Source organism: Pinus tabuliformis, chromosome 2_1 (assembly GCF_031772625.1).
Source record: "Pinus tabuliformis cultivar Carrire ecotype Pingquan chromosome 2_1, CPIR1, whole genome shotgun sequence".
NCBI lineage: Eukaryota > Viridiplantae > Streptophyta > Pinopsida > Pinales > Pinaceae > Pinus > Pinus tabuliformis.
Window position 1 is genome coordinate 83336117 of NC_142299.1, and position 72089 is coordinate 83408205.

The window sequence follows — 72089 nt, forward strand, 5'->3', positions numbered from 1 at the left end:
ATCACCACAGCCTGATAAAAATTTTAGTCCTGAAACAACTAGAAATTAAAGGTATGACATAGGAGGCATGGTTAAAATAGCTGCATAAAGAGACAGCTGCTAGAAAGGAGATAGATGACCCCGCCAGCACAAGCAAGGGCCCGAGTAAAAATAAAAAAGGGAGTCCTTCTTGCACCAGTGCAAAAAGGAAACGATCGGAAAAATCAATAGAAGAAAAGGCCCCATCTTCAAATAAGAAGGAAAATAGTGCACCTGCTGAATAGACTCCTTCTACACCACCAGTATAGGCACAGACCCCCAAAAATGACAACCTGTCAATCCTTGAGGATGCAGCAAAATTTGCAGAGGTCGAAGACGATGCTCTGTTGGCCGATTTAATTAAAAAGCCCCAAAAAAAGAATAAAGTATCTGATGCAGGGAAAGAACCACAGTCCCCACAGGGTGTTGAATCCCCTCCTACACCAGTACAAGAAGAAGCACCAGTGTGAGAAGAAGAACCAAAAAAAGAAGCAGAAAATGAAGAAGCAGAAGAAGAATAAGAGACAGGAGGAGAAGAAGAAGCGGGAGGAGAAGAACCCGCAAAAGAAGAACCAAAGGAGGAAGAACTAGAAGAAGAAGAACCAGAGGAGGAAGAACCAGAAGAAGAGGAACCAGAGGAAGAAGAGTTTCCTGATGTAACCATGATAGATATTGAGATCCCTGAGGAAGACACAACCCCTGCTGAAACAGAAAAGGAAAAATATTTGGTAATTCCTGCTACTCAGGTAGTTGAACTAGAGCTTCAAGTATAGAACCTAGAACAGCTTATAGCTAAAGCGCAGGAGGATAAAGAATAGAGTAGAGGAGAATCGACGATGGAGATCTAGAAAAAGAAAAGAGAAGTTAAAGTCTAGAAGTACTGAGCTACGCAGTGTTTCAAGAGACTTAAAAAGGTGTCAAAGAAACTAAAGAACATCAGAAAGAAGAAGTCTGAAACATTGCAGGTTGATGACAGTATGCCAGAGCAGGATTGAGCTAGAATGCTCAAAGTTTTGAATTTTTTTGCAAAGGTAAAGAGTTGTGTGAGGACACACAACAGTTTACGGATGGGAGGATGTTAGCCCCCTAATTTGCTTTCTTTTTTTCCATTTTCCCCTTCCTAAATCATAACCATGTACCATTGTTTTACCTCTCTTATACACCCTCATCTTGCACTAGTCCAAGAACGATGACATATTTCGTATGAACTTTATATTTCATATTTTTAAATCAACTTAGCATTAATTAATTATGTATTACATGATTTATTCTTTATAATCACTCTTTGTAACTTATTGATATCTCCAATGTTTATTTGGTAGTCAAGTACTTATCGTGACCGCTGATCCTAGTGTAGCATCAGATCTTGCACTGATGCCAGCACAACAAATCCCTACAGCAAATCCGAACCTCCTTGATCACCACCTCATTTTGAGTAGCTTCCACCACGACAGCGAGATCGATTCAAAGGTAGCCAAGATTGAATTTATGAAGAAAAAATAGCTGGAGATTGGCTATGGCTATTTTTGTTGAACTGTCTAATTTTGAAGGCCGAGAAGCTAAATTCTGCATATAGGTTATGTAATTGGTTAAACAATCTTTTTGGCCTTCAGCCAAAGATCTATATAATGAAGAATGTAAATAGGATGAGATAGTTTTTGATAGAAGTTTGTATAGAACAAAGACACAGCCAGAGAGGTGGTAACAGGTTGTTGTGTTTTGTTATCACCCGAATTTGGGCTGGACTATGTATTCACGCATGTATTTGCCTCAGTGAACTAATAGAAAGGGAGCTTGGCCTCATGTTTTATAAATTGTATTTCTGTGCTTGAAAGCTGATGAATTGATAAAGTACTGAGGAGCATTTCTATTTGAAAGGGAAACACGTTGGTTGGCTAGGTCCCAGCCAACCCAGCACGTTTACCCTATTTCCTGTTTCTTGTAATTTATGTTTATATTGTCAAGTGTGATTTAATTTCAAGCACATGTATTCCTGTTTGAGTGAAAGCGGATCTGTTGTGTGAAGTAGTTAAATTTCCTTTTCCTGCACCTAATTTCAGACTGGTTTTCCCCACCTGGTCCAAGCAGGAGAAATAAACATGCACCAGTTCATGTTGGTGTGCTATTCCTTTTCTGTAGTTCTGTTTGGTTGGTTTTCCCCCATTGGTCCAAGCAGGAGAAACAAACCTGCACCAGTGCACCTTAGTGTGCTATTCCTTTTCTGTAGTTCTATTGGTTGTTTTTCCCTGCCTGGTCCAAGCAGGAGAAATGAACTTGCACCAGTGCACATTGGTGTGATGTAGCAGGCCTTTCTAGTTTATTTCCCGCAATTTTCATGCTTTCATTAAATACTTTATGACAGGATAAATTATATGGATTGTTTCTTTATTTCTGCACTCTGTCAAAATCAAAAACATTCATTTTTATGTGTGCAATTTGATTTCACAGTTTAATAACACTTGCAGTAACTAAGCACTTATCTTAAGAATTAAATGCTAAATGCAAGAAGCTCTGATCTGGTGCAAGAACTAGTTTCTTGCCATGGGATTTGAGTGCTCTGAACCTGAAAAAGTTCAAGCCCTTGCAGGAAGTAAAACGCTTTTAGTAAAGACACCATTTATACCATTTGCATAAATCTTTGTTCCTACACTAGTGCAAGCAGATTGCGATAATGCAGGACAGATTAGTACAAGAAGGAAATCTCTAAATAATCAGGTTTGAAGGGTCCATCTGATGAGACTGCTAAGTGTCTCCCCTAAAGAAAAACACACACTCAGTAGTTAATCAATAGTTAGCTAGAGTGATTACCCCTTTATTTCTAAATCCCTTTTGCAAATGCATTCTTCCTTGTTCCAGTCTTAGATTATTTTGATGGTTCAAGTTGCCTTTTTCTTTTTTTAGTTTGATTCTGCAGTTTTTCCTTTAAAGAAAGTAGGGACTGATATTAGAAATATCCATACCATCTCTGGCATTGCCTGTGCTTCATCTCTAAGTTTACAGACTCCTTGGGTTGACAGTTTAAGTGTTGAGGAGTTTGCTTAAGTGAAATTCCCACACCCAACAATCCTCATGATGATCGACAATGGAAAATTGATGCCAAGCCTAGTAGCCCATGATGGTGTCCACGTGCTCAATGGTGACATCATTTTGAAAGCGAAATCTCGCCTCTGTTGCATCTAGCTGCATTAATTTGGAACCTCTTTCCAACTCGTGTGATAACATGTGCATCATAGTCTTGAGTGTAGCCAGACCAGCAACATATTGATGCATAGTGTCTATGCTGATCTCTAAGTCTGCACTCATGGCTATGTGCATCAACTCATCAAATTACATGTCCAGGTCCAGTCAGACTTGGTTGTTTGACTTTGTCTCGGTGAGTTTGCTAATAGATGGGATCACGTGCGTGTGCACAATGAAATCCATGATTCTGAACACCCATGCATGTGAAGCCTAAAACTCGTGATGAGTTACGAGAGTTCCTCATAGTTCTAGATCTGACTCTGGATGAGTGCATTCAACTCCACCGCATTTGGCTTCATCATATTTGGAAAATTCAATGGGGATCCTTTGTATGTCATTGTCGATGTTTGCATGTGGTCGACAATAGTGTGTAAATTTGACAAGATGTGTACTCTCCTAGCACATCATTGCTTCCAACTGTTGAGATGGACAATTGACTTATGCATGGTGCCGAATCTAGAATACATCCGCATGACTATCTCGAGGGATGATACTTCATCCAGTATCACTCTCTTCAATTCTGCTCTGGTGGATGATGTATCTTGTTCTCCTCCATACATGGTCACTTGTAACTCCTTATCCATGCACTCGTTTTCTGCTATCAAGAATTGAACACTCTAGTTTGTGGCTTTGGCATGTGCTCTGGTAGCATCAGCCAATGTTTTTGGATGCTTGTGGACATCGGATACAAACATTCGTTCTTCAAACTGCATAGTAGATATGTGAATATCTAAAGTGGGCACTCTACGTCACTGCACAACTCTGTGTTGTGACTCGTTGAAAGATATGTTGTGCATCTCCGCCTATGGATTGTCTTCAAGGATGTTTGTGTCTCCTTGATCACTTGGGACTTGCTCTGATTCCAGATCTGGCAATGCTGATGGGGTGACCTCTTGGTTAGGAGGCATGAGGTCAATATCCTAATCTCACTCTGGATGTGTCATATCCATGCCCATCTATTCGAGCATCTACTCAATCTCTTAAGCTAAGTCCCGCTCCTGTGACTTCTCACCATGTCTACTCTGTTCCAATTGCTCGAATGAGTCTATAACCTGTATGGATGTAGTTTCATCAATCTATGCATGTTGCACCCCCTGTTTGTCCTGTCTCTACTGCAATTCCTTCTCTTTTCTGTGCAGCTCATGTTCATCTCGGGGTTGCTACTTCAACTCCTACAACTCGTTTTTTTTTTCCTCCACCCTCTATTTCTCTCTTAGCTTTTTCTCGATCCTCTTGTCACGTTGTCACCTCATAGCCTCACTCTCCAAAGCTTCTTTCATCACAAGTGGATCTGTTTTGAACTTGCAGCTTTGTTCTGCCTTTGCACTATCAAGAACCTTTCTCTTTCCTTTTTCATGTGCAGATACATTACCCTCTGCTGTTGTTGATGATGGTGCTCTCTGACATACTACTTCTTTTTACTTTACCAACCACTCTACAACTATAGTGACTAGTTCATTGAGCCTGGAGAAGTGATAGCAATATCTCCATGGGTCGTCCTCAGGCCAATGACACGCCCCATGGATCCAAGGAAACCACACTCACAAAATGGTTCTTCACCAAGCAATGCGGGTCATACAGATTGAAACTTCTGGTGTCAAAAGTGAATCTTTTGAACTACTCTATCTCGGCCTCATCATTCTTGAGATTTCGTATCCTGTACAACCCAATCCACAAAGGAAGAGCGGGCCAAGGTGCCTTCTTCTTCCTGTGCAGTCTCGCTGACAACCCAGTCGAGATGTGATATGACACCTCTTGCATGACAAGCTTTCCACGGAAAACTTCAGTAAAACATGCAGAGTCTTCTCCGCATTGTAGATCCATATGAAGGTGCCAACAAGTGAGGAATACCAATCTTCTATGTCGATGAATGCCTCGATCAATGCTTGTAACATGCAAGGTGGATCCTGCTCAAATATCATCTCGTACACTGGGGTGACAAAGAGGTTTGACAACTGTGTGATAAATCCGCAGAAGCTCATTCGAAGAACAATCTACACTATGTGTGCATAGGGGTTTTTGAATGTGTCCATGCCCAACTCAAGCCTGGGAACTACTGACGGGCATAAACTGTATCCACAATATAAGCAGACATGTATATCTCTGCTTGCTGACCCTTGGGCAGATGCCAAGCTTCTGTCACCTATTCCTTCAACCTGAGAGCCAACATGTAGGACCCGTTGCAAGGTCTTCCTTCAATGGCCAATTAGTCCCACACAATTACCCAACTCTGCGGAAGGTCTCTGTTCTCTCTTGGCCATATAAGCAGCATGAAAATATGACCTAGTACTGATATGCCTTCCGCAGTATCTTCATCTTGTAAATTTGGTTGGCTCTTTCGCCCAGCTCTTCAAGATATCTCTTGATTTTGCACTGTTGTTGGGTTTGCTAATGGGTTTCTCCATTGTGATCAATGGTTGTGGCAAGTGATACATATCTTGAAAGTCCTTCACCCTGAAGGTAGCAAGATCTATCTCACTGACATTGCTCAACATCGTTGTCTTAGGATCATTGTGTGATAGAATCCAGTGGATCATGTATGTGCATGGCAATGCGGGATACTTGCATGCAATCCGATACAAGACAGACTTGTGAATGTTGACATAAACCCTGTGGTCTTCCAGATTTTTCTTAAATATGCATAAGAATATATCATTGATGTCCTGCCATTTCATCTTGATGTCCTTGTCTATGAAAATCTTGGTGTCTTAATAGATAGGCAAGCTCATAGACACTTGTTTAACTACATCTCTAGTTGCACTTTCGAAAGTGTCCTTTGACCCTGCTCTCTTAGAGGCCATTGAATCTGAGTTGCTGGGACCAACACCTGTGATACCTAAAGACATAGAAACACTCATAGAAATAGATCTGTCAGTTGAAAACCAGAACAACTTTGAGGAATGACATGCAACATTCCAGGTAACTGACTGGGAAGATTTTGCAATTTTCACCAAGAGGTTGGGAGACTGGCTACCAAAACTGCGCAAGGCATAGCCTGGGTTGTCAGGAGCGTAACTTACTACTGGAACTATGCAATGCATAGTCCAACCTAGCCTGTTGAGGACAGAAATTGTGCAATGCATGGTTTCAGTCAGCAATGACATGCAAACCCACAAACTGTGTTGCACAATTTCTAGGTTCAACAAGGAACTACCTCCTAGAATTGCACAATGCAAGGTTGGAGGTCAATGCTAGCTAGATTTTTGTAGTTTCTAGGAGGAAGGTAGAGCCTTCACTCTTAGAAATGTGCATTTTTGTGCGAGAAAGGCAAGGTCAGGGCCAAGGCAACCCAGACATGTCGACTGGTGACTGAAAATATGAAAAGGTTTGAATGCATAATGAAGCTAAGTGTAAACAAGAGTGAATGATCATGCATGGAAACTGTGAGTGCAAGATTCATAAAATGGGAAGACAAGTGTTTGTGTGAAGCGGGTTGCCACAATGACAACCGTGAGTGGAGAAACAGTGTCATGCTTGCGACAGCAGTGAGATGCAATGGAAAAATTGAAACAATGCTTCTATAGGCTAACATGCATTAAAATGACAACAGGCATTCAAGAAAACCAAGAAAACAATATTCACACAAAGAAAACTACAAAAAGTGATAGAAAAACAGAGAAAGACATGAAAAGTATACTTACCCGGAAAAAGTTGAGGTGAATGTGTTGATGACTCCTAGATGCGATGTGGGATGTCAGAGCTCCAAGATCGATGTAAGGAATGATCTCTGTAGCATCGACTAAATAAGTTTGATAAGGATGAGCTTTATTATGCACATGCCACAAATCTAGGAAAAAGTGACAATTGGAGGGAAGTTTCTAAATGATCTTTGCATGTAACCTCCAACTACTAAAACTAGATCCCTAAAATATAGTGATGTTTTTTTTTCTTTCTTTTTTTTCTTTTTTTCCTTTTTTTCTTTTTTCTTTTTTTCTTTTTTCTTGGAAAAGAATCCCATGCATGAAAATCGGGATTGCTCAGTCCTTGAGGTAAAAAATCCATGTGACAACCCATGGGCTTCGCAACAAAATCTACACAAAAATTGAGATAAGTGATGCTGGGAGGATATGACATTTGAACAGACTTGTGTGTATGTTCTCCCACATCACTATGCGATGGCTAAGCTATGTGATGAGGCGAAATTGGACAATCACCTATGACAGTGACTATGTATGCTTGCGATTGTGCAGCTCCATCACCGAAGTATACTGAGCAGAGTTTGAACTTCAACTTCATCTTGGGATCGAGTAATCTGTGAAGATAGTATTCGAATCTGTCCCAAAGATATGGAAATTTCATCTGGTTTTTTAGAGCTTCAAACTGCAATACATGGAAGTGCTGCCAAAAATCCATAGGGGATTCTTGCAGAGTCTTTCGTTGTTTTAACAGTTTTTTGTCAAGAGGTTCAGGATCAAAATGATGGAAAGTAGATTCAATTAGATCACATAACTGCTTAAGTGAGTGCACACAATCGTGAGGCAGGTTGTGGCACCATTGTTGTGGGGATTTGCGAAGTGTGTCTGAAAGCAGCAAGCTGACCTTGACTTCATCAAACTCATCTGCATCCTCAAGGAATGCAAGGAAGTCATGTAAGTACTCAGGTTAGGCCACATCGCCTTCACTATTGTATGTGAATTCCAACAAGAGATCATAAAACTCCCTCATCATGTGGACACATTCAAAATTAGACAAACATCGCGAAGGGAGGAGTCTAATGATATCCATGAAAGATATGTGAAGATTCAAAAAAAGATGTGAGGAATCAGCTTGTCATCTATCCCTCCTTCTAGCGCTAGAAATTTTGACGGTATTGGACTCGCAAACATGTCAGGGGATCTCCCCGGTAAGAAGTTCCAACTAGACCTTAGACCGTTTGGTGTAGGAGTCCCAACAGTGGGGTAGTACAGTATCGCCTTCACTGCTGTTGCACGCAGAGGTGAGCAAGATGTTCCTCTTGGTAGCAAGGGTGTGACATGTGCATCAAGTCAAGGAAGGTGCATGAATGGGTCTAACACATGTAATGGGGTTATGAGTGTGCCCCTTAGAATCCTATGACAGCACGTGGCTTGAAGGGAACACACAAGAGAGATACATCACAAGCTGGAAAGAAGGTGAGCCAACGATCCAAAGTGATGGTTAAACCAACATCACATCTCGATAAGATTCATACAAACATATATAGAAAAGTCCATACATACATGCGTAAATAGAAAATACATATATCATTAGAGTAACCATGATAGCTGAAATACAATAACAACATATGCATGAAATGTGTTGGCTTTGTTATATTAAGAAATTGAAAGCTCCAATCATACATACAACTATAATCAACCAGTAGTCCTGACAATGAAACATTACAGTCACTTCCGCCTTCTCCTCCTAAGAGATATACTAGCTCTGCATTGTGGAGAAGCCAAGGCTCATTACAATACATTCCAAGCTTTCTCTAAGATACAACTATAGGAATCTAAGCTCCCAAAAGCCCGTATAATCAGTTATGAGGTTCTATAAATAACAAATGTTGGGGTGACCCTTGACATTCCCCTTTGTGACTCTTCACCTACCCTCATGACTCTTCAACTACTACATGGTTGTTACATTCTACTATCGACACTTGATCTTTCACTTTTACAAGATGTTACATTACAATCTACACATGCACCCATGTGAGAAAAAATAGGCTTGAGCAAACCATGCAAGATATCACTAAGACTCGGACAGCTGTGGGAAGACCAACTCTTCGACAACCTCGTGATGATCGACAATGGCAAACTGATGCAACCTTGGTAGTCCGTGATGGTGTCCGCATGCTCAATGGTGACATCCTTTTGAAAGTGAACTCTCGCCTCCATTGCATCTGGGTACACTAATTTTGAACCTTTGTCCAACTCATTTGATAACATGTGCATCATAGTCTTGAGTGCAGCTGGGCCAACAACATACTGATGCATAGTGTTTGTGCTGATATCCAAGTTTGCACTAGTGGCTACGCGCATCAACTCATCAAAGTACATGTCAAAATCGAGTTGGACTTGGTTCTTTTACCACGACTCATTGAGTGTGCCAATAGATGGGATCACATGTGTGCACACAATGACATCTATGCTTTTGAATACCCATGCATGTTAAGCCTTCAAACTAGTTGTGAGCTGCGGGAGTTCCTCATAGTTTTGGATCTAACTCCAGATGCATGCCTTCAACTATACCTCCTTCAGCTTCATCATATTTTGAAAATTCGATGGGGCTCCTCTGTACCTCATTGTCCATATTTTCATGCGGTTGACAGAAGTGTACAAATTTGATAATGTGTGCTAACCTAGCACAACGCTGCTACCAACTGTTGAGATGGAAAACTGACTTATGCATGGTGCTGAATCTAGAATAAAACATCTGCATGACTGCCTCGAGGGACGATACTTCATCTAGTATCTCTCTCTTCAACTCTGCTTTGGCGGATGATGTAGCTTGTTCTCCTCCTTTCTTGGCCACTTGTAACTCCTTAGCGATGTAATCATTCTCTGCTATCAAGAATCGAACACTCAAGCTGGTGGCTTTAGCCTATGCTCTGGTAGCATCAGCCAATGCTGTTGGATGCTTGTGCACATCAGATATAATCACTCGTTCTTCAAACTGCACAAGAGATATGTGAACATCCGAAGTGGGCACTCTGTGTGACTGCACAGCTATCTATTTTGACTCATCAAAAGATATGTTGTGCATCTTCGCTTCTGGATTGTCTTCAAGGATCTTTGTGTCTCCTTAATCACTTAAGACTTGCTCTACTTTCGGATCTGTTGAAGCTAGTGGAGTGACCTCTCGGTTAGGAGGCATGAGGTCAATATCCTGATCTGACTCTGGTTGGGTCATATCTGTGACCATTTGTTCTAGCATCTATTCAATGTCTTGAGCTATGTCCTGCTCTTGTGACTGCTCACCCTGTCTGCTTTATGTCAATTGCTCAAATGAGTCTATAACCTGTATAGACACAGTTTCATCAATCTATGCATGTTGTGCCCCCTTTTGTGCTTGTCTCTGTTGCGATTCCTTCCCTTTTTTGCGCAGCTCCTGTTCTTCCCAGAGTTTCTAATTCAACTCGTACAACTCCTTTTTTGTTTCCTCCATCCTCTGTTTCTCTCTTAACCTTTGCGCAATCCTCTTGTCACGATGTCGCCTCTTAGCCTCAATCTCCAAAGTTTCTTTCATCACAAGTGGATCTACATTGAACTTGCAGATTTTTTCTGCCTCTGTGCTGTCAACAACCTTTCTCTTTCCTTTCTCACGTGCAGGTATGTTACCCTCTATTGCTGTTGATGATGGTGCTCTCTGAGATGTTTCTTCTTTCTTCTTTTCTAACCACAATACAGCTATGCCGACTGCTTCATTCAGCCTGGAGAAGTGATATTAATCTCTCCATGGTTCTTCCTTAGGCCAATTACACACCTCGTGGATCCAAGTAAACCACACTCTTGCATAGTGGTCATTTACCAAGCAATGCGGGTCATACGGATTGAAACTTCTGGTGCCAAAAGTGAATCTTTAGAACTCCTCCATCTCGGCCTCAACATGCTTGAGATTTTGTATCTCGTACAACCTGATCCGCAAAGGAATACTGGGCCAAGGTGCCTTCTTCTTTCTATGCAGTCTCACTGACAACCCAGTTAAGATGTGATATGACACCTATTGCATGACGAACTTGTCCATGGAAAACTTTGGTAAAACACGCGGAGCCTTCTCCACGATGTACATCCATATGAAGGTTCCAAGGGGTGAGGCATACAAATATCTATTTTTATCAATGCCTCCATCGATTCTTGTGACATGCAAGGTGGATCTTGCTCCAATATGATCTTGTACATGGGGTGAAAAAGTGGTCTGACAACTGTGTGATAACTTTACGGAACCTGCATTCGGAGAAAAATCTGCAATAAGTGTGCACAGATGTTTCCAAAGGTGTCCATGCCCAAATCAAGCTTGGGAAATGTTGACGGGCATAGACTATATCCAGAATGTAAAAAAACATGTATATCTCCACTTGCTAACCCTTGGTTGGATGTCAAGCTTCTGTCACCTATTCCTTCAACCTGAGAGTCAACATGTCAAACTGGTTGCAAGGTCTTCCTTCACTGGCCATTTGGTCTAACACAATCACCCAACTCTGCGGGAAGGTCTCTGTGCTCTCTTGGCCATATAAGCGACATGCAAAGATGGCCAAGTAATGATATTCCTTTTGCATTATATTCATCTTGTAAACTTGGTTGGGTGTTGTCCTAAACTTGGTTGGCTCTTTCACCTGGTCCTTCAAGATATCTCTTAAGTTTCCACTATTGCTAGGCTTTCTGAAAGGTTGGTTTTCTGAAAGGTTTCTTCATTGTGATCATCGGCTATGGCAAGTGACACATCTCCTAAAATTCCTTCGCCCTGAAGGTATCAAGGTTTGTCCCACTGACACTACTCCACATCATCATCTCAAGATCAGTGTACGAGACAATATAATGGATCATGTCTGCGTGTGGAAATGCAGGATACCTACATGCAGTCTGGTATAAGCAAGACTTGTCAATGTTGACGTAGACCCTATGGTCTTCCAGATATTCCTGAAATTTTCCTAAGAATAATTTATTGATGTCCTTCCATTTCATCATTTCCTTGTCTATTGACGCAAGAAAACCCGCGTATACCCACAACATGCATGTAAAATGCACATATCTATTTCACCCCAGGAATTTTAACTCTTTGCTGAGTCAAATCTTCAATCCTTAAGTTAAGGCCCCTTTAATAAATCTCTGTTGAATGATTTATTAAACTAACCACAGTCTACCCTTCATTAATCCTATATATCAGGACTTTATAACTCACCCTCATAAACCTTCTTACCTTAAGCCCACACATATATAGCCAACCCCACTCTTACTTTGGTTATAATTGGACTTAACCTATAAAAACCTTCTATCAACGCTATTTCTATTATAAATCCTTTATAACAGAAATTCATATAAAACATACCTTTTCCACTTTTCCACAATCTTTACACATTTATCAATGCATGCCTTATCGCTATCACAATCCTCCTTTCGCATCTCACTAACATCCGACTCTTTATCGCATCCGATATACGATAACCCTCCGATACGATCAAACCTTCGATCACATCAGACATCGTAATCACATATCGCAATCGCTTGTGGCCGAGGTTGAATCACTCACCATTGGACTATTGCGATGCGAGATTCCACAGCAATCCTTCACCGTTGATCCAATCACTCAATCCAATGGTCAACGATGATCCCGCATATCACAATCGCAATTCCCTTAAGGCCGATCCATTCACTTACTTGATAAGTTGCGATGCGATATTCATAACTCCATTCCATGTGAATTGATCTCATCCATTGATCTCACAAATCCAACGACCCCTAAGTATTAATGTTTTGCTTCTTCGCTTTTCCTTTTTACTTGGGTTTTATGATATTTCTTCAATGGTTCTCTGCGGATCGAGTTACTTCATGGTTCTTCATCCTTCCGCTGTTTCGTTTTGTGACTCCCTCCTGAGCTTAGTTCTATGTAATTCCTTACTCACGATCATTCCAAACATTACTTTAGGTCTGTAATCGGTTCACGCTCCATTGTGGTCCTCTGTCTCATTCTTCTTCACTATGTATTCTGCCGAACTCTACCTACATACATATGTTATATAGAATCTCTAATACACATAAAATTTATCATTCCATATTCGAATCACACACTTATACAATTTTGAATTAATCTTTGTATATATATAAACACATAGTTATACAATTTCTCTATCTTTGGCCTGATCTTCTAATGTCAATGGCCTCTATTTCACAATCTACCCATAGGCTCACAGTCACACTCTAACCAGCTAACCTATCCAACCTCTCTCTCCTAATTTTTCCTTTTAGGCTTACATTTATACAAAGGATTCTAAAACCAATTCCTGGTTTAGATCCATAAACTCCTCAACAAAATCCTAAAATCTCTTCCTTATATCTAAGGATCCTCTTCAATCCCCAAAATCATGAACTAACTCCAAATCTGAGTTTTACAGTTAATTCTCAAATCCCTCAATCTCTCAACTATCCTAAATCTCTCATATTCTCCTACATTCGAGAATATTTGCAAATATGTCTCACAATATTAAATAAATTCTTATTCTCATTAAAATCACTCAAAAGCCTAAATAATTACATTAATTCACACTTAGGAAACCAACTTCCTTGGAAACACAACACCCCCTATGTCTTACTAAAATACAATGATATTGTTGAGCTAATTGCTCTTGCATTAGACTCCCAAAGTAGAAAATATTCATGATCTCCAGATCAGGTGTGTTCATAAGTTAATAGAAAACCTCCAAGGTACCAAACTTTAGTTTGTAGCCACCCAAATGCCTTAAACCTTTGCTGCTACTATATTTTTGCTGTCTTCTGTTTCATCTTCCTCTCCTTGTCAATCAAGTTCAAATTCTGATTGATCATCCTTCCTGCTACTATCAATCTCCTCCATATGAATTGTTTCATCATTAACTGCCATAATTCTTCAATCTCCGTTTCCAGCACATCCTTGGACTGGTCCATACTCTGCCACTTACTTTTTTCTCTTTCTTTTTGTTTCAGGTCATTGTTGTTGCTGTCCACTAACTCTTCAATCTGTTGTTTTTCTTCTTGAAGTTGTCGAATGCTATCACTTACTCTTACTTCTACGCTTACTTTTTCTTCGCTTATTCTTGTTTGTTCTTTTCTTATTCTGATTTCCTCCCTTTCATCCTTAACCTCTTTCACAGTTACCTCTTTCTGCATTAAATCCTGACTTTCCAGCATTCTCTCCAGCAATTGAACATCTTTGTTCCATGGATTTAATACTTCCACAGAATCCCTTTCTTTCATTTTATCTGGCTGCTTACCTGTACTAAATTTCCTCAAGCATCTGCAACTAGACTTGCACTCATAAAAAAATTGTTAAAACAAAAATCATAAGGCTTTTGCATTTTTTCTTCCTTTGGCAACAATTCATCTTGCTGCTCTAATTCTTTCTCCTCTGTCAGCACATCAGTATGTTGTTTTGAATTCTCAGTTGAATTCTTGAGACCATCAGCTAGTCTCTCCTTCACGCCATCTGTTTTAATGATGTCTTTTTGTCCCTGTCCACTGTAGTGAACTTCTTCATTCTCATCAAGTTCTGACTTTACAATCTGAACACTTACTTTTTGGTCTTCTAGCCTTTTCTCCAAAAGACTTAACTCTTGCCACAAATTTGCCATCTCACTTGAAATTTCGCCTAAAAGTTTTGTACAATCCTCACTAACTTCTTCTTTATCACAAGTACAGCTTCTTGTTGACACTACCTCTTCCTTCTTGATTAGAATAAAATCCTGATCCTCCATCTTTGTAATAGTTTTAGGTGTCTGCTCATCACTATCCCTATGATCATTTAAGAAAATCAATTCCTCATTATTGTTTTCAATAGCAAATTTCTTATCATAGGACATAACTGTCTCATCTCTATGGAAGATATTTCTTCCACTAAGCATGGAATTTATGAACTCCTCCTACTGTAATAACTCAACCTGATCCTCATTCGAATGGCATTCATCATCATACTTTGCTTGGAAACTTTCAGCTTCATTCAAGACAGTTCCATAAAATGGTTTGTTTTCTACAATACCTGCATTCATGCACACCTTGTCAGCTGTAAAACCACAAGACCTCATGACCTCATTTGATGATTCAACCACCAATTCCTCCTCCTATTCCAAGTCCTTTACATAACTTAGAAATACTTTGATGGTCTTCTCCTCAATCTCATCAAGTCCTTTACTTGATTGCTTGATATCCTTCTCTACTTCTTCTTTTAGAACAGAATTTAGATTTTTCCTATCTTCTTCCTTCTTTATGTCAATATTAGCAAATTGTCATCCTTCACATGTTTCACCTACAAACATACACAAATTGTCAGATTTAAAATCATGTGATCCTTTGGTCTCACTTGAAGTTTTAGTCTTCAAGTCTTCATCTTCACCCAGAAATTCACCCTGCTCTAGTTCACAAATAGACACTTCCATTCCCAACTTAGCTTCTCTGAGTTTTTCCATCAGCCACCTTACTTGCCTCTGTTGTAGCCTTCTCTGTAACTTATGCCACTTCACTGGCTTCTTCTTTAAAACCCAACCTTATCTCTGGTTTTCCTCTAGTATCATCATCAATACATTGAGGTGTTCTTTCATCTCAGCAATCTCTTTGTCAAGTTCCTCTTGACTCATCCTCTTGCCATTTGCCTTGGCATCCTCCTTCTTCACTTTTCTTCTGCTGTGGTCTTCCTTAGAACCTCCACTATGACTATCAGTAGTCATTTTCTCCTCCATCTCTATCTTCATGAGCTCCTCACTCATTCACTATGAGCTGCACTAAAGCCTTTACAACAGCAAGTCCTCCCTGCTGCCACTTACCTCACCAAGATTTCCTCTGTACTCGATCTTTTGGCAAGCACTTGGTTCTCTATCTTTGGAACCTCCTTTGAGCACTTCTCTTTGCTCCTTCTAGGCTTCAACTCATCTGCACCTCTCAAGAACACAATTGTCCTCTTGTATTTCAATCACCATGAAATACTTGGTTATGACCACTTCTTCTTTCACTTAGAAAGTCTTACCAGCTTCGTTCATTACTCAGTAATTATACCCACATCCTTTGGGAATTGCCTTTGTGATCTGCAACAATATCTCTGCAGTAACAATTCTCCTTCTTGCTATCTATGCCTCACTAAGATTCTTTCCTCTGAGCTGTCTTTTAGCATCTCTCTCGTTCTTTCCTTTGGAACCAATTGAGCACTCCTTACTCTAGGCTGCTGCAACCTTTTCATCTTCTTGTGATGTCACCTGTGTGTCAATATAAAAACCACACAATCTCCAATCTTCAAATAAAATCAAAACAAAACATTTCATCTCACCTTCAAGATCTCGTCGTGATCTTGTTCCACCATCTTCTGTACTTTGAATGGATTTTCCTCTGTTTCTTGCATCTGCAATCTCTCCCAATATTTTGCTATACGTTACCTCTGTGTGCTTACTGTGTGTCAGATTAAAATCTGATCACCCTTGCCTACTTTCATCATCATTCACCTGTATATGCACCTTCAGAATATAACTTTGTTCTAAACTCTTTTAAAGAAATGTTCACACTGAATTTCTTTGCGTTGGTTTAATACCAAACGTTTCAATTATAATTCTGTTCTGATACCACTTTGACACAGAAAAACTTATGTATACCCATAGTATGCATGTAAAATGCAAATATATGTTTTTCCCCAGGAATTTTAACTCTCTGTCGAGTCAAATCTTCAATCCTTAATGGTTAAGGCCCCTTTAATAAATCTCTGCAGAATGATTTATTAACTAACCACAGTCTGCCCTTCATTAATCCTATATATCGGGACTTTATAACTCACCCTCATAAACCTTCTATACCTTAAGACCGCACATATATAGCCAACCCCACTCTTACTTTGGTTATAATTGGACTTAACCCATAAAAACCTTCTTTCGACGCTATTTCTATTATAAACCCTTTATAACTGAAGTTCATATAAACATACCTTTTCCTCTTTTCCACAGTATTTACACATTTATCAATGCATACCTTATCGCTATCGCAATCCTCCTTTCGCATTGCACTGACACCCGACTCTTTATCGCATCCGATATGCGATAACCCTCCAAACTTCAATATGATATAAACCACATTCATTACTTTCTCAGGTCTACTCTTCTATTGCACATCGCAAATCCTTTCACCCGTTTAACATTACATACCACATTATTTATCGTCTTGCTCCACATCACATGTCGCACATCACATGTCGCATTGGTTAAGGCCCAGTACATTACCATGGAATATTTGCGATGCGATCAAACCTCTGATCGCATCGGACATTGTAATCGCATATCGCAATCGCTTGTGCTTAAGTTTGAATCACTCACCATTGGAGTATTGCAATGCAGGATTCCACATCAATCATTCACCGTTGATCCAATCATACGATCCAACGGTCAGCGATGATCCCACATATCGCAATCGTAATTCCCTTAAGGTTAATTCATTCACTTACTTGATAAGTTGCGATTCGATATTCATAACTCCATTCCATGTGACTTGATCTCATCCGTTGATCTGATAGATCCAACGGCCCCTGAGTATTAATGCTTCACTTCTTCTCTTTTCCTTTTTACTTGGGTTTTATGATATTTCTTCAATGGTTCTCTATGACTCGGGTTACTTCATGGTTCTTCATCCTTCCACTGTTCCGCTGCACGACTCCCTCCTGAGCTTAGTTCTATGTGATTCCTTAATCACAATCGTTCCAAACATTACTTTGGGTCTGCAATCGATTCACGCTCCATTGCAATCCTCTGTCTCATTCTTCTTCATTGTGTATTCTGCCGAACTCTGCCTACATACATATGTTATACAGAATCTCTAATACACATAGAATTTATCATTCTCTATTCGAATCACACACTTATAAAGTTTTGAATTAATCTTTGAATATATATAAACACACAGTTATACAATTTCTCTATATTTGGCCTGATCTTCTAATATCAATCACCTCTATTTTACAATCTTCCTATAGGCTCACAGTCACACTCTAACCAGCTAACCTATCCAACCTCTCTCTCCTAATTTTGCCTTTTAGGCTTACATTTATACAAAGGATTCTAAAACCAATTCCTAGTTTAGATCCATAAACTCCTCAACAGAATCCTAAAATCTCTTCCTCATCTCTAAGGATCCTCTTCAATCCCCAAAATCATGAACTAACTCCCAATCTGAGTTTTACAATTAAGTCTCAAATCCCTCAATCTCTCAACTATCCTAAATCTCTCATATTCTCCTACATTCGAGAATATTTACAAATATGTCTCACAATATTCAATTAATTCCTATTCTCATTAAAATCACTCAAAAGCCTAAATAATTACATTAATTCACACTTAGGAAACCAACTTCCCTGGAAACACAACACCCCCAATGTATTACTAAAATACAATGATATTTTTGAACTGGTTGCTCCCCATGGAAACACGGGATACCTACATGCAATCTGGTATAAGCAAGATTTGTCAATGTTGACAAAAACCCTATGGTCTTCCAAATATTCCTCAAATGTGCCTGAGAATATTTCATTGATTTCCTGCCATTTCATCATTTCCTTTTCTATGAACAACTCAGTATCTTCGTAGATAAGCAAGCCCATAGACACTTGTTCAACTACATCTCCAATTGCACTTTCAACAGTGTCCTTTGACCCTTCCCTCTTGGAGGCCATTGAACGTGAATTGCTGAGAGATGGATGAACACCTGGGATACCTGGAGACATAGCAACACTCATGGCAAGTGATATGTCAGTTGAAAACCAAAACAACTTTGAGCACAAACTTGCAACATACTCGGGTGACTTACTCGGAAGATTACGCAATTTTCACTAGGAAGCTAGGAGACTGACTACCAAACCTGCGCAAAGCATAGTCCAAGCTATCAAGACGTTGATTGACTACCGGAACTACATAATGCACAGTCCAACATGGCTTGTTGAGGACTGAAACTGCGCAATGTGCATATTCAGTCAACAATGACATGTAGACCCATAAACTGCATTGTGTAATTTCTAGGGTCAGGAGGGCACTACCTCCTAGAATTGCACAATGAAAGCCTAGAGGTCAGTGCTGGCCAGATTTGTGCATTTTCTGGGAAGAAGTCAAAGTCTTCACTCTTAGAAATGCACATTGATGTCCAAGAAAGGCAAGGTCTGAGCTAGGACAGCCCAGACTCGCCAACGGGTGACTAAAAACATGACAAGGTTTGAATGGATGGTGAAGTTAAGTGTAAATAGAAGTGAATGATCAAGCATGAAAACAATGAGTGGAAGATTCAGAAAACATGAAAACAAGCATGTGTGTGAAGTAGTTCGCTGCAACGACGACCGTAAGTGCAGAAACAGTGTCATGAATGCAACAGCAGTGAGATGCAATGGAAAACTTGAAACAATGCTTCTACAAGCTAACATGCATTAAAATGACAACGGTCGTTCAACAAAACCAAGCAAACAACATTCAGACAAAGCGAAATACAAAAAGAAACATAAAAGCAGCAAACAACATGAAAAGTAGACTTACCCAGAAAAAGTTGAGTTGAATGTGCCGAAGACTCCTAGATGCGATGTGGGATGTCAGAGCTCCATGGTCGATGTGAGGAATGAGCTCTGTAGCATCAAATAAATAAGTTTCATAAGGATGAGGTTTATGATGCACATGCCACAAATCTAGAAAAGAGTGACACTTGGAGGGAAGTTTCTAAACAGTCTTTGCATGTAACCTCCAGCTCCTAAAAATACATCCCTAAAACCTAGGGATGCTTTTTTTATTTTTATTTTTTTTCTCTTTTTCAGGAAAAGCAGCGCATGCATGAAAATTAGGATTACTCAGTTTTGGAGGGAACTAGTCAACCTGAAAGCAGATGAAGTAGTCTACAAGCCTGGGGATGTGATTTCTATAGTTTCTGGGTTGAGCAAGAATGGATGTCCCTCATGCATTGTGCAATTTCTTGATTGAAGCCCTGACTATCAGTGAAAATTGTGCAATTTTTGAGATGAAGCCTAGTGCTGGGATGGATTGTGTAGTTTTCAGAGGGAAGGATACCTGGCTGGATTGCACATTTCTACAGCCCAACATGATTGCACAATTTCTGGAGGGAAGGTTGGTTCCCCTCTAAAATTGTGCAATTTTCTGAGTGAGCATCTCACCGAGGAAACTGCTTAAGTCTAGAATGACAACCTATGGTTGGAGACAAACAAGTTGACATGCACAGGCTGGCAGGCCACTGAAACTCAGTTGAAGCCTATGTACTTGAATAGTACAAGACATGGTGCTAAGTATGGTTGGTAGGGAGGCTCCGAAACAAAGCTAAGGTAAAATTTTGGAAGATGGTTGTAGTCGCTACAATAGGTTCTTTGGAGACGTGCCCTCCCACCCAAGACTATGTAGGAACCTACTACTTCATCAACAATCAACATCAAAGTTATGGGTCAACCACACAAAATCCTTGTCATGAAGTCCATTTACTAGGCCACACACTATTAGAATCACAGTTGGTCACAAGCATTATAGGGTATCTCTATCATTAGATCTTTTTTTTCATGGTTATGGGTTATCCACAAACCCACACTTCATCGAATTCCATTTTCTAGGTCACACATTGATAGTATCACAGTTGTTCACAAGCGTTACATGGTATCTCTATCTTCGAATCTTCATTTGTCATGGTTATGGGTCATACATAAACCCACACTTCATTGAAGTCCATTGGCTAGGTCACACACTATCAGTATCACAGTTGGTCACAAGCATTACAGGGTATCTCTATCCTTGGATCTTCGTTCATCATGGTTTTGGGTTAACCACACAAAACCCTTCTCTTCAGTGTCTCTTCATATTTAAAAAATGCTTCGTAGGAAGGAACTTCACGCAATAGGGACCATTTCTTCTTAAGGAGGAATGATCTGAATGGAAAATGGAATCCACCCATGGAATTTACCGATGGTATTGTAAGTGGCATCCACCCATGGTATTGTAAGTGGCATCCACCCATGGTATTGTGACATCCACCCATGGTATTCATTCACCCATGGAATTTACCTATGGTATTGTAACCAAAAAAGGCTATAAATAGCAAGTCACATTTTGTAAAAGGATAGATGGTCCGCCTCAATGTAGCCTTTATAATTATTATTTGTTTTAATAAGAAAGTTTCTTTGTGGTTTTGTTATTCTATATTATCCTCTTTTCTCCAAGAATTTCAAATTTTCAGAGCTTGGGGGCCTCCTCCCAAGTTTTGGATTAGTGGTATGATATACTTCATCTTCCTCCTCTTCCACCCATAGGGGTAAGTCATGCTCGAGGGATGGTTGAGTAGGAGGGTACAATACCAATGGCTTTGACGAATGCCCATTCTTAATGGTCATGTTTCCAGCTCTAAAATGTATTTAAGCTTCAGAAATGGCTAGTGATGGTCTTCCAAGGATTTGAGGATAGGTATTGAATTTGGTTTTGGGTTGGAGAACTAGAAATTCAGCAGGATACTCCCAGGAATCAATAGAGGCCATTAGATCCTCAACAACTCCCTTCGGAGCCACTGTGGACCTATCTGCAAGGTGCAACACTATTTTGGTATTTTTGAAAGATCCTTAGAAGTTCAACTTGAACATAGTTTTCTTAGTCGCGACATTGATGGCAACCCCTAGACCAATCAAGGTGTGGGGGACAATGATTCCATCAATGTGCACATATACCACAGGACTTCTAGGGTCTAGATACTTTGGTAAAATCTCCCCAACATTAGATTAGATAATTGACCAATGACATTAATGGTAGGGATGTCTTTCTTTCTTCTCCCAGGTTGTTTGAAGAATTTCTCCTTTATAAGCTTGTTGTAGATGGGAACATCCTTGATAGCTTGGAGGACTAGGATTTTAACACACAAATTTTTCAACTCTCCCAGAAGTTCAGTCTCTTCTGGGGTGTGCTTGTTAGAATGGATCAATATTTCAGGTTAAGGAGGTGGATTGGCTTTAGGAGCACTTTCTTCCTTTTCCTCTTTAAGCTCCTTAGGTGGATATGGAGGTTGGTTATCTGGGAGCACTCTTCTAGACCTGAGGTTGATTTCTTGAATCTCCACACCATAGGTAGGGTATGATGTCTTTTCATTATAGACCTATTGTACCTTCTTTTTGTTAAGGTTTGGATTTGTTTGAGCAGGCATCTAGGGTTACTTAGGTGGAGCAAGATGAATGAGTTGTAGTTGAGATGGAGGTGGAGGCAATAAAGAAGGGGGTTTCTTGAATTCATGCCTCCAACCTTGTGATGGGGTATTCCACTGAGGATGTGTAGAAGCATATGGATGAAATGGTTGATTGGCAGGTTAGGGTGGATACTAAGGTGAAAAGGGCCAATGAGAAGGTGTGGACCATGAAGGATGAGTAGGATAATACCAAGGGGGAAAGGGTGCATCATGGTTGGGATGGTAATAGGAATAGGATGTACCTTGCATGCCCTCCTGGTATGGTCGAGGTCCTTGAGGTATCCTTTAATTGATGTAACATAGTTGTTTAGCCCCACCTTCTGCCCCTTGGTATATAGCTTTCAATCCAGGCAAGGAAGGGCACTTATCTGTGGAATGGTTTTCCTCATAGACTAAACAAATATCTATAACGTTTAATGGACATTCATTTATGGGGTGCCTTCTAGTGCATTTAGGGAAAAAGATAGCTAAGGCTCTCTCTGCTTCCTCTTGCTTCCTCTTGACTTGCATGGTGTCCATTTTCAGAGCAAAGGTGTGCAACATTTCACTTTTAAAGTCCTCCAACATGTTTCCAATTTCATTCTTGATAGATGTGTTGGAGGAAGAGGAACTAGCTAGAGCTTGACTAGACCTACCCTTCTTCCTAACAACCCTAGAATGGTTTTTGAATATTGTCTTGATGTTTTCATAGGATATATGATAAATGTCCCCTCTAGACAACATGTTTAGGGTTTCCAATATGTCCTCCCTGATTCCTCTAAGAAGGACTAACTTGAGTGATTTAGGATCAAGGGTGCATTTGGCCCTTTTACAGCTGAGCTAGAACCTTTCCTCATAGTCTTCCAGGGATTCATCTGGTCCAAGAGTCATCCTAAATATTTCCTCTTTGGTGTCCTTGGACCTACAATAGTCCCTATACTTGTTGTTAAAGGATTGTTTCATTTGAGCCCAGGTAGTGATGTTATCCCTAGGTAGACCCATGAACCAATGTAAGGCTACATCCTTAAGGGTGGATGGGAACAAATTCAACGTCTGGTCATTAGATGTATAATCATAAGTTCTATACACAATAGAAAACTCAAACAAAAAGGTATCAAGGTCGTATGAGGTTAAGCCATGGAAGTGAGGAAGGGCAGAAGGGCTTATATTTTTCTTTCTATCATCTCCATTAGTTTCTTTGATGGGAAAAACACCCTCATTTCTATTTTTAGCCATGGTGTGGGTATGTGGAATGGTTACTTCTTCTTCTTCTTCTTCCCAAATAGGATCTTCAAAGATCTCAAGTTGTTCACCTAAGGGGTCCTCTAACTCCCCTCTGTTATATACATATTTGGGCACTGCAACCCCAATCACATATGTCCATAAACCAAGGGCTTCTAAGTCCCTAAAAGTGTTGTCTCATGCCCTAAAGGAACAAGGTCAGCTGATTACATCATCTCCTAGAATTTCTCCACAGAAAACTGCTCAGAACTGGTCAAAAATGGACCATACAAACTGCTCAGTGCTAAGGGTGCGATGCATCTCACCTGCTCAGTTCAAAAAGTGCGATGCATACTGGAAATCCCTTTTGTTGGGTGCGATGGGAAAGAGTAGACAAATGGCAAAGACAGTTTGCAAGGTGGATGATCATGGAATCTTCTAGAAACTTCTCCTGTGACACTTGCCTCTCTAAATTCACCCAGGGATGAGTAAGAGATCATCAATCTCCAAGTGGAATCAAGAACTATTAGAGAGAAGACACTAATCAAAATCCCAGAAGTTTACTCACCACCTTTCAATCATCTATATATGGATCCCTCATCCCAGATATCCAGAGGCTGGAATCTTGTATCTTGTAAGGAAGTGTTGTTGGTTTCTTGGTGGAATTTCATAGTGTTGGGTGATCTAAGCTTTTCATGAGGTGAAGAAGGGCTTTCATGCTGGGAGGATGACGCTGGGTCAGATCAATTGGTTGTAATCCTCTCTTCTAATCTCTATATCAATAAAGCTATTCAATTTTTCCTCCACATTCTTGTATGTTTGATGATATATGCATTTGTGTGGTCAATATATATCTGGTCCTATATTGTTTATGATTGTAGATCTCTGCACTTTGGAGGTATTATGCTGCTTTGACTTTACAGGTACTCATTGAAGCAGAGTGGTCAAGGAAGGAGTGGCAAAGACCTGTCAGAGAGGAGAAGGAACAAGCAAGGAACCGAGCGAAAGATCAAGGTTGGTATTCTTTGCTCCTCTCCTATCTACTTCTTGTAAAGGAAAATAAGAGTAACTTTAATCTGTTTGTTTCTAAGATAGCTACCCATCTTAGTGGGACTAGCAGTTCTGCATAGACACTAGATTTCTCGATAACAAAATGGCAACTCTGTTGGGGAGCGAATAGCTTGTTTGCTTGTCTATATTTGTTTGCTTTATAAACTTACAGATGGAGCCCGAAGTCAAGCCAGCTAGCCTTCAAACTACATTTTCTATGCAAGTGCAAAGTAGATCAATGCTGCTTCATTATATCTCCGGGTTTTGTTTATGAACTGAACAATTGATTTGCAAATATCTTAATTGCCCTGGTGGTGGCTCAAGTAGCCTCATTAGATCAGCCCCTGTGATTTGCATTTACTGACTATCATTTGCTCGGCCTAAACCCCTGAACTGAGCTACAAACTGTGACCAGAACCAAGTTGAAGTCTCGTCCCTGGACCATCGCACCTTCTCCTCTTGGGAAACTGGATGCATCGCACCTCCTGTGTGTAGTAGGTGCGCTGCATCGCTTTTTCCCTATGTTACATGTGCGATGATCAGATAAGACCTCTTCTACTTCCAGATTTTGGTTTTTTGTTCACTCTCTTCAGCTTTATTCAGGAGTTTTGTTGTCTGTGATCAATATACCTTTGTGGAAACTCCCTTCCTTTTCATGAGTTAGCCTCCATAGTACAAAGAATTGTGAATGTTTTTATGTATTGTGTGCCATTTACAGTTCTCTTTTACAAAGAAGTAGCATAATCAAACTATCATCTTTTGATTTGAAAGTGTCGCAAGTGTCGTTTTCAGTCAAATAAAATAATCCCACTGTTCTTGATGGCCGATTACACTGTTACTCTTGCACTTGATTTGAATTAATAGTTTTTCAAGTGTCGAAAGTAGTTTTCAATTCAAAATCGCAAAGTGTCATCATTATCTTCCTTTCGTCTTTTGAAAAGAAAATCGTTAGTACTGTCACTTGAAACGATTCAAATTTGTACTTAGTATTCTTTCTGTCATTCACACATTAAGAAAGCGAAAAACAAATACATGCATGTGCATCTGCATTTAGACTGCTTGTTGATCTAGGACAGTGCATCTAGTGTGTGCTCTCTGCTCTATGTTGAAATAATTCTGCTTCTCTTTCCTTAGTAGCTAGGATTTTCATTGCAAAAAGAAGAGTAAACGATTGTTTATCACCTTAGATTGCATTTTAGGAATTGTATATCTACGTCACGCAGTGAACCTGAAAGGCAAACTTCTTAAGAAAGATCAACCGTAAAACAAATTCAATGAACATAAAAACGCTTTGGAACCTAATGCAAAACATTTGGAATTAATGACGAAGAAAGCAACAGAGGCTGGCAAGTTTCAGTTGAATCAACACAATCTTGCCTAGTAGCTCTTACTGCTCCATTCATTAGAGAACCAGTCCCATATCCAATAGCAGAGACAGAGATAGCTAGAGCAGCCGGATCGGTACCCATACCCGCTGATAGTGATCGAGATGAAGAGCCAGCATCCCTTCCATCAAAGCTTGTAGTATCGGTGAATCTATAAAATATTAACTTATACCTTATGGCCATTTCGAGATCCATTATATAGAGAGCTTAGTGATCCAGACCTTCGTGATCGATACCCAGTCCTGTCTATAAATACAATAGCTTACCCACTACCGTCTTGACCAATACCTAAGCCACCTAAGCCAGCACCTCGCCCCTCCAGCCTAAGCTTAGAATTCTAGGCTAGAGACATATTCCAGCATCGTAAAGCCTGGTAACTATCGATTTCATCATAGGTTGGGTGATTCTTCCTCTTTGAGATGACAAGTGCCTATACGGACTTGTGCTCCCATGTACCATCAAGTATATATTGGGAGACCACAATAGGCTATATCCTTTATCCTTAGGAAGCTGTGTCTACCACCCTATCGATCGCAATGCACTGAACACAGCATTCGGGAAGATTGACTGCCGTACCGTAAAAAGTATTCTACAATTTTGCGATTGGTTTGGTAATCCCTCTATCTAGATTTCCAGAGTAGTCTCTTTCGTTCCTTTTCAGACTCCTTAAAGGAAAAGGTCCATCTGAGCACTTGTCACTTCAGGCTCATTAAAAACCGAAGGCAACCAGAGTCATCTTTAGCTTTTTCTCGACTCTTAAAAATTGAAAAAGCAAGTTGTGTCAAAGCATATAAAATTTATTTTAATCGGAATAACGTCACTGTTCCCTCATTGGTATTAGGTTGAGAAAAGTGGAGTCTACCAACCAAGGATTTCCCCTTGAAGGAAATCCTAGTCCTTTCTCCTCTTGGGGAGATGTTGGTGCACCTCATATGGCCACATTGTCCCTCCTAGGACTAACAATCAGCTTGCCAATATGGCTTTTCTCGACTTCTGTCGTTCAAACCACCATGATTCCTGAGCAATCAAATCAGCAACTAAATGATACTAGAGTTACCTCCCAACCTTCTACTTCGCTTGTTTCTCCCTCCCCTCCTTCCTCTTCACTTGGTAAAGCTAATAAAGCTAAAGGCCAAGAAACTAAGAAGAAGAAGAAAGGGAAGGAGAAAGAGAAGAAGAAGAAGGAGCCAAAGGCGAAAAGCGGCAATCGTGCATCGTCTAGCGAAAATCCACACACTGCACCGTCCAAGTCTAAATCTCCATGTGTCATTTGAAAAGGAGACCACTATCATCGAGATTGTCCTTGCATCCCTCAGATCTTAAGGGACTGGTCTCCTCGTTTGCACAATCTGGTGTCATCAACCTCTGATGATCATGTTGAGAATACACCGCCAAGTAGTGAAAACGAAGTCTCTGGACAGAAGGAAAATGTAAATTTCCTTGCAAACTGTGTGAAGCCAATCATGCCGTCCACCATTGTCCCTTCTTGGACGAAGCTAAAAGAGGCTTGGATAACTTTCCTGCTTCATCGCTATGGCTTCCTCCTGGGTACAAGAAACTCTTGTTGAGTCCATCGCTAGTTGAAAATCTGTCTGACACAACTTTGTGCTTGGTCGAAGCGTCTATCATTGAACATAAACCCTCTGAATCCATACTAGACGAAAGTCAAAAGGTTGAGGCGGCAGTTGACCCGGTCTTGTCTTCGGAAGGTCCATCTTCAGATGATACAGTCACCGAAGAGAATGAGAACGACACCGTTCAAATTCTTTTCGTAAACACAGACTCCGATGAGCATGGGGGCAATCTACCCGTTCCTTTACCACAGGAAGGAAGTTCGTCAGAGTCATATCCGACTATTTATTCGGTCCCACCTCCAAGCAACCTAGTCGTTTCCTTCGATTGGAATCTACTAGGCAGACCCCGTTTACCGTCTAATGTACCATTTCGAATCATTGTTCAAACTTACAGAATGGTCATGGTCGGTACCATCATAGATGAAGGGGCTTCTGTGAGTATCCTTTCCTCAACTGCTTGGAAAGTGATTAGTTTGCCATCGCTTCTGCCTGAGATGCGAAATATGACAAGCTTCGACAAAGGAACCAGTCAACCATTGGGGATCCTTCCAAGTTTGCCTATAACTTTGAGAGGGAAAACTATTTATCTGAACGTAATGGTAGTCCAAGGACCTTTAGATTATAATCTACTCCTTGGTCGTGACTATATTTATAGCATGGGAGCCATCATCTCCTCACTCTTTCGAGTAATGTGTTTTCCGCATGAAGGCCTAGTGGTCCAGCTCGTAGACCAGCTTTCATTCCCCGACTCACACATAGCTAATAGTCAAATGCCATCCCTAACTGGTCTTTTCATGCAAGGAATGTCTCATCAATATCCAGTCCATCCGCTTGAAGAATGTGAGTAATTCGGTGGCCATGACTGAAACCCAGGGGGCATGCACCCTGGTCTGCTCCGACAGGAAAACCTTGGGTATAGGGTAAAGTTTCCACGAATGATATATGACTAGTTTGACACACCTGTCCATATAGGAAAATGGGATTAGACTGGAATAAGATTCCCTCGTCAAAGTTATGTGAGTGGAGGTGTCTGCGCCATTCACCTTTGTCTATTTCAATAGACATCGCCAAGAAAGTGTTTTGTCTGCGACGCGGATGGAGCAAACTTGCAAATGTGAGAACTTTCATATGGTAACCTGGAAACTCTACTTCGATATACCTGGGGGCATGCAAACCTTTCTGCATGCAAGTAAAGAACGACCATTTATTTTCTTAGTTTGTAGTTTCTCAACCCTTTAAACTCGTAGGATTGGTCGTTCCTAGCTTACATAAAGAAAGGATTCAGAGCAAAGTTTCGAATGGTGCAAGCTCCTTAAAAATTGAACCTATCAATGAGACATCCCTATTATACGACTGGCACGAGCAGTTTTTATGCGAAGTTCAAGCTCGTTAAAAATTAAACCCAAGCAATGAGCAAACGTTCCCCCTAGAGTTTAAGCTCACTAAAAAATGAACCAACCTCCGGTAAATAACCATTGTGAATGCATTATCATCAGCTTTTGAGCCCTGGTCGTGTTCTTACCATCACCTCCACTCTATTTTAGCCGATCATTTGCCTCCATTTGATTGTTTACCCCTTTTGAGGAATAGCTGTGAAGAGTGATTCTGTTAGCCATCCTTGTGACACTACCGTGATTGGAAAATTCCAAACCTTACCTAGAATTAGCAGCTACCTGAAAATATCACTCGTTCCTCAAAGACAAGTCTCCTTTAAGCTCTTTTCATATTACTCATAAAATATGAAAATATTGCCAAGCAATTGGCCTCTCCAGCTCGTTAAAGCTATTGAAAGTGCTATCCCTCCTCTATATTTTAATCTTTTTGGACCTGAGGGATTATTACACAAAAGGATCGAGCGCTTGTCTTGTTCGGCTCATTAAAACTATCGAAAATTCATCCCTTTTGTATTATTTTACACTTTTTCGGACTTAAGGGATTACATGACGAAAAAGGATTACTGGAGTCTCCTTTCCATCCCTTTTTAGACTCTCTAAAATTGAAAAAGGACTGAGTTGTCTTTGTCATTAAACTCGTTAAAACCAATAGCGACAAACTTGTCCATATAGACAAGAACGAGTTTCATTGTCACTAGGCTCGTTAAAACATAGCGACGGGTTTGCCCGAAGGGAAAATTATAGAACAAGCATATGTTATCCTCCTCAAGCTTGATAAAAATAAAGAGGTACTGGTCAGCAATGACCGGGGAAAATTGGGAAGAAAACTTGAAGAAACTTTATTGGTAGCGAGTCACTCTTGAACATGACACTTTCACTCCATCACCATGATTGAGTCGAGTTGGGTTATTCCGTTCACCAATCATACTACCATTGGTCCACTGTACCATCCATCTTTTGGGTTAACGCTACCAATCCAATTCAATGTCACCAATATGTTCAAGAGAAGTCAATCAAAGAATTCACTAATCCAACCTGTGTCTCACCCGCTGCAATACCTTCACGCTTCATTCTTTCATGACCGCCACCCTGAACACTATATCATCAGATCGTTTTCACCTCCACAAAATCATTTGCTCCATTTCGTGTCGTAGATGTGGGATTCATTAAGGCCCTCCTATGACGAGTCACTTCTTTTCAATGACAACTCATTATCTAGGAAGTTTACCTAAGAACAACCCTTCAGTACTTTGACGCTTGCATGCCTCAATGGCAAGTTTCTCACTTCCGGCGACAGGTTTACATCAATGGCCTTCACCCAAAAGATTTTGCGTGGTTTTCGACGCCAAGTCTCATTTTCACACCACGTGAATTGTACTGTAGTACCTTGTGGGTCATCATCATTATCGGTGATTCCTCTCGTGCCTGTTAACAGCTTACATCATTGGCTGGTAATCAGGTGATGTCCTTCCATGTTCAACTCCAGAACATTTTTCACATGGATCGACTTGTACTTCAGGCGAAGATTGGACGAGTTTGAAGACCCTGGATCTAGTTTCATCCATCCGGGCTGCAATATATTCAGGAAAATAAAGATATCAAATGTACATCATTGCTGCACAGATAATCATCCAAACCAAAGGATGATGGCTCTATCAGAATCATCAGTCTGCCACACAGACGGTTTTCTGTCCTATGTACATGAAAATGAATTTATAAAGTTCAGTATGGGAATGCCTGCCTTAGATAGATCATGAAAATGTTATGAAGATAATGTATTGTATTGTATCTTATTACAGGTCGCCTTCCAGTTCGAAAAACCTCGGATCCTCATGATAAAGCATTTCACCCGACATCAAAAGATTTTCGACCTCATGCTTTAGGGGGCAACTGTTATAGAAATATTTGGGCACTGCAACCCCAATCACATATGTCCATAAACCAAGGGCTTCTAAGTCCCTAAAAGTGTTGTTTCATGCCCTAAAGGAACAAGGTCAGCTGATTACATCATCTCCCAGAAGTTCTCCATAGAAAACTGCTCAGAACTGGTCAAAACTGGACCATACAGACTGCTCAGTGCTAAGGGTGTGATGCATCTCACTTGCTCAGTGCAAAAAGTGTGATGCATACTGGAAAGCCCTTATGTAGGGTGCGATGGGCAAGAGTAGATAAATGGCAGAGACAATTTTCAAGGTGGATGATGAAGGAATCTTCCAGAAACTTCTCCTGTGACACTTGCCTCTCTGAATTCGCCCAGGGATGAGTAAGAGATCATCAATCTCCAAGTGGAATCAAGAAATATCAGAGAGAAGACACTAATCAAAATCCCAAAAGCTGACTCACCCCCTTTCAATCATCTATATATGGATCCCTCATCCCAGAGATCCAGAGGCTGGAATCTTGTATCTTGTAAAGAAGTGATGTTGGTTTCCTGGTGGAATTTCATAGTGTTGGGTGATCTAAACTTTTGATGAGGTGAAGAAGGACTTTCACGCTGGGAGGATGATGTTGGGTCAGATAAATTGGCTATAATCCTCTCTTCTAATCTCTATATCAATAAAGCTATTCATGTTTTCCTCCACATTCTTGTATGTTTGATGATATATGCATTTGTGTGGTCAATATATATCTGGTCCTATATTGTTTATGATTGTAGATCTCTACACTTTGGAGGTATTATGTTGCTTTGACTTTACAGGTACTCATTGAAGTGGAGTGGTCAAGGAAGGAGCGGCAAAGACCTGTCAGAGAGGAGAAGGAACAAGCAAGGAACCAAGTGAAAGATCGAGGTTGGTATTCTTTGCTCCTCTCCTATCTACTTCTCATAAAGGAAAACAAGAGTAACTTTAATCTGTTTGTTTCTAAGATAGCTACCCATCTTAGTGGGACTAGTAGTGCTAGATAGACACTAGATTTCCTGATAACACCCTCCAGTCATAGAGGGAAGTTGAAAGTCACCAAGAAGAGTGAGGGTTGATTATTTGATGGTGTGGTGGTATTTGGGAAGAATTTCCCTACAGTGTCTCTAACTCCTACGAGGCATGAAAGAGTTTTTTTCTTTTTATGTGTTTTTTAAAATCAACTGCAAAATAGAAAGGAAAGGAGGAATAACATCTACCTACCAAATGAAAAACATACAAAAAAGTAGAAATTACATCTACCTAGACACCTCCCTGACAATGGCACCAAGATGTGATGAGCCCCAGTATTACAACAAGAGTGATGCAATTGGGATACCAACTTTACTTTATCAACCAGGGGTTTCGTATAAACTTAGAGGTGACCGTGTTTTATACATTAAATGCATTATTATACTCATACCACCCTCAACTGGGTCACTTAATCATTAGGGTTCCATACCATTCCTCTACTGAACTAACAAGAGTCTAACTACTAAAAATAGAATGTGAAGATTAGTCCTAGTGTAGAGAAATTAAATGTTATTACACTCAGAAGATGGAAGTTGTCAACTTGTAAATGCCATGAAAGGATACAATCTTATGCTAGGTTACAAAAATGAAATCATGTTATCTTGCACTCAATCATCTAGCTATTAGGGTTGCTTGAAAACATCAGATTAATTCATCATTTCATAATTCAAAAGTGCATGCATTTTCTTCCTAATTCACACTTGCAAAGTAAAGAAATTATAATTGCTAGGTTTGAACAAAAAAGGACTAATGCTATTGAATCTTGCAGGAAGGGAAAAGGAGTGAGAGGACTATTCTAGGTGGCATTTATGGTCATGGATTCCAACCTGAGGAATGAAACTACTCCTAAACTAGGATATTCTATCATTGCATGTCAAAGCAGGGTCAAAATAGGCTCCTACAGGTGAGCTATAGGATGTTGTTATAGGATGTCCTTTGCTGCTACATGATATCCTGAAATGCTACAGGAAGTTGGATGAGAGATTTTGGAGAGTAAAAATGGTGATGTGAAGGGTTGGAAGGGTGTATGAAATTTGGGGAGGGTTTGGGGAGGGTGATAGTCAACCTTGGCTAAGCCCAATACTTCAAGAAGTTAGGTTTTGCTAAGATGGCTTTCTCACAGTGACCTGAAAATAGAGGTTTAGAACATGGGTTGGAATGCATAAACAGAAGGGGGAAAGGACCTCAATTGAGCTAGTGGAAAGTATCCTTGCCTATAGATCAACAATCCTTGCATAACACCTACACTTATTACTTTTCATTTGTGAATTGTTTTATGTCAATATGGAAAAGATGAATTGAATTTGGAAAATTTAATTTAACTACTGCTAAGAACTTGATTGATGAACTGAAATATCTTCTAAGTTATAGCAATCAGGAGAAGAAAAATAATAAGTGTAATTCTTTCCAAGAAATCATAAAAAACTATGTAACCAATTCCACAACTTGACTTATGCAATTGACAAGAAATCAAACTCTATTTTTGGGCTATGAGAGTGATGTCCTCTAATCATGATCCCATGAGGGAGATGAGATAGGGTGTTGGCTTAGTGGGTCTTGAGCCAGGTTTACAGTTAGTTTTTCCCAACAAGTCCCTACACTACCGACCCACTTGGCATCAATTCGCAGAGCGTAAACTAAAGTCTCACCCGAAGTAGTATCGGGGGATGTTGGAACCAAGTTTCTGCACCCAGAGATTAGTGTAATGTCATTTTATTCCCTAAACCTGCCTTCACGTAGATCAACAAGCCTTTTATGCTTATCTATATAACTTCTTGTAACCTACCTCTCGACCTTGGCGAAGGTCTATGACTATCTTTCATGGACCCTAAACAGTTGAATCAACCACTTACATGCCTCTGTGATTACTCCTAATTCCGTATTTGCCCATATCGGCTTAAGTGTTTGATAACTTTAATATGCAAAAAGGTAGTCTTCGCGTAAATAGTTACTATTACTTGTGTTTGTATAACAATATAAATCATGTAAAATCACGCATAAATACAGTATTAATTCATAAAACCATCATTTAGGACAGCATAAAGTGCATTCATTCATAACAGAAGTAAATAGACAAAACACATGAATTTATGGAATAACGTCTTTATTAATGCTTCAGTTCTTCTTACATACTCAAGACTTCCCTGCGCACTCAGTTGCAGGGGTCCGCACACTTAGCTATGGACACTACTCTAGGCCTCTGTGCACACAGCTGCAGTGTTAGAAAATTATATATTACAAAGCAATGGAACACAGAATATTGCATAAATATAAACACAGAAAATGCATAAAACCAGAGAGACACAGATATACGTGGTTCACCCAGTTTGGGCTAATCCACCATGAATAGCCAGTCCTTCCTTTCTATTATCCAGCAAAATGAAGAGCACAACGTATAACAGATCCGTTGTAATATCCTCTGTTTTCTCTCACAGTCTCACCTCTCTATTTCTCGCTCAGAGAATACACATCTATGTCATAGCCTCAATACAATGCCCTTATACATAGAGAGGGTTGCCTTCTAGGGCAAAAAACCATAAATTAAACATAAGTTCTACCATCAGATCATCTGCCTAATGAACGGACCAGATTGACTAGAAATTACTATACTTTTACAAGGCAATTTTACATCTGTTTTTAGATTCGGGGGCGTTGCCCCCGAAACCCCTGCTGGGGGACCACTGGCCCCCAGACCCCTCAGTCGGGGGGATTAGCCCCCCTAGACCCCCGCGAGGAGGACAAGTCCCCCCCCCCCCCCGCACCTCCCCACGTGAAGGGGTGTACAAACTTCCTGTGGTATACATCCGGCTGAAATAAAGACCTCTAAATAATCATGCTCACCTCTAAATAATCATGCTCCACACCCAACATGCAGAGCCTCTCTTCTACCCTAAGACTTCTTCGCTCTTTCTTCTACTGACCCATTACATTATTCTCCATCGCATATCATCCCTTAAACTCTATAAGACTCACATTTTTATATAATCCCATGGTCCATATACCATGGGTGGATCTACAAAAGCTGACACTACTTACATAAAAGAAGGGTAAAACCCTTTATAACACTTTACTATATATGCGCTCCATGACCACAATTTGTGGAGACTTTACACTTTACACAACAAAAGCTTGGGCTTTTTGCCCCAAAATTGACCCCAAGGGACCCTGTCCCAATAGGCCCCCAACACAAATATCGTGACTCACCCTCAAGTCACTCTGTTGGCACAAAGATCTTACTATGGAGGTCTCCCAACTCTACTTGCGCTATTGCTACCTCAGTGGCACTCTGCGTGGCTACTTGTTTGATCTGCTCCACCAGCTGCTCTGTTTGCTGGTCCTAACTGTCTTCCTTGATCTTCTATTGTGTTCTCTACAGGCTTTCCAACTTCTCCTCAATGGTGGTGGAGATAACATAGGCCTCATCCAGCCAAGGCCCCATCTGGCCTTGAGGACTGCTTCTTTCCTCTGTGTTGCTTCCACTTGTTCGAGTAATTGTTTTTCCTCCTACAGCTTTTCCAATTGTTGTGCTATAGCAACGGTGTGCATCGTCACTCTTGCTTCATCATACCAGTGCTGCAATTAACGAGCCTCTGTGTTTAACCTCTGCAAGTTAGGATCTTCTTGCAGAGTTGTGACTACCTCTATGGATTGCTCGAAGAGCATAGTGCAATCCACCACTGTGGCATCCACTACCGCGACTCCATCTTTTATAGTGGCTTCACGTTGTTCCCTGACCTCTGGCGGAGTTGAAGGTTGTGAATTCAACTCTAGCTCTATTGTCTTCAGGTTCAGTTTAAACAAAACCTTGGCCACTTCCATCTTCACGTCACACACACCTACAGCCAACTTCTTGATCTTCACTTCCACTAGGGCTTCCTCCAGGATATGAAGTTTAGGGACTTTTCTGCATGCCTCAGCCACCATGGCTATAGTTTGTTCATTTTGCGCCTAAATTTTCTTCCATGCTTCCAATGCTTCTGATTTCTCCATGAACATCTGTTCTTTGTTGACTTTATTTTCACTTATCAGGCTCAGCACGTGCTACTCCTAGGCCTTAATCTCTCCAATCACTCCTTCTTGCAGTGTGTCAAGAAACTCACAAGGAAGCGCAACCAAGTTGAGTTTGATATTCTTCGGGGAGCTGACAATATCCTTGTCAGTGGCCACCTCCATGCTCAAAGCTCCATCAGGCAGCGTGACTACCCGAATATTTAATGACCGAATTGATGTCACGCTACTCTACCCTACACCTACCTGGATCCTGGTCGTCTAGATCTGTAGCTCACGTAGATCCTTCTGTATGGTGCTCAGTACCTGCTTCTGCTGCTACTCAAACTTCTACAACAGTTTTTCTATTGTATCCCACACCTTATCGCTAATCTCATCTAGGTCACCCTCCATCAAGGTAATTTGATCTAGCGACGATTTAGTGGCTTTTGTCTTTTTGCATGGTCCTTAATTTTCTTGCTCCCTGAACCACTTCACTCGGAAGGGAGTGCTCTCCTGTTGATCTTCGTCGCCTTGCACTGACTGCTCTTCTTCCTCTGTCTGGGGTGAAGGATACTTTTGGCTTCTGTTAGAGCCGTGCTCTTCCTGCTATGCCTGTTCCTTCACGACATGCTCCACTTCTACCCGGGCCTTCTCCTTAGTCTCCTTCTTCCTCTTCTCAGCTGGCTACTAAACCTTTAGTCTGACCGCTTCCTTTTTCTGCTTCTCTGTGGACTTGCTAGTCCCAGTGGCCGAATCAGATGCAGAATGGCACTCTGTTGGCCAGTGCTTGATGACCTCTACAATAGTGTCATCCATAGCCAAGTAGGGTAAGTCGAACCACTTCTGATCCAGATCCTTCTGTGCCCGGATGTAGACATGGTAGAAGTCTGTTTTTAACTCCGCGTACCCTGACAACTACCAAACATGGTTGGTGACAATCATGTCTTTCGGTTGATGGTTGCGCGAATAATCGACTCCATCAGTACCCAAAAGACTTTGCTTTCTCTAACCTGCGCAACATCCTTTGTGGCCAAGAGAGATGCAAACTTTGTTGCTTCCAGTAAATCCATCTCAATCAGAGGAAACTAGTTGTTCTCTGGAAAATCCCGCGTGATGAGCACAATTGAGAGTAACAACCATGCATAGTGCAAGGTTTTACTCTTGTCTTGTGCTTCTGTACAGTTCGCGAGGAAATCACTACACAGGTAGCATGCCTAGTTGAATTGTACGCCCTCCGCGCACTAAGCTCCTAACGAAACCACTGGTGTTGACACCTCATATGTGTAGCACTTCCTCATAACTTTGCCAGCCAAAATCTATGTGGCAACCTTCACCACGGGGTCAGTAATGCTGGTAATCGAGTACTCGCGCAACTTTTTGACAAGTTTGAACTTGTCCTTCATCTTCTCTGTGAGGTCGCGCTCCCTCTTATTTCCGCCAAACACCTTGGCCAGATTCAGTCCTGAATGGGGAAATAATGTGATCCAATGGATCAACATATCAATGATGGGGATCGGCTCGTTCAACCGCAAGCACTCCTCATGCACCAGGCACAGACACTGCTTAATGAAAATTAAGTTAATCGGAGTGCAGTGGTAGTGAGGCACCCAGAACAGGTTCAACAACCTTGACTTGTTTACTCCTCAAATCTATTCCACTGGCTCCAACGCGGTGACACCATATTCTTTGTAGAAAACCCTCTTCATGAAGGTGTTGGTAGCCAGGTGGGGGAACTGCTCATGGCCCACCAAATCCCAATCTTCTAGTTTTAAGTGCAAGATCCGTGCCAAGCACGGACCATCAAAAGGTAGGCTCTCTGGTAACAGGGGTGTGTTGAAGAGGAACTATCCCTCATCTGGGTCCTTCGAGACCTTCAATTTTCCCTTGCATGGAGGAATGTACTCTGTTAGCTTATAAATAGGGTCTACCCCCTCAATGTCAATGTCTTTCGCGCCCTCCTTAGCCTCCAGATCTACCACTTTCCCCTTCTCCTTAGCGCTCAACTTTTCTTTCCTTTGGGTCTATGTAGTTGCATGTTTCCTCGGTGACTCACGCATTGGCACCAACTTCTTTGTTTATCCTTCTTTCGCTTGGGGACCTCCTTTACCGATGTAGGCTTCAGCCTATGCAACCTCGGCACCATAGGCATTGCAGCTGGAACCTCCATACTCACAACCTCTGGAGCAACTCCCTCAGAGGCGATAGTCCCTCCAGCACTTGTAGTTTTTGTGGGACCTAGTCCTAACATGATATCATGAATAAGATTTATGTCTGACTCGAGATACTGATCAAACAAGGGGCTAGCGAGAAAATCCTCAAAGAACTCATGGTTCACGCACAACAGATAGCTCAATGCAGAAATTCTTGGGATGCAAATTGTTTTTCATTGGATAGCCACCTGTAATTTATAGGCGAATTCGAATTCAAATTCGACTGTTCGCCCCAAAAACTATCCATAAATTCTATATTTGCGGCAGATTTCCAAAGATTTCACTCTTAAATTCAGCCTTAAATGACCCCCTCCCTCCTCTTAACCATTTTCTCACTTTCAAATCATGAACAGTGATGGTAACGGTCACTTTCTGGCTGCGTGGCATGGTCTCTCCTCCTATAGCGTAGCTCTCTTCATGCTTCTGATGATGCTGTGACACCCTCCTCTTTCGCGCAGACCCCCTATCATGCAACATTACAACCCCGGCAGTGTAGTTTATAGTCCCATGCCCCCTTGCAACTGCTTGGAGCGATAATACTCTGCTACCATCATTTAGTCATCGGGCCGGATCCCCGGTGTTTGGCTTCAATCGGCTTCCATTTACCTTTCCCAGAAATGGATCTCCATTCAACTTCACAAGCTAAACTGCTCCACCATCGATAATCTCCTTGATAACATATGGCCCCAACCAATGCATCTGAAATTTTCCTGGAAACTTACCAAACTTGTTGTCATATAATAAAACTAGATCATTTACCTTGAAGGTGCATACTTTGAGGTGTTGATCGTGCTATGCCTTTTCACATTCCCTTTGAACCTATTGATTGAATCCAACCAAAAATCTATCTTCTTCGATCTCTATTAGTTGCGCGATCCACTCCTCTAAAGCTCTGTGGTTCACCATTCGTGTGAATGCCGCTATGCGTAGACTAGGCACAAAGTACTCCATAGGCATCACAGCCTGTGTTATAGGACAAATTGACCTCCTAATCAACTCAGAGGAGAAAGACAAGATGACTGAATCAATGAACACAGTTGCAGGCCCAGAATCCACACTAACACTCTCTATACACTGACAACTTGCTTTATAAAGCTTGTTACCAAGCATAAAGGAGCGTTAGTCACCCTGCTAACTCTTGTTGTTAGACCAGGGGGAGTGTTAGTGAACTTAAGTGATGTCAAGAAGGTCATGCTAACGAATCTGCTCATAAATATCTAGATATTAAATCCCTATATTTATGCAAGAAAAGCAAGGAAAGTCCAAAAATCAAGATATTTGGAGAAATTCTATTCCGAGAATGAAGGAAAATGGGAAAAAGCTTGTAAATAGGGCAGGTTCATGGTTTTTACCCTAATGAACTACAAGTGGATTTTGGTAGCCCTAATTCGATTGCTACATAAGCAACGAGAGGGCCATTGCAAAAGGGTCAGATCATTTAGAAGGATAGCCCATAGAGCTGTTGTGAACTGTCATATTCTTGAAGGAGCTAGCTGAAAGAAGGGGAGAGAGAGAGGAAGAAGGGGTAAGGAAGACTGATACAATGGATTGTTGTAATCACTCTTCCATTCTGAATATAGAACTATAGTTGTGTTGTGTTAGATTTCAAGCTTCTGTGGAATTTTTTGTAGAGTCATGATACGGATTACCCACAATTTCTGGTCCATTCTGCCGATGTTTCAAACCCCAAAGGGGGTGCATAATCAGGACAAATCAGATAGAAAATGAATGAAAGATTATTGAGAGAAGGGAGCCTTGCGACCTGGATATAAATAAACCAAGAACCCTAACTTTATAAGGGCCGACACATGATTTCTTATTTATTAATTAATTTCCTTTTTTTATAATGATTTTTATAAAATCTTTATAAAAAAATTTATTTAGAAAAGTTTTATAAAAACTTTTTAATTAATTATTTAATTATTCATTATTAGTTTAGGTTTAATTATTTTCATCATGAATCCTTAATTGATTCAATCTTATTTAATTATATAATTAAATCAATAATTTAATTTAATTTAATTTATTATATAATTAAATCATTAATTTAATTTAATATAATTAATATAATTAATTAATTAATTATATAATTAAATCATTAATTTAATTTAATATAATTAATTAAATTAATTAATTAATATAATTAATTATATAATTAAATCATTAATTTAATTTAATATAATTAATTAAATTAAATTAAATTTATTTATTTATTTATTTATTTATTTATTTATTTATTTCCAATTTAATATAATTAATTATATGATTAAATCATTAATTTAATTTAATATAATTAATTAAATTTAATTAATCAATTAATTAACTTAATATAATTAATTAAATTAAATTAAATTAATTAATTAATTAACTTAATATAATTAATTAAATTAAATTAATTAATTTGTTTTAATTAATTAATTAAACTTTCGAAATGAAAGACCCCCTTTCTTCATGCTTCCAAGGGTCCGGAGGGGTTTATTTCTCTGATCAGAGGAAGCCAATTTCCACTGATTTCACTCCCATTGTCCCTGTTGAGGTTCTGAGGAAATTTCATAATTTTAATGGCCTCTCTGATTTTTCTTTTATGATAGTTGTCCTCTCTAGCAATTACCTTGGCGTCTTCCAAACACACATGATGTTTGGTGTTGGACGAGTGCTCAACAAGGGCTAATGTACGGGATCTTTCATTCTTTATGTCAGCGGTGTGCCCTCTAAGTCTTATTTTCACAGACTGACCTGTTTCCCCAATATAACTCTTGCCACATGAGCAATCAATCTTGTACATGCCCTTGAGTTGTTGACGATCAATGTTATCCTTAACCGACCTCATCATTCTTCCTTAAAATTTTTGCAATCTTATCTGTAACCCCTTGGATGAATGGAAGGTAAACTTTCCCATGATTTTCTTTCTTGTCTTCAGGGGGATGCTTAGAGAGGGCCCTATCCTGAGCCCTTCTTATAGCTCTCTTGATACTCCTCTCCCTGTATCCAATGTTTTTGAAGACAGTGGTTAAGTGTTCAATCTCATCCTTTAGGTGATCAGGGTCAGAAATCCTGAAAGCCCTCACAGCTAGGGTGTTTAAGACGCCAAATTTTTGGGATGGATGATGATAAGAGTCAGCATGAAGATAGCTATCAGTATGAGTTTTCTTCCTGTAGACTTGGTGTCCCAAAGTACCATCCTCTTTTCTACTGATCAGAACGTCAAGAAAGGGGATCTTACCATTCTCCTCAAGCTCCATAGTAAATTTAATTTCGGAAGATATAGAGTTAAGATGATTGAAGAATTTCTCAAGCTCTGCCTTACCATAAGTCCAATTCAGGTTGGTGTCATCGACAAATCGTTTCCACCATGCTGGCTTCAAGTGGAATGAGTCAAGGGCTTTTCTTTCAAAGTGCTCCATGTATAGGTTGGTGACAATAGGTGAGAGCGGGGAACCCATGGCGACTCCAGAAATTTGTTCATAATAGTGATCTTGAAAACTGAAAAAAGTGGACCGCAAACAGATTTCTGCAAGCTTCGCTGTTCCAGGGTCGGTGGCCATCTTTATAACATGAACAGCTTCATCAAGAGGAATCTTTGTAAACAAGGAAACAACATCAAAGCTAACTAGAATATCATCTTTATCGACCCTTTTATTCATAATAAGCTTTACAAAATCACTTGAATCTTTTATAAAAGAGTCCATGTTACCAACCAGAGGTTTTAGGATCTTAGCTACATACTTAGCTAATTCATAGGTAGGGGAACCAATGGTATTAACAATTGGTCTAAGAGGGACCCCTTCCTTATGGATTTTTGGTAATCCATAGTTTCTAGGAATAACCTCACAGGAGGGAATCAGCTTCTTTTTTATTTTATCTTCCAGCTTGGTTTCCATGATGGCTTCCTTGACCTGCTTTATCACCTTGGGAATAGGGTTGGAGTTGACTCTTCTGTAACTTCCACAACTCAAATGCTCATTCATTTTATGAATGTAATCTTCCTTATTTAACACAACAGTGGCTCCACCTTTATCAGCTTTAAGAACAACTATCTTATCATTATTTCGAAGGGATCTAAGAGCCTCTCACCCATCTTTATTTAGGTTACTCTTTGGGTGTTTAGACCTCAACATAGCTAGGGAACATTCTTGTCTTAACATCTCCCTGTTGTTTGATGAAAGACCTTGAGTCCCATTCTCAATGTTGCAAATGATGCTTTCAAAAGGAATGTTCTTAGGTGAGACCGCAAATCCCTAACCTTTGCTCAGGATTTTCAGAGTTGAGCATTATGGATGAGAGATTCACGACTCTCTTATCATGCTTATTCGGAGCAATGGGGTTCCCAATAACAAACCTATCATTGTCAGAATTATCACTGGTAGCATTATCATTCTTAATAAATCTATAGCTTGTATTAGCTCCAGCATCAAGATCTTTACCTTCTAAGTTGCTTCCGTTCTTATATATATTATAATCATCCATGATTCTTTTATCATCCACGTTAATGATCTTGGTATCCTTAATTTCAACATCCTTACTAACGAATTTTGAAGTGATGGCAATGTTATTAGTGCTAGGGCAGCCTTCAATGCGCTTCATCTCATTGCTGTTGGACTCACCATAAGGGACAGCGCAGGAGCCCATGTTCATGTTGTTGCTGCCTGCGTGCTCCTCATTGCAGCTAATATCAACCACGTTGCTGCCTACGTGCTCCACAGCGTAGTTTGTATCATCCACAGCGCAGCTGTTGTAGGGAGCAGCGTAGGATGTTACTTGTTGATTAGCGTAGGTAGCCCAAACAGCGTTCCTGCGTTCCGATGGCACCTTCATTTCAGCGTATTCTAATTCAGATTTAGTATCAATGCTATCCGAATTTTATTCTTCTTCAACTGGTGAAGCGCTGCCAGATGAACATCGCAAGGGATCACCTGGTCTGTTGCTATTCTCATGGCGTTAGCCTGAACAACGTTCCTGCGTTCTGATGGCACCTTCATTTCAGCGTATTCTAATTCAGGTCTACTTCTAGTATCAGCGCTGTTTGGATTTGCTTCTTCTTCTGCTGGTGAAGCATTTTCCGGATGAACATCGCAAGGGATCACCTGTTTTGCTACTTTTCTCATGGTGTTGGGAACAACGTAGGAGGTTTGAACAGCGCAGGAGGTTTGAACAGCGTAGGAGGTTTGAACAGCGCAGGAGATTGGCATGTTTAACTCCTTTTTGCTCACAGTGTTAACATTCTCAGCTCTAACATTCTCAGCGCTGTCCGCATTGTTTCTTGATTCTGTTGTTGAATATACAGTAGATAAACCCACTCCTTCCTCTAACTTGGCCAGCTTCCTGGACTGTCTTTCCCTGGCGATTCTACCCTCTGACTGGGCCTTCAATGCTGCTTTCGCATCAATAATTTTCCAAAGATCAAAGCTGATTTCCATAGTTAGTTTAAGATGGGAGGAAAGGGCCAAGCGATTGAGCCTGTCTAAGGCTGCCCTGGTTCTTTTAATTTCACTTCGAATTAGGGCTAGACTTAATTTCAAAAATGACTTATTATTATAATGATTAAATAGTCTATGATTTATCTTAGCAAAAGGAGGGATGATTTTCTTATCCCTACATTGTTTCAGAAATTGCAGGTCCGCAGCTCTTCTCTCAATTTTTATCCTCAAGATTTCGAGAAGACAGATCTCCTTCCATGTTTCCCCTCCGTACAGGGAAGTTATGTTAGATTTCAAGCTACTGTGGAAGTTTTTTGTAGCATGATCCGGATTACCCACAGTTTCTAGTTCATTCTGTCGACGTTTCAAACCCCAAAGGGGGTCCATCATCAGGACAAATCAGATAGAAAATGAATGAAAGATTATTGAGAGAAGGGAGCCTTGCGACCTGGATATAAATAAACCAAGAACCCTAATTTTATAAGGGCCGACACATGATTTCTTATTTATTAATTAATTTCCTTTTTATAATGATTTTGATAAAATCTTTATAAAATCTTTTATTTATAAAAGTTTTATAAAAACTTTTTAATTAATTATTTAATTATTCATTATTAGTTTAGGTTTAATTATTTTCATCATGAATCCTTAATTGATTCAATCTTATTTAATTATATAATTAAATCATTAATTTAATTTAATTAAATTAATTAAATTTAATTAAATTTAATTAATTAATTAATATAATTAATTATATAATTAAATCATTAATATAATTTAATATAATTAATTAAATTGAATTAATTAATTAATTAATTTCTTTAAGTCAATTAATTAAGATTTAATTAATTTAATATAATTAAATCATTAATTTAAATTAAATTTAATTTAATTTAATTAATTAATTAATTAACTTAATATAATTAATTAAATTAAATTAAATTAAATTAATTAATTTGTTTTAATTAATTAATTAAACTTTCGAAATGAAAGACCCCATTTCTTCATGCTTCCAAGGGTCCGGAGGGGTTTATTTATCTGATCAGAGGAAGCCAATTTCCACTGATTTCACTCCCATTGTCCCTGTTGAGGTTCTGAGGAAATTTCATAATTTCAATGGCCTCTCTGATTTTTCTTTTATGATAGTTGTCCTCTCTAGCAATTACCTTGGCGTCTTCCAAACACACATGATGTTTGGTCTTGGACGAGTGCTCACCAAGGGCTGATGTACGGGATCTTTCATTCTTTATGTCAGCGGTGTGCTCTTTAAGTATTATTTTCAGAGACCGACCTGTTTCCCCAATATAACTCTTGCCACATGAGCAATCCATCTTGTACACGCCCTTGAGTTGTTGACGATCAATGTTATCCTTAACCGACCTCATCATTCTTCCTTAAAATTTTTGCAATCTTATCTGTAACCCCTTGGACGAATGGAAGGTAAACTTTCCCATGATTTTCTTTCTTGTCTTCAGGGGGATGCTTAGAGAGGGCCCTATCCTGAGCCCTTCTTATAGCTCTCTTGATACCCCTCTCCCTGTATCCAATGTTTTTGAAGACAGTGGTTAAGTGTTCAATCTCATCCTTTAGGTGATCAGGGTCAGAAATCCTGAAAGCCCTCACAGCTAGGGTGTTTAAGACGCCAAATTTTTGGGATGGATGATGATAAGAGTCAGCATGAAGATAGCTATCAGTATGAGTTTTCTTCCTGTAGACCTGGTGTCCCAAACCATCCTCTTTTCTACTGATCAGAACGTCAAGAAAGGGGATCTTACCATTCTCCTCAAGCTCCATAGGAAATTTGATTTCGGAAGATATAGAGTTAAGATGATTGAATAATTTCTCAAGCTCTGCCTTACCATGAGTCCAATTCAGGTTGGTGTCATCGACAAATCTTTTCCACCATGCTGGCTTCAAGTGGAATGAGTCAAGGGCTTTTCTTTCAAAGTTCTCCATGTATAGGTTGGCGACAATAGGTGAGAGCGGGGAACCCATGGCGACTCCAGAAATTTGTTCATAATAGTGACCTTGAAAACTGAAAAAAGTGGACCGCAAACATATTTCTGCAAGCTTCGCTGTTCCGGGGTCGGTGGCCATCTTTATAACATGAACAATTTCATCAAGAGGAATCTTTGTAAACAAGGAAACAACATCAAAGCTTACTAGAATATCATCTTTATCGACCCTTTTATTCCTAATAAGCTTTACAAAATCACTTGAATCTTTTATAAAAGAGTCTGTGTTACCAACCAGAGGTTTTAGGATCTTAGCTACATACTTAGCTAATTCATAGGTAGGGGAACCAATGGTATTAACAATTGGTCTAAGAGGGACCCCTTCCTTATGGATTTTTGGTAATCCATAGATTCTAGGAATAACCTCACAGGAGGGAATCAACTTCTTTTTTATTTTATCTTCCAGGTTGGTTTCCATGATGGCTTTCTTGACCTGCTTTATCACCTTGGGAATAGGGTTGGAGTTGACTCTTCTGTAACTTCCACAACTGAAATGCTCGTTCATTTTATGAATGTAATCTTCCTTATTTAACACAACGGTGGCTCCACCTTTATCAGCTTTAAGAACAACTATCTTATCATTATTTCGAAGGGATCTAAGAGCCTCTCACCCCTCTTTATTCAGGTTACTCTTTGGGTGTTTAGACCTCAACATAGCTAGGGAACATTCTTGTCTTAACATCTCCCTGTCGTTTGATGAAAGACCTTGAGTCCCATTCTCAATGTTGCAAATGATGCTTTCAAAAGGAATGTTCTTAGGTGAGACCGCAAATCCCAATCCTTTGCTCAGAATTTTCAGAGTTGAGCATTATGGATGAGAGATTCACGACTCTCTTATCATGCTTATTCGGAGCAATGGGGTTCCCAATAACAAACCTATCATTGTCAGAATTATCACTGGTAGCATTATCATTCTTAATAAATCTATAGCTTGTATTAGCTCCAGCATCAAGATCTTTACCTTCTAAGTTGCTTCCGTTCTTATATATATTATAATCATCCATGATTCTTTTATCATCCACGTTAATGATCTTGGTATCCTTAATTTCAACATCCTTACTAACGAATTCTGAAGTGATGGCAATGTTATTAGTGCTAGGGCAGCCTTCAATGCGCTTCATCTCATTGCTGCTGGACTCACCATAAGGGACAGCGTAGGAGCCCATGTTCATGTTGTTGCTGCCTGCGTGCTCCTCATTGCAACTAATATCAACCACGTTGTTGCCTGCGTGCTCCACAGCGTAGTTGGTATCATCCACAACGCAGTTGTTGTAGGGAGCAGCGTAGGAGGTTACTGGTTGATCAGCGTAGGTAGCCCAAACAGCGTTCCTGCGTTCTGATGGCACCTTCATTTCAGCGTATTCTAATTCAGATCTGCTTTTAGTATCAGCGCTGTCCGAATTTGTTTCTTCTTCTGCTGGTGAAGCGTTGTCCGGATGAACATCGCAAGGGATCACCTGTTCTGCTGCTATTCTCATGGCGTTAGCCTGAATAGCGCTCCCGCGTTCTGATGGCACCTTCATTTCAGCGTTCCTGCGTTCTGATGGCACCTTCATTTCCCTACTCCAAAGTGTCGGTGACATTGTGCATATATTTGTTCATTCTTATGCTTATCGAGTTGAGTAGTTAAGTTATACATTTATACATGTTTGTTACAGATTCTTACATTAGTTTCCAAAAGTGTATTCTGTGATTGGTTTGCTTTGCCCTTTGTGTAGGAATTGTCTTGGAGCTGGCTTAGAAGGAGTTCTTCTTTCCGCACAAAGATCCCCAAGTGAATCTAGAAGGAACGAAAGGTGATCCTCTTTCCATACCCTGTCAATTTATGTCTGATAGATGAACATGTGTGTGATGCAGGAAAGTGTTCCCTCTGCAGACAGAGGCAACCCCTCTAGCCCTAGAGTGGGTCTAGTCACAAACAAGGATAGATCAACAATAGCTTTCCTTAAATAGTCATAGTTGGAGGCCTACCTCAACCGGTGGTTGATGGAGTTCCGTTGTGCTGCTCCAGCTTCCGCTTCCTTCTCCTAATGAGTAATCAACTTGAAACAATGCAAGGGAAATACAACAAAGCACGTAACCGAAACAACAATGATCTATTTACTTACAAAGTCAAGAAGTCATGAGCTATCAAGTACATTACATACAAGACATAGGAAAACAACATTGATTGCATTAATTATGAAATAAGAGTAAGCTTACAACCAAAATATTGACATTACAAGCCTTCTCAGAAGGGATCCAACTAGCATGTTCCTCAAGCATTCACCCTTTGAAGATGGTCTCCCAACATACAAGTCTCTCTCACTCACAGGTTTTACACAAGATTAAGGGCACTTCACAACCTTCCTCAAGCTATCAACAATCCCACACTTGTCACACTCACATCAGCTATCTATCAAACTCACAAATACTAATAGCACTATCAGCAACCACTGCAAGGACTAAGAACTCCAAAACTAGCAGCACATAGCAATGGTGAGAGTTTAAATAGGAGAAGGAGTCTCCATGAAAGGTGAAAGAGTAAGCTTATCTCCAAGGAAGGTAGCACAAATGATGGAACAACTGTGCCAGAGAAAGGAGGGCGACACAAACTATGCCAACAACCAGGTCTGGAGTCATCTAGAATGCCGACTGTTGGAACAAATTCGCCTAATCTAGATCATCGTGGGAACATAACTGATCTTCCGCGCTGACATCGCAATTGAATAACATAGCTAGTCAGGTAATCGCTTAATATTACAAGTGACAGTCACGCTGGCACATAAAATCAGACCATTGCGGGAATCAGGTGTACTTCCGTGATGGCAGCGCTTCTGGGCTATTTTGGAGCGCCCTTCAGCGTGTTTATTTAGCCAACAGACGCGATGAGGTAGAAACCTTTGGAAAATCGGGTCATTTGGCAACATCAGAGAGCATTTGTCTAGCATGAGCATGAATGACTTGGACACATGACACAGTAGGAAGACTAGGATGAAGACAGTGACAAATTACTGTGTAAAAGATGCCCCCTAAAGTATGAAGCCCAAGAGAGTGGGAGGGGTGAAATGCTTTACGAAACTGACTGAGCTGTAACATCATCTAGAAGAACCTGCATGCAAGTACAACTGATATCTCTGATAATGAAATACATGTAGTCTAGGCATGGGTGCAGCCATCCAAAAGACATAAGGAATAGGTCTGTGGTATGGATGCAGCCATCCAGCTATTGAGACCATGATGACGATAAAGGCATGGTCGCAGCCATCCATGAAGACTCAGGTATTGTTGCAGCCATCCATCAATGAGTCATGTAATCATAAACCAATCCACGCAGCCCAAACATGTGTAATTTGAGTTCGGGGTCTTGAACCCATCCGATCATAGTACAAATTCTGACATGCAAATAGATGTGCTGAGGTCGAGCATGATAGAAAATTGCTTGATTACCGGTCAATTATGAAAACCGTTAACAAGCGCGAGAGAAACCACCAATAATGCCAATGGCTCTCAAGGTACTATCTAGCACAATCCACGAAGTGTGAAAAAGGAGCTGAAGTCGAACACTCGTGGAATCACCCAATCAACGACCAATGATGAAAGTCTTTCGTTAGGTGCGAAGAACTTGCCATTGAGGCATGCAAGCTCTAAGGTACCAAAGTGGATCTCTAGATCAATCTCCTGGATAATGAGCTGATGTCGACAGGAGACGACCCGTCGCAGGAGGTCCATAATGTTTCCCCCATCAATGACACGAGATAAGGAACAAGTGGCAGATGGTGAAACAGAGTACCAGAGGAGAAGGTGAGGGTGTAAACTGCAAAAGGATTATACTCTTGAACATGTCGGCGACACGACTCCGGAGGATGGTAGCGTTCAGGCATCAAGGGATCAGAGGCTCGAAGGAGATGGCATGAATCGAATGGAATGAGGCTAGAATGATAACCCAAACCTGCGGAAGGCCAAATGACAATGTATGGATGTCCCAACCCGGCAAAAAGCAAAAGTGTCGATGTTCAAGAGTGACTAGCTGCCATAGACAATCAATGATAAACCTACTGTTAAATCCAACCTAGTAATAGTTTAACAAACCCTAGGAAGGAGAAGCTCAAGTCTCGTCATGGTGATGAGTCCAATGTTTCAAGGTTTAACGAGTCTAACATAGGTGAAACTCAGAGTCTTTTTCATGTTTAGAGAGTTTGAAAAAGACATGGAAAAGAAAACTCCACGGGGGTCCTTTTTTTAAATTTGTGTCTATCGAGCCTGAAAAAGTATAAAACGATACTCGAAAGAACCGCCCGACCATTACGATTGAGGAGTACTTTTTGTAACTAGTGACTTCGACCCGAAAAAGTAGAAAAGCGGTCAGAAGCACATCGTTTCGTAACCAAAAACGAGCTTGAAACGACAAAGGCCCGACAATATTTTTGTGTTTAAACGGTCAGAAAAGAGCTTAAAGGCGATCGCCTCTTTTTTCTTTTAACGAGCCAAGAGGAAAACTCAGCTATCTTTTCATTTTCAAATGGTCAAAAAAGAGTTGAAAGTAGACATCCATTTTAATTTTCTTTAACGAGTCAAAAAGGGAAAAATACTCGGCAATATTTTCATCTTTTACGAGTCAGAAAAGAGCTTAAAGGAGACTCATCCTAGAGGAATGAGTGGTATAAAGGGTAGCAACTGGTTCTAGCAATGGTGGAACTGCTCAAAACATGTAATGGTCAAGAGGCTGGCTAATAAAACCACTCATCGCTGCGGTTCCTTAGGAAAGGAAAAACAACCAAGTGAAAGCATATGATCGGCCAAAGAGATGGTGGCGATGGAATGAAACAACCAAGGCTCATCTAGCAGAATTTAGCGGATAAAAACGGCAATCACAAGATGTAAATCGGGTATGGGTTCATTTTTACACAAGCTTGAACCATGGAGAACTCTGCTTGGATTCGGTTTCATGTTTACACAAGCTTGAAACGAAAAACTATGCTTGTTATAAGTTTTCATGCCCCCAACATAATGACGCAAATCGAGGTACATGCCCCCCAAGCTTCATTGCATTCAACGAGGTGGATGGAATGAAGGTTCACATTCGAGATCTTAGAAAGACTCGACTTGGATTTTACGAGATCTTAATGAAAGACTCGATTTGGAAAGGGATTTGTTTCATTGTTTAATGAGGTTGACACGGTAAAAGAACTATCCTTATAACCCTTGTTTCATTTTTTAATGAGCTTGACATAAGATCAGGAACTATGCTCGTGACTCCTTGTTTCATTTTTTAACGAGGTTGACACAAGATAAGAACTGTCCTCAGACAACTTGTTTCATTTTAAACGACGTTGACACAAGATCAAAACTATCCTCGGACACCTTGTTTTGTTTTTTAACGAGGTCGACACAAGATCAGAACTATCCTCGGCCTCCTGTTCATGGGCCACACGAGAACATGGCTCCCAAGAGGTCTTTACGGGATGGAAGAGATGCGCTCTGGGAGGAATACGTGTCATGATGCACCAATGACAAATCGGGTTCCAATGTCCCTAGTACATGATGTACGAGACCATATGCATGATCAGTAGGAGATGCAGAGACGGAACGGGTAGCCACATAATTGACCTGTGGCAAAGAAGGCACTACTTGCAAGCAAGAAACAAGAGGGGATGACAGCTGCACAGGAGGCACCGGGGGACTAAAGAATGATAATTGATCGATGGTCACCATTCTTCCATCATGTGGAAAACAAACCACATGGAAAAAGGAAGATACAAGGGCCCCCATGGCATAAATATGGTCACGACCAAGGAGAAGACTGAAATCTAAAGCACCTTCGACAACCGTCACGTCGATACAGATGGTTTTGCCCCCCAAAGTAATAGGAAACTTTGGGAGTATCCCTAAAGGTTGACTGGTTCCTCCGTCAAATGCTAACAAATTTTGTGCAACCGGTACAAGCTGTGGGGATCCCAAAGCTTTCCAAGTAGTGGAAGGCATAAGACTGACAGATGCACCCTCATCCAAGACAGTGCCAGGTACAGCCTTATCATAGGCATGTACTGTAATCTGGAAAGGCACATGGGATGGAAGGAAAAATGTAGTCAAATGACTCCAGTCAAAGAAAATGACCGAACTACTTGGAGGGGGAATTGTATGATTGCCCCCCTGCTCTACAGGAACCAAAGAAGGACTCTCGTGATCAGCAGGGATAGGAGGGTCATTCTTAGACTCAAGAGAATCTGACAAGATGAGAAGAACATGAGCATGACACTTTTCCGAAACAGAGTGATCAACAGGTGGTGAACCTAAGTTGACACGCTCCCTGACCAATGGTTGGTCTGGAACAAGCTTAGCACAGCCAGGCTCAGAAGGAAGAGGATAGACAAGAGAAAAATCGAATTCAATCTCTTTGTCAATCGGGAGAGGGTCTGAAGAGAGCCTCTGATAACTAATGGGAAGTTGGGGTGAAGAAGCGTAAGACTTTCCAAAACAGTGGAACCTTTATCCATGAGCGGACAAAGGTGAAGGGGATGTTTGCCTTCACATAGCCTACAGGGGAATCAAATCTTCCCTTTCTTCTTACCGTTGCTAGTTGATAGAGTAGCATCGCCATGAGCTTCAGAGGATGATGAGGGACGAGCCCGATCATGAGACCATACTTCTAATATCCTAGGAATGCTAGGACAATCACGAAGAAGATGGTCACCCCTGCACAATTTACAAGGAAACTTAACCTTCCGCGGAGGAGCAGAAGGTGTTCCAACCTGAGATGTACTTGGAGCAGTAGCTGCGTAGGTGGCCTCGCATTTATCGGAATTCTTCTTCTTCTTCATCTTCTTCTTCTTCTTCTTCTTCTTAGTCTCCTGGTTACTAGATGTGAAACTTTCACTGGGCAAAGGAGGAGAGGAGGAGGAAGAAATAAGGGAAGAAGGCATAGGCTCAACCTTGGAATCAACATGTCATGGTTCGGATGAAGGAGACAGTGGAACAGGAGTCATGACACTCGGGACCACCGAGGTTGAAAATAACCAAATGGGTAAACCGATGGTTAACCCAGGCAAGGACAAAGTTGCCATATACGGAGCACCAACATTTCCAAAAGGAGGAAATGGACTAGGATTCCCATCTGGGGAAAGACCTTGGCCGGTAGACTCGGGGAATGTTGCCATCAGGAACGAGCCTGAAAACACTCGAACTGTAATGAAGAACTCTAACAGTTATCAGGAATATTTCATGGGCAAATAAATTTTATGTCACAGGAACAAAACTTGACCTTTTCATGTTTCAAGAGTCGAGAAAAGGACGAAAAGGTGACTCTATCTTTTTCGAGGTTTAATGAGCCTGAAAGGACAAGTGCTCAGATGGACCTTTTCTTTTAGGGAGTCCAAAAAGGAACAAAAGTGACTACTCTGGAGAACTAGGCAAAAGGTTTACCAGATAAATCCGTAAAACTGCATATACACCTTGGCAGTCATATGAAAACCAAGGACTTTCCGTACGGCAGTCAATCTTCCCGAATGCTGTGTTTGGTCCGTTACGGCTTGTAAGGCAGCATCCACGGCTTCCTATGGATAAAGGATGATAACCTAGTGGGGTCTCCCAGCATATACTCGACGGTACACGGGAGCAAAAATTCGTGCCAGACCACTATTGAGTCACAGAAGGAGGAATCACCCAACCTTGAGTGGAAACAAAAGTGACTAGGTTTAATGATGCCGGAGCACATCTCTAGCCTAGACCTCTAAATAGTGTGCGTTATGTTCCAATGCATTGTTAGATTTATTCAGTTCATTTTAAAGTTGATCTTGGATTATGTTTCAGTTTCCAGGCCCTACTGTATGTATATAACAAATCCTAGGATGCAGCTAGAATGAGTAAAGCATCTTTCATTTCGATGAACACCTACTTATAGAAAGGTAGAGAGTTCATTCCCAAACCAAGACAAGTGAATGCAAACACTAACACAATGCATCAATACACTAATCTCACGATGCATCGATACTACTAATGAAAGATTTAAAATTTGCCTTCCAATTTCTCAAACATGAAAATTCGTAATGCAAATGTACTTTCACTTTCGTATGCTAAATGAAATGCAATTCTTTTCATTTTGATGTCTCTTAAATCTAAAAGAAACCAATAAGCAATAAACAAATGTGGAAAAATGGTTGATCCAAACAATTGTAATCTATGTCCGGGTAGTGAAGAGAAATCGAAACAATGCCAAGATTGGTCCAATAATATTCACTAAACAATCAACCAAAAGTAAGCAAAGGGAAAGGCTCAATCAAACCAACAGCAAGCTGCAAACGAATCTTTGAGCAACCAAGCAACCAAGCGAAATTGATCCAAAAGACTTGAAACAATGAAACTAGGTCACAAAGCAAGAAAAACAAGATTCATTCAACAAAGCTCACAAGAGAGTGCCTCAACCTCTAAACAGTGAAAAACAAGTTATCAAACAAGTGAGAACAGCAAGGGACTAGCAAGACTGATGGATTTAGGAGGCAGAATTGAAAAAATCAATTCTACAGCAATCAGTGCGGGTGATACACAAGCAACAAGCGCTGATAAAGAGCACACCGCAGCAACAAAGCAATGTCAGCGCGGAAGTACACGACTTTTCCGCGATGGTCCGATTTACAGAACCATCGCGACTGTTAGGCGTAATTACGCGATGAACATGATACTACAAAAGGGGTGACGCGATGACAACGCGATTGTTAGATTAAAAGCTCCGATGATATTCAAAACAGTAACAGGCGAACCAAAAACTCCCAAATCAAAGACAATCAATCTTTAATCAAATAAGGGCATTTCCAAGATCAGGCCAGGAAACTCAGAAGACTGGTAACTAATCCCAAAAACTTCAACAGAGACCAAAACAAAAAACAAGACAAGAGTAAACAAGAGAAGAACAAAGGCCAAAGCTCCCCAGTGGAGTCGCCAATTTGTGATGTAGGAAACTGTTCCCTCTGCGGACAGAGGCAACCCCTCTAGCCCTAAAGTGGGTCTAGCCACAAACAAGGACAGATCAACAATAGCTTTCCTTAAACAGTCCTAGTTGGAGGCCTACCTCAACCGGTGGTCGATGGAGTTCCGTTGCGCTGCTCCAGCTTCTGCTTCCTTCTCCTAATGAGTAATCAACCTGAAATAATGCAAGGGAAATACAACAAAGCACGTAACCGGAACAAGAATGATATATTTACTCACAAAGTCAAGAAGTCATGAGCTATCAAGTACATTACATACAAGACATAGGAAAACATCATTGATTGCATTAATTATGAAATAAGAGTAAGCTTACAATCAAAGTCTTGATGTCACAAGCCTTCTCAGAAGGGATCCAGCCAGCATGTTCCTCAAGCATTCACTCTTTGAAGATGGATCTCCCAACATACAAGTCTCTCTCACTCACAAGTTTTACACAATATTAAGGGCACTTCACAACCTTCCTCAATCTATTAACAATCCCACACTTTTCACACTCACACCAGCTATCTAGCAAACTCACAAATACTAACAGCACTATCAGCAACCACGCCAAGGACTAAGAACTCCAAAACTAGCAGCACATAGCAATGGTGAGAGTTTAAATAGGAGAAGGAGTCTCCATGAAAGGTGGAAGAGTGAGCTTATCTCCAAGGAAGGTAGCACAAATGACGGAACAATCATGCCAGAGAAATGAGGGTGACACAAACTATGCCAACAACCAGGTCTGGAGTCATCTGGAAGGCCGACTGTTGGAACAAATTCACCCAATCTGCATCATCGCGGGAAAATAACTGATCTTCCACGCTGACATTTCTATTAAATAACATAGCTAGTTAGGTCATCGCTTAATATTACAAGTGACAGTCGCGCTGGCACATAAAATCGGACCATTGCGGGAATCAGGTGTACTTCCGCGATGGCAGCGCTTCTGGGCTATTTTGGAGCGCCCTTCAGCATGTTTATTTATCCAACATACGCGATGAGGCAGAAACCTTTGGAAAAGTGGGTCATTTGGTAACATCAGAGAGCATTTATCTAACATGATCATGAATGACCTGGACACATGACACAGTAGGAAGACTGGGATGAAGACAATGACAAATTACTGTGTAACAATGTGTGTAACAGGTAAATTTTGCAGATAATATTACAGTCTGTCAAAGGTCCTAGGAAGGCCTTTGAGGGTAGTTTTCATCCCATGCATTTTACCCCATAGCAGAATTGGCGACTCCACTGGGGACTATACATCTAGTTCCCGGTTACCCGAACTCCTCTTTGATCTTCTCTTTCTTCTATGAGCTTCCTGTTTCTTCAAATCCTTTTCTAATCCACCATCTACCTTGTTGCATCCTGCAAAGTTTCATTATGTTCAGAAACTGATCCCAAAAGCTCTCTTTTTGAGAAATTTCCCTCACTAACGTAGGTTGCTAGTCTACACAGAGCTTTATAAAGCTCTTTGACTGTGCACAAGGAGCGTTAGTGGCCAAACTAACTCTCTGTTTACACAGAAACAGAGTGTCAGTCTCCCATTTCCATGTTTTTCAGAAGATTTTGTGGACCAAAGGGGGGGAACTTGTCTCAGGGGCTAAAGTAAGATCTGCAACAGTATCATGTTAACAAATTTGGTGTCTTAAAAATTATTTTTAAGAAAATGTTTTAGTTTTTCTCTCATAAAAGACATTTTTGTTGAAAGAAAAGCTGATAAACTATATATCTCCTTCTGTCGAAATAGTTGTAGGCTGCTTCATTTTTGTTTTCAGTAGTTGTTAGGGAATATTGAGAAAAGAAACTTTCAGTTATGCAAGTGTTGAATGGCTTTAGATGCACTAACAAATCCATGAATATGTGAAATGATACATGTGTAGAATAATACTTGTTTGCATAAGAAATTGAAAAAAAAAATCAGAGCATTGTTCTGCATGGTTTATTGAGTTGAGAGTCTCATCATATTCATACAACACCCCTACTGAAGACAAATAAGCAAGTACACTAAAATTTACATTAAAATCAATCTGTTACTCTTTTTTTAGCAAACCAACGTTAGCTAGATTAGGACCTTGGAATAAGAATGTGAGTCAACTGCCCAAGGTTGAAAATCAAAACTAGTGTTCTTAACGAGTAAAAAATCCTTCTGTACTCATATTACCAAGGCCACACCACTAACAATGGAGCGAAATACGAGACAGCATCGGACTGTAATTGAAGGTAGCCTGCCTTCTCTTACAACTCCTTTGGGCATTTTGTGTATTGGGGGTCCCTTCGAGGATTTCGGAACTGAGTCGAGGACTAAGGTATCCTACCCACACATCATGCTATCTATGACTATGTCCCCCCTAGTAATGTCTGTGATTTGAGGTATCTCTAGTGGCCAAAACTTCTAGGTACTTACCTAAGGTGACTAGGACAGGCTATCTTGGTACCTCAAATGGATGGATCTACTTTGTCTTCATTTTTTGGGAGGGTGCTCATCTTCACGAGAGTACTTGGCCCCATAATCTGAGGTTTGGGTGAAGATCAAAAGTAACCGTAACCATACATTTGGCCATCCTTCTTTGTTACTCATTGAGAGACTGGGTTTCATCTCCAGTAATCAATGTTTATCAGACGAGGTAATTTCCCTCTGTTTGCTGATTGACATATTTAGTGTATTTTTTTCTTTTTAGGTATCTGAGTGCTATCGTTTTGAAGACTTTAAAGAATATCACATTAAAATTTATCTGATAAAACTTAACAGTCACTGTGGCTGCATCTGGCCCTCATCGTCAATCCAGATGATTGTTACGACTTCCTCCACTCATTGTGGAGGATCCATTGAGTTCCACTAACTTGGATTCCTCATCTTCGAGGAATCAATCTCCTAAATCGCACACGGGATCTGTCTGGACGACCAACAATTCTAGTTTGCTGGAGGATTTCTTCCTCATTTTAACACTCTGCTTACAGATTTGTCGGAACCTATCGTTACTCCCGTGTTACCTGTACTTCCTTCTTCAGTAGGAGGAACTTTCCCATCTATCCAGTCAACACCTCAAGGTTTGTGGAATTATAGAGACACTGTTGGTCCTCTACCACTTCCCCAGTCAACGGTCATCACAACACCGGTAATGTGGAATCCCGCAATCCCGTTCATCCTAGGTACTGCCACTCACATAACACCCTCTATAGGCGGAACCCAGCAGATGCTAGGTTCCACACCTATGGTGCCACAAAGCATACCTTCGACTAGTGCCACATATAGTGCTCCAATTAACACTCAATGTGGCACTATGCAAGCGGTTCCAGTTTACCAACAACAAGGTCAGCAACCAATGTATAGTTCCAACCCCCAGATTCAGATATCTGGAGCGGTTCCCAATATGTACATGATGGCGGGGTATGTCACAATTCCCTAGCCGTTCTCAGGCATGCATGGACAGTTTTTGATTGACATGAGTGTTCCCTCTATCAATGAAAGCCATATGGTTAGTTCTGTGTTGGTTGGGAATCCACAAGGGATTCCCACCCAATCCATGGGGGCACCCTACTCACAAGCTCAGATGAGTCAAGGGGGCACCACTTATACTGAGGGAAACTTCATATCCCAGTATCAAAATCCTCATGGAAATCCACTCTACAACACCGTACCACAAAGCAACTACTACACCACGTAGCCCATGTACACCATGGGGAACCAAATGATCGGAGGAGCACAGAGCTCCTCAGGTCATCCGTCATCACCATGGTCCGAGTCAGGGGCACCCAACAATTTGCCTTTTTTTGGCAACGTTGGATATTCCTGACTTATACAAGTTGAAAAACGACTCCATCTACCACAACTTACAATGGCTGTCGATCCCCCATAAAATACCAACGGACATTCCTAAGTTCGACGGAAAATAAGGGGAGGATCTGGGCACTCATGTCACCATCTACCATCTCTGGTGTGTTTCTAACTCTATGGTGGATGACAGCATCCGGTTACGTCTTTTTCCTCACACCCTCACTGGAAATGCTGCAAAGTGGTATATTGAGTTACCACACGCATCAGTGAATACCTTTGATGCTTTAGCGATGGAGTTCCTAAATCACTTTCAGTTACCTATCCATTATGAGACAGGGATGGAGCTCCTTACTTCGTTTCGTCAGGATACCGCCACCCACATCTCCGATCATATCCATGAATGGAGACATAGGCGGAGGTTAGTCAAAGCTTTGATCCCTGATTTTCTCTTAACAGACTGGTTCTGTAAGTCGTTACTCCCACAAATCGCTAGAGATGTCACTCTAGGTGGTGCAGTCACAGAGGACCAATCCATACGTCATGCCCAACACTTAGATTTGATTTATTCACAGTCTGGCACTCTCTACGACATTATCCCCTATGCTCCTAGTAACCCCAATCCTCCCACCACTCAGCACCCTAGAGCGCACGCCGATGGGATCGTCAGCGCAACCTCCGGGGCCGCTGTAAAACAACTTAGTGGTTCCATTATCAAGATGGCAATGGACCCCTCTACCAAAGCGACTGCTCTTCCTGCCACTGCGATTAAATCTGTGCAGTCTACACGGAAATCTGGTAGCAAGAACAACAAGAATAAGAACAAGACCGCTCCTTCTAAGGAGCAGTCATCTAAGTAGCCCAACCCGAAATAGAAGGCTGTTGCGCCTGCTAATATGGAAAAGGATAAAGGCACCAATTATTCATGCAAAATCTATCTTGAAGATTACGTAACCTGGAGTTGTGTGTGTCTTCAAGAATGCATGGATTACCTTACCAAGAAAGATTCTGGTAAGGCACCTATTATCCTTAGAAATCCTTTTCCTAATCAACAGCAGCAAAATCTCGTTGCCAACCAACTGCAACCCACGTCAGGGGGCAGTGACGGTTCGCAACACCCTTCAGTTGGTGAAGGAAGTTCTACCGTTTACACATTTGAAATGGTAGAACTAACAACAAGAGCCAAATCTTATGGAGCTCCTATCGCTCTGGCAGCAGAACCATCCATATGTCAAAACCCATCACCGCCCAACGATTTGCATATCGAAAGGCTAGTTGAGGAATTTGTAATTCGATCCCCCAAGGGGGAACTTTGACGCACAATGCACAATATATCTGCACATGCCACCCAACACTACAACATTGTAAAGGATTTGGCGCAAGCGCCGTTGGCTATGTTTGTGCTCGAAGTATTACAAACATGCCCCAGCCAACAGAAAGATTTGCTTTCGGCTATCGGGGATATTGACCCTACGGACACCATGCTTGCTATTTTCGACTTGGACAAGTGTAAACCTCCCCTTTCTCACCAGCTTTCATTTCAGGTGCATATCACCACGAAAGATAAAGGTATACACAGAATTGTTATCGATGAAGGTGCTTTGACCTGCGTCATGTCGGCTTCATGTTGGCTCGCCTTAGGTTCTCCAACCCTCTCCCCACCATCGAACTCCTTGAAAGCTTTCGACGGCCACACCTTTATACCAAAAGGATACTTAGCTAGTTTTCCCATCACTTTGGCTGGGAAAATAATAACAATGAACGTAGAAGTCATGGACAAGAAACTTGACTATAATCTATTGCTGGGTCGCAGTTGGACATATGCCATGATAGTCGTCGTATCCACTGTCTTTCACATCATCCAATTTCCATTGGATGGAAAGGTTATTACAGTAGATCAGTTATCTTTCTGCACCCCTGATTATTCACCATTACCAGGTGGCTCCATACCCCTAGTAGGAGGTGGAACTGACTCTTACATCAGTATCGATACTAGCCTATAGAAGGCTTCTTCCCTCATGGGTTGTTTCCATCTTCAATTGCCCAAGGCTCCACAAATGGTCAACATGATTTCATCTATTCCTCATGAACAGACCGATCCATGGATCCTTCCTACTCCTTCAAACATTGACACATACGGAGAACAAATGCCACTATCACCAACTGAATTGGCCTGCAAAGCCATTCAAATTGCATCCGAATCTCCAGTCACTTTGGTTTCGGCCAACAGTACCACTGCCCCTCCCATAACTGCTCCTTCTTTCGATCCACTCAATCAAGTCCTACATGTGGACGAAGCTATTAGAGAGATCACAAGGTTAGAAGAGCAACCTTGGGAGGATTCGCACCATCATGTTTCGATATATGATTCAGACATGATGCCTCTTCAAATCTTGTCACTTGATGCACATGAAATCATTTCCTCACCATATACGACTATCCAACTTTTGGACTCGGAAGGAAATAGGGGCAATATTTCACACACATTTCTCCCTGATATTTCTGTCATGACAGGCATCGTGGAAAACATATAGAGCAGAGCCAATCACAATCCTAAGGAAATTGTGAGCTTCACCTACCCATTTAGGGACTTGCGCGATGTTTTTCCTTGGTCTTACGAGGAAATGCATGGCATAGACCCTTCTATTTTCAAGCATGAGAACAAGGAAGTTTGAGCGTTCTTTTTATGGTATTTTTCGTGCTCATTAATCTGAAAAACCTCAAGTCTTCTCCTTTGGGCTCGTTAAACTACTACAAAGACGAATAGAGCATTGTTAGGGATATTTTATTGCTCTTTAAAGAATATAAACATCCTCGAGTTTTCATCATTACGCTCGTTAAAATCTATCTAACAATGGTAGAGCACTTTTGGAGACATTTTATTTCTCTTTAAAAAATATAAACATCTCCGAGTTTTTGTCGTAGGGCTCGTTAAACATATATACCACAATCCTTAAAGCACTTTTAGGGATATTTTATTGCTTTTTAAACAATATAAACATCCTCAAGTTTTTCATCATTTGCACTCGTTAAATATATGCAAATGATGCTCTGAGCACCTCTTTTTTGATCTTGTTCCAGCTCATAAACTGAAAAATACCAATGGAGCATCCTTTTTAGGCACTTTTTTCTCACTCTTTAAACTGAAAAAATCCCGAGTTGTGTCTTGCTGCTCGTTAAACATGCTAAAGATGACCCGAGCATTCTTTCAGGTACTTTTTCTTGCTCATTAAAAAATGAAAAATCCCGAGTTTTTGTTACTGAGCTCGTTAAAGTGTCACGACAAAACATGAGTTTAGTCTGTCGCCTCGTACTCGTAACAAAATGAGGTTGACATCTATTGGAAAAAGGTTTCTCTTTATCCGGGTTCAATAGATTAAAATACAGAAAAGTAACCGATCTGGGTATATTATTAACCTTTTGTCGCACCCAGTTAACAACTATGACAAAGGACCACCATGGAGTCTCTCTTTACGATCTTTTCAGACTCTCTAAATATGAAAAGACCATCAAATTGTCTAGTCTAGACTCTTTAAATACATAGACAAGATATAGAGTCGTTCTTTTTACGATACTTTTCAGACTCTTAAAAGATGAAAAAATCGACGAGTTTGCCTATCTGGACTCATTAAACTAATCAGATAGGGCAAAGAGTTGTTCTTTTTGTGATCATTTTCAGACTCTTTAAACATGAAAAGATCGATGAGTTTACCCGTCTGGACTCATTAAAAAATCAGACAGGGAAAGTGGACAATACAACTGTATCCTGTATTCGAAAGCATGGTTTGGCAGCATTCGTTCCCTTGAACATGGCACTCCCTCAGATAAACCTTCATTTTGATAGCCTCTCAGTATGAACCCTACCAACCTATGAGTTTTTAGCCTATATACCCTGATGTAATTGCATCTCCATATCTTAAACACTCTGTAGTGTTCATGAGTCTAGAGCTATCTGGTTAAAACCATTGTCGTGCCTTCTATTGTTCAAGGGTCCCTATTTGTTTCCTCTATCAACCAATCCTACATATCCTTTCATCATGCCCTCCGTTGTTTAGACCCAAAAGCTTAAAAGATTCTTCAAAAAACAAAATCATCCTTGTCTGGTTTCATGTTGACTGATGTAGGACACGTCATTGCCTACCTTTCAATAGGTTTCTTCCTATCGACTTCAACATTCTATCTAGGAAGATAACCTAGAAACACATTCAGTGCCTTGGTGCTTCCAGACATTAGTGGCAAGTTACCTTGTGCTTGATCACGAGTTTTCATTATTGGCTCCTGGTTAAGCGATTCTACGAGTGTTCGACGACAAAAAATCTTTCACACTCGCTAGTTTGCACTGTGCATCTTGGAGACCATCACCATTATCAGTGGCCTTCCTCACATCTGTTAACAGTCTCCATTATTGGCTGGTAATCAGATGATTTCGTGCATGTTCGACGTCAACACATATTATCACATGTACCGATCTATGTTGTTCGATGAAGCGAGAATCAAGACCTTGGGTAGAGGCTTGCATCATTCAGCCTTGTTTCCTCTCCCAAGTTGCGAAATTTTTCTTTGGAGACAACTATTTCAGGATGATCTATTATGACACTGGATCCACCCTCTACCATATTGGCAACCAGCATTGTTATATCTCTGAGGAGAAAGTTACTTTGACATAGCTATTGAGCATGGGAATGCCCAACTCAGGACATGATTTTAGTGGTTTATATATATGTATCTCTGTTGTATCAAGTTTTCCTTGCCACTGGAAACTTCTCTCTCTACAAAGATTTTGACAGCAAATTACAATGTTTTTTCATAAAGTATTTCGGCCATCATCTCTGCCTCTGATCTCATACTTTAGGGGGCATGTGTTATAGGACAAATTGACCTCCTAATTAACTCAGAGGAGAAAGGCAAGATGACTGAATCAATGACCACAGTGGTAGGCCCAGAATCCACACTAATGCTCTCTATACACTGACAACCTGCTTTATAAAGCTTGTTACCAAGCATAAAGGAGCATTAGTCACCCTGTTAACTCTTGTTGTTAGACCAGGGGGAGCGTTAGTGAACTTAAGTGATGTCCAGAAGGTCATGCCAACAAATCCACTCATAAATATATAGATATTAAATCCCTATATTTATGCAAGAAAAGCAAGGAAACTCCAAAAATCAAGATATTTGAAGAAATTCTATTCCGAGAATGAAGGCAAATGGGAAAAAGCCTGTAAAGAGGGAAAGTTCATGGTTTTTGTGCTAATGAACTACAGGTGGAGTTTGGAAGCCCTAATTCAATTGCTGCATAAGCAACGAGAGGGCCATTGCAAAAGGGTTAGAGCATTTAGAAGGATAGCCCGTAGAGCTGTTATGAACTGTCATATTCTTTGAAGGAGCTAGCTGAAAGAAGGAGAGAGAGAGAGAGGAAGAAGGGGTAAGGAAGGCTGATACAACGGATTATTGTAATCACTCTTCCATTCTGAATATAGAACTGCAGTTGTGTTCCCTAGTCCAAAGTGTCTGTGATATTGTGCATTTATTTGTTCATTCTGATGCTTGTTGAGTTGAGTAGTTAAGTTATACATTTATACATGTTTATTACGGTTTCTTACATTAGTTTCCAGAAGTGTATGTTGTGATTGGTTTCCTTTGTCCTTTGTGCAAGAATCATCTTGGAGCCAGCTTAGAAGGAGTTCTTCTTACCACACGGAGATCCCCAAGCGAATCTAGAAGGAACCAAAGGTGATCCTCTTTCCATACCCTATCAATTTATGTCTGAGAGATGAACCTGTGTGTAACAGGTAGCTTTTGTAGATAATCTTACAGTCTATCAAAGGTCCCGGGAAGGCCTTTGAGGGTAGTTTTCATCCCATGCATTTTACCCTATAGCAGCCTGTACGTCATAGACCAGCCTAAATGGTGTATGACCAGTAAGCTTTTTATATGTAGTTCTGTAAGCCCATAACACTGTTGGTACATGCACATCCCAATCATTCCTCTGTGCATTGCAAACCTTTGTCAGTGCATTCTCCGATATCTTATTGAAAGCATCGACCGTTCCATTGGCCTGAGAATGATATGGCGTACTCTTCTAATGATAAACTTGGAATTCTTCTATTAGTGCGCTGATCATTTCATTAAGGAAATGCGTATTGTTATAGACATATTTGGGCACTGCAACCCCAATCATATATGTCCATAAACCAAGGGCTTCTAAGTCCCTAAAAGTGTTGCTTCATACCCTAAAGGAGCAAGGTCAGTTGATTACATCATGTCCCAGAAGTTCTCCATGAAAAACTACTCAGAACTGGTCAAAGCAGGACCATACAGACTGCCCAGTGCTAAGGGTGCGATGCATCTCACCTGCCACATGCAAAAAGTTCAATGCATACTGAAAAGCCCTTATGTAGGGTACAATGAGTGAGAGCAGACAAATGGCTCAAGCAGTTTGCTAGGTGGAGACCCTAAGAATCTTCTGGAAGCTACTCATTTGACATTTGCCTCTCTGAATTCGCCCAAGGATGAGTAAGAGATCAAGAAATATCCAAGTGGAACCAAGAACTATCAGAGAGATGACACTAATCAAAATCCCAGAAGCTGACTCACCCCCCTACAAACATCTATATATGGATCCCTCATCCAGAGATCCAGAGGCTGGAATTTTGTAATTTGCAAGGAAGTGTTGTTGGTTTCTCTTTGAAGACATTGTTGGGTGATCTTGCTTTGTATGAGGTGAAGAGGGCTTTCATGCTGGGAGGATGGCGCTGGGTCAGACGAAGTGGTTGTAATCCTCTCTTCTACTACTTCTATCAATAAAGCAATTTGAGTTTCCTCCATATTCTTGTGTATCTCTGAATATTGTGTTGATATATGCATTTGTATGGTCAATATATATCTGATCCTATATTGTTTACAGTGATAGATCTCTATGCTTTGATGGTATTATGCTGCTTTGACTCTACAGGTGCTCTTTGAAGCGGGACAAGTAAGGAAGGATTAGCGAGATTCTGTCAAAGGGAAAAGGAAACAAGCAAGGAGCCAAGCGAAACACTGAGGTTGGTACTCTTTGCTTCTTTCTCATCTATCTCTCATAAAGGAAAACACAAGTGACTTTAGTTTGTTTGTTTCTAAGATAGCTACCCGTCTTAGTGGGACTAGCAGCTCTAAATAGACACTAGTTTTCCCGATAACACGTATGGCGGTCACTCATCAAAATCTTTGGGCAAACGAACTTGGTCAACACATATTCAAATAATAATTTCATTGTTGTTTCCCCTGTACAGTCCTTCATAGGTTGTGCTTCAACCCATATGGTCAAATACTCAGTCACGGTGATGATATATTGTGCACTGATCTTCTTTCCTGGAGGCTGAATTGGTCATACAAAATCAATTGCCCATTTCTCAAATGGTTGCAATGACATCTGTGGATTCAAAGGTAGCTCATCCCTCCGTGATGGCCTCCTAGTTCTCTAACACGCATCGCACACCCTACAATAAGCTTTGGAATCCTTATGCAATGTTGGCCAGAACAAACCATCATGTAAAATCTTATGTGTTGTTGCTTTTCTTGCATAATGGCCTCCCACAGCTCCTCCATGAGCTTCAATGAGGACATTGTTTCGTTCAAACTTAGGCACATAACGTCGTAGTATTTTTTCTGATCCCATCTTAGACAAATGGCCTGCAATAATAGAAAATTCTGCCATGCACACCACCAATTCCTTCTTTTGTTGACTAGTGTATCCCTCTGGAGTCATTCATGTAGTCAGGAAGTGGATAATGTCTGCATAGTGGTTGTCTACTATGCACACCACAAAGAGTCTCACATCAAGTAGCCCCTCCTCTAAATTGGTAGGCTCCTCTCCTGTTTCAATGTGCCACAAATGATCTAGCCCTACATTCAATCGCCCTGGCTTCATAATTACTTTGAAATCATACCCCTGAAACAACAGTGGCCATCTGAATATTCCCCCCTAACATAGGCTTGTTGACTAGGTACTTTAATGCAGATGGTTTGTATACATCTTGAAGTGTCCGCCTAGCAGGTAATATCTGAACTTCAAGAGTGCATACACCATAGCCAAAGCTTCTTGCTGTGCCGTTGAATAATTATTTTCAGCCTTAGACAATTTCCTACTGGCAAACGCTATAGGGTGATCCAACTCTCCTTCACTAGCCAGTATCAGCACTTCTCCCAACACAATATATGACGCATCCATATGCACATGAAATTCCTTCTTCCAATATTGGAAGACTAGGATCGGTGCAGTGACCATTTTCTCCTTTAATATATCCAGACTCTGCTGACATTCTTCATCCCAATAGAATAAAGGGTCCTTTTTTAGCATCTTTTCCATGGGCGCGGTAATATAGGGATAGCTCTTGATGAACTTCCAGTAGTATCTAGTATGACCCAACATTGCGCGCAGCTGTTTAACACTCCTTGGCACCTCCAAATTGATTATAAACATGATCTTAGCAGGGTCCACCAATAATCCTTGCTTGCATACCACATGACCTTGCAAGACTTTGAAAGGGACGCAAAATAAGCACTTCTTCAATTTTAGCACGATCTGATACCTTCGACATATATCCAGCATCAAGCACAAAATAGCTACATGGCACTTTACCAGTCCAAACACTGTCTAATCATCAAAGTACACCTCCAAAAACTTGTGAATGAACTCTTTGAATGCTGCGATGATTACACGCGAGAAGATCGTCGACGCATTCTGAAGTCCAAAAGGCATTACAGTATACTGAAAGCATCCCCTCTTGGTCGTGAAGGTCATTTTACTCTTGTCTTCCAGTGCGATCTTAATGTGATGGTATCCAAAGAACCCATCAGTGAATGAATAGGCCCCCTATCCTCCTACATTGTCCAATACTTCATCTGTGAATGGTGTCAGAAAATTATCATCAACACAAGAATAATCAAGCTTCCTAAGATCAATGCATATCCTTATTTCATCCTTCTTCTTCTTTTCTTGAACTACCATTGGGCTCACCCAATCATATTCATCCACCAGTTCAATAATACCTACTGCAAGCACGTTGTCCATCTCCAAGCAAACCTTTTCTTTATACTTTGGATTAAGGTGATAGGGCCTTTGCTTAATCAGCTTCACGTCTGGCTTCAAGGTAATTTTCATTAAACCCAAGTCCCCTATTATTCCTTTCAAGTCTGAAAACTTTGTAGGGAACAAATCTTGATATTTGTGGAGCAAATCAGTGACATTATCTACTATGGCATCATGCCAGTAATTCCTAATCTTTGCAAACTTTGGCTTCGCTTCTGTGCCTATGTTCACTTGTCTAGTCTTTAGTGGTGCATGATATCTGGATTCTCTAATTGTGGTCCCTCCACTTCACAGTGGCCTTTTTCCTCAGGGATATTAATGTTCCTTGGACCCTTGTCTTCTTCTTCGATAGTCACGTTATAGCACTCCAACTTACAGTGCAGCTAGGTGGTCCAATCTGGTTGAATCAAATCCAAAGGATCCTACGCTATTCTGAAGATCGTTGCCTTGACCTCCTACGACGCCTCATCAATGCATTCGAATCCATCCTCAAAGCTGAATGTCATCAAGAATCCCTGTCTGAAAACATGCCATTATTCAGTGCCATGATGGAGCTCTGTTTCCAGGTACCAATTCATTAGTATTACATCCAAAGTATGATACAATAAATGTACCTACTCAGGTTGTAGCTCCACTCCATAGACCTCAGTCCATTTTCCAAATGATCGTGCAGATCATTCCTTCCATCACTTTTCTCTGTTAGCTGAAATTTTGGGCAACCAAACTGCAATTCATCATTTTTCCATACTCGCACCATCCATCAAAACTGTCTTTATGCATACCCCGCCATCTTGCGGGTGTAGCACGCAGTGCCAAATCCAAGGCTTCAAAGCGATGCTTCTCTGGTACCTCCCTTTCAAATGCCTCCAAAAATTTATCTACATCAGTTAGACCGTCATAATAAGGCAAACCTCTTACATCTGATGATACACATCGCAGCGATTTAGTCATCATGTTATAGTGTAGGGTAGATACTTTGTGCAACCTATTCTACTAGTTTTCCAATTCTTCATCTAAATCTGATGTACAGGAACTCTTGCAGTACCATGTAATATATCCATCAGCTATTGGATTAACCCAATATTGATATGACATTGTTATTTTATAGATCTGATCCAAATCATCATCGCTTTCATAATCGCAGACTGGTTCAGTATAGCGCAGTCCTTCTGTATAGCACAAGGCTAGCAAGCTGTTGTAGTGCGAGAAGCACAGGAGTGTTGCACCAGTGTAGGATGGTACAGAGAGCTGTACAATGGTGCGAGATGTAGGGAGTTGTTGCAATAGTACAAAGGTCAAATAGGGAGCACTTGTCAGTGACAGGGGGAGCTTCAGCATCAGTGGGTGTCTCTAGCCCAACAGGGAGGTTAGATTGGGAGATCATTTACTTACTTCGGAGTGCAGCAGTGGGTAGCACGATGCAACATGATGAGAGTGTTATAGCCTAAATCTACCTCAGGTTGAGAAAGGTAGGTCTAGGGTAACATCAAACCACGCTTAACCTGGTAGCTAGCCCTACCAAGTCGGGAGAGGGCTCTCTCCTTGTCAATCTCAATGAAAATATGGCAAGTAAGGCTTGAGATGACTGATATGAATACTAATTTTAGGCTAGGTATGTTTGCTCAAAGGATTTTGTTTGATTTTAATGGTTGGTTGCTGGATCAGATGAGGAAGGCAGCTTTGGGTCCGAGAAATCAACACAGATTTGCAGAGGTTTCTATGGGGCGAGGTAGGAAAGTGTTTTAGAACTTTGAAATGAATTTGATGGTGATTCTAAATATTGGTGAGGAGTTGGATAGGGCATGAAAATGTCATGATTCCTCTTCAAATAGCAAAAAACATTTAAAACTAAGTAAACCCCAAGGCAAAGCATTGAAACACCAATGGATTCCACCCTTTAATCTTGATTCATTTAGTTATGCAGAAAAAGAGAGATGATTGAACATATACACATAAGATAAACTAAATAACAGAGGAGAAAACAATGCTAATTCACATTACCACAAGAATCCCACAAAATGCTGCAAAACCCTAGTTCATTTCCTTGCCAAACTGTAGAAGTGATGTACAAAGTAGCTCAATGCATCCACAAGAGTCCAACCTTGACAAATGACTAAGAAAGTACAAGATATAGGCATCAAACCACCTATGCTAGCCATCAGGGGTCGAATCCATGAGTCAAGGAGCTGTTTCAACAAGATCTAAACTAGGAACTGAAAAATAGGCAATGGAACAGCTTGCCTCTAAAACTATGGAAACTGATTCATTCATCCTTAAACCAACTCTAAATTGATGTATCTACCTCCTCAAGTCATATTTCATAATATTTACATCATATTACATCAAGTTACATCATATTACATCATGAATTTACCAAAGAGAGAAGAAAAAGTCAAACTGGTAGAAAACTAGGCAAAATTTTGAACAAACAGGCAAAATTGGCAAATTTTTCTCCTGTGCGTAGTGCCATTGATCCTATGCATAGTGCTTTTTCTATGCTAGATTTGGAAGGCTTCTCGAAGTCCAAATCAGGCACAGAATAGCTCATTGGAAAGCTTGGTGAGTCTAATTTCTGGGACAACTTGAATTTTTTGATTTGGAGTCCATTGTCCCCTCCAAAAATGCAATCTCCCAAGACTGCTTGCTGTGTGGCAAAAAAGTGGCAGAGAGGTCACTTTTTGGGTGTTTTTGACTCTTTTGGAGGTCCAGAACATGTCAAAATTTCTCAGCCATTTCTGAGCATGCATAAATTTTCATGTTGATTCCAAAAATGTAAAGTTTTTTGTAAATGGAGGCTCCCATCAAAAATGTAGCGCTGGTGGTGCTACGCACCTACTGAAAAAAACCTGTTTTTTGCCTCAAAAATGACAAAAACTTCACCAAATTTCTTGAAATTTGGCATGAGTGATCCTTTTTATGTGCTATTCTGGGTCAATTATTCTTCAGCCAAGATATTGAGCTTATCTTACTCCTTTTTGCAGCTCAAAGCTCTCTTTAGTTTAGCCTTTAACCTCTTCACCCTTGTTTTGCAAATTTTATTTTGGGTAAAGTAGTGATAGGCCATATGGCGCAACATTTTCTTCTCCTTGTTAGATTTCTCAAGAAATTTATCCAAGTGAATTTTTGTCCTCTCTAACCATGATTCTCGATTAGCCTCAATTTCTTGCTCAAGGGGTGTCATTTTGATTTTCCTTCTTTTTGCCGCTTGCCTGTTTTCTCTAATTGTTTGTAGCTCCATGATAGTTTGTTTGTCCTCCAGTTGCTTGTTGTCTTGCTCAAGGAAGTTAATGATCCATTTAGCCCTCTCAAGTTCAAGTGACAAGGCTTGGATTTCAGATTCCTTCTCTTTGATGATCACATCCTTGAGTCTTGAGCTTTGAGGGCCCAAATTAATGTCATCCTCCTCAACCAAAACAAAATCTATGTCTTGCCCTTCAGCAGGGTCTTCATCATGCACCTGTTGCTTTCCTTTATCTTTGTCTTGTACCTGTTCAGCTGAAGAAGAAGGCAAAGCCCCTTTCACCCCTAGTGAAGATAGCATTTTCCTGTGGTCTGGTGAAGAAAACGAGACCCCTTCCACCCCTGGTGGAGATAGTACTCGTTTGGCAGCTGCAAAAAGTCTCCTGGTGCCTTTCTCATAAGTGACAAACACTGGCACACCTGTAGTTTCAGTCTCATGAACATCTGGCTGGTTTGAAGGCCCTCCTTCCTCTTGAAGCACTGATGGAGTCACCTGAGGGCCTTTGAAAATCTCATGTGCAATGAAGGTATCCCATGATATATTCAACAAGCTTAGCTGATGCAAAACAACAATTTTAATCAATGAGAAATGGTAAATGCTGCTGAACTACTGAGGAAGAGGTTTCCTTTGCACATATAGAACCATCTTTTCAATATTCCTTCATATAAAGTATGGGAGGTTCATCATCCTCACTCTTGTGAAATGCATTAACGATCTAACATGGTAGGTATACAGACGAGAAAACCTCCCTTCACAAGTGAAATACTTGATGATGAGTTTCATGAGTGGAGCATAAATAGCATACAAGTATTTGAAAGGAAAAACCCTGATGATTTTCCTCTGATAACTAGCCTTGATGTAAGGCTCATAATGCTCTCTGCCCACATGCTGCCCCTTATTCCACTATTCACCCACATTGGGGATGCCTGTTGTTGCTGCAATGGTTTCAGGTGTCAAGGTGAAAGAAACACCAGCTAGGTTCACCTGACCATTGTGAAGATGAAGAACAAATAACCTAGCAAGCTCATGATGATATTTCACCCTCTCCACCATTTCACAAAACTGATAACAAGATTGATGTTTAAAACAGGTCACTGCAAGAGGGCAAGCAAGTAATTCTGTGAGAGTGGTGGGCTCCTCCCGGATATGTTTTCCTCCTTTATGTGGTTTTCTTGGTACATGAGCCTCTTGGGAAGAATCACTAACAGTTTCATCATCCCTCTCATATGCTGAGTCTGTCTCCATACTTACAAATTTGGAGTGAAAAATGATGAGTATGAAGAGATTTTTAAAGTATGAGGGTGAGTAATGTTTGTAGAAAGTGACTGTTGTTTTTCTTTTGGGAAATGAGGGAATGACCGATATTATGACTGTAGATAAGGGATTTAATGATGGAATGGATGTAATGAGGGAATAGGAAATGGGAATTAGGGTTTTGGGAATGTATAGGGTTAGGGTTTGGGAATATAGAGTGAGTGCCAATGATTTTGGGAGAGGGAAAGAGGAAGGGATTTAGAGAAATTTAGTGTAAGGGAAGGGGGTGTAGGAAGATAATCAAAGGGGAATAAAAGATAGCAGAAGACAAAACCTATCCAAATTTTGCAAGACAATTTAGAGATAGCTAGGGTTTAATGTTTTTGACATGAAAATCACCACCACTAATGAAAAATTGCTTATTAGATAGGATGAGAGGCTTCACTTACTTGTTGAGAGGTTAATTGTGAATTTGGAGGCAGAGGAAGGTGATGAAATTTGATTTGAAGTTCAA